Genomic DNA, 72,089 nt, shown 5'->3' on the forward strand with positions numbered 1-72,089 from the left:
TTTGTATTAATCAAGCTTAGAAACAATACAAACAACAAAACAAGGAGGAGGAGAAAATCTTCTCTACTCAACTCAAGCTCTCTCTCTCTCACGTTTTTCTCTCTGTGTTTTCACTCTTCTCTGCCACTCTTCACACTCTAACAATCCCGCTCTTCACTGAGCATACATATATATTAAGTTAGGAGTGAAGGGCATAAATCATGCCATGATTTATGCCCACCGTTTGCCTCCACTTGTGCTAAGTGGAGATTAGGTATTCCCACTAAGCACATAGTGGAGGTGGGACATTGGTTGTCTCCAAATAGCTAACACTCACTTCTTTGACGTTTTGTTGGTTCCCCAAACTTACCCAAACTCCATATGAGAGCTGGCTCACTTTCAGCCCTAATCTCCCTAGATTCTTGTATTGTATTTTTTTTATTTTTTCCTTTTGGGGTGGATTGAAGTGAGAGAGAGGCGTGGAAGTATGGAGGAAGTGAAGTGTAATAGTGGTGTTTAGTGGTTGTTATGGCTGGCTGAGGTAAAGGTTTTTGGTTGTGACTTAGAGGGTGGGGTTGTTGGTGATGGTGTTACTGGAGGTGTAGAAGTGAGAGGTGGGTCTCACGGTGCTTGCGTGTCAGGGAAGATGATGGAGAGGGTTGTTGGTTTGGGTTGTTACGGGTTGGTTCTGGTCTAAAGGAAAGAAGAAAAGGCAGCTGGCGGCTAGTTTTGCTTATTGAGTCTAGTTTTTTATTTTAATATATATATATATATATATATATGTGTGTGTGTGTGTGTGTGTGTGTGTGTGTTGTGTGGGTGACTGCGAGCTGGTAGATGTTCACAGAACACGAAAAGTTCAAATTCTAATTCAAACACACACTAAACATTTATAATTTACATCCAATTTTATTACCATGTAACTGACTGAAGCAAGCTTGAAGGCCTGTCATCATAACATTTAAATACCAACCTATGACATATAATACATACGTACTGGCTTCAAGGCCGTCATTGAAAAGAGCTCAATCACATAAATATCACGAAACTAAATAACAACCATACATGCAATGAAACACAATATGTAATGATATATGGTAGAGGTTCAAACCATCAAGAAAATGGAATAACCTCTATGCCAGTTAAATTTCCCATATTAATCAACTCGACGGACCTCTCTCCGTCGTGGTAGGCAACGGACAAGAAACGGTGGTCGAGCTTACCTGGTTATCTTGAGAATGTTGTATGTAGAGCCCATAAATGAGACGTACAGACGGAATTGCATTATTGCAAATACTAAGACTGGAAGGAATGCAGCAATGGAAAGGAGTAATGTTGTCAACTTTTTCTCTGACTGAATGAGTATCAAGATTGTGGCCCCAAAAGATAGCATGGTCGTTATCACAGCAAAGAAGAGGAAGGTGAAGCCAACAAGAAGTTTCCGAGGAAGAGAGATGTGAAATTCTTGTTGCTGAAATGGAGAGGTCAACAAAGACAGAAATACCACAAGCGAAGTCAAGGAGCTTGCTAAGGAAAGAACATCCGAGACAGTGAAAACCAGAAAATAGGGAGAGTTGATGAAGTTGGGCGTGCCATTCTTATCAGAACCTCCGGGCACAGTATAGGCAGCAGCAAAGACAACAGTAGCAACAAGTGCAGCTACTGTGGAACAAGACTGGGTCGTTTCCTTTATCCATGTTTGTGCATTTTTCAGTTGGTCCTGGTGACTCTCTTTGAAGAGCTCGTCTGCAGTTTTTTTTCAGCTAGTGACTGAGAGATTTGTTGAAGTAAACTTAATATCTAGAAGGTCAAGGAAGGCAACCACCCACCACCACTTGCAGCTACCAGCTGTCACCGTCCAGTCGCCAGCCGTCAGCCACCAGCCACTAGCTGCATGCCGCCAGCCGCCTTCACACTTGAAGGTTGAGTTATCTTGTTTTGAATTCGTGTATAAATAGGTAGTTAAGTTTATGTTATTCTGTGTGGAGAGAATAGAGAGAAACACTAGAGAGAAAAAAAAGGGTGTGTATTGTAAGCTTTTCAAGTTGTTGTAAGCTTTTGTTCTTGAAATAAAACAGTATGTTTTATCCCTCTGAGTGTTATTCTGTATGGTTTCTCCCACCAACACTCCCTAGAACACTCCCTAGATTCTTGTATTGTATTTTTTATTTTTTCCTTTTGGGGTGGATTCGAGAGAGAGAGAGAGGCGTGGAAGAGTGGAGGAAGTGAAGTGTAATAGTGGTGTGTAATGGTTGTTATGGCTGGCTGAGGTAAAGGCTTTTGGTGGTGACTTGGAGGGTGGGGTTGTCGGTGATGGTGTTACGGGAGGTGTAGAAGTGGGAGGTGGGTTGATTATTTTGGTCTAAAGAGAGGGATGAAGCTTTGTATCAGTGAGAGTGGGTCTCACGATGCTTGCGAGTTAGGGAAGATGATGAAGAGGGTTGTAGGTTTGGGTTATTACGGGTTGGTGCTGGTCTAAAGGAAAGAAGAAAAGGCAGCATGGCGGCTAGTTTTGCTTATTGGTCCAATTTTTTTTATTTTATGTTGTGTGGGTGATTGTGAGCTGGTGAATGTTCACAAAACACGAAAAAATTCTAATTGTAATTCAAACACACATTAAATATTTATAATCCAGAACAACCACACATTAAACATTTATAATTTACATCCAATTTTATTACCATGTAACTGATTGAAGCAAGCTTGAAGGCCTGTAATCATACCATTCAAATACCAACCTGTGACAAACTATATATAATACATACTGTTTTCAAGGCCGTCATTGAAAACAGCACAACCACATAAATATCACGAAACTGAATAACAACCATACATGCAATAAAACACAATATATAATGATCTATGGTAGAGGTTCAAACCATCAAGAAAATGGAATAACCTCTATGCCAGTTAAATCTCCCATATTAATCAACTCGATCGACGGAGCTTTTTCTCCCGTGGTACGCAAGGGGCAAGAAATCGTGGCAGAGCTTTCACGGTTATCCTGAGAATGTTGTATGTAGAGCCCATAAATGAGACGTACAGACGGAATTGCATTATTGCAAATACTAAGACTGGAAGGAATGCAGCCATGGAAAGGAGTAATGTTGTCAATTTTTTCTCTGACTGAATGAGTATCAAGATTGTGGCCCCAAAAGATAGCATGGTCGTTATCACAGCAAAGAAGAGGAAGGTGAAGCCAACAAGAAGTTTCCGAGGAAGAGAGATGTGAAATTCTTGTTGCTGAAATGGAGAGGTCAACAAAGACAGAAATACCACAAGCGAAGTCAAGGAGCTTGCTAAGGAAAGAACATCCGAGACAGTGAAAACCAGAAAATAGGGAGAGTTGATGAAGTTGGGCGTGCCATTCTTATCAGAACCTCCGGGCACAGTATAGGCAGCAGCAAAGACAACAGTAGCAACAAGTGCAGCTACTGTGGAACAAGACTGGGTCGTTTCCTTTATCCATGTTTGTGCATTTGTCAGTTGGTCCTTGTGATTCTCTTCGAAGAGCTCCTCTGCAGTCTTGCGTTCTTTGTTCCGAAGCGTGACATAATGAGAAGGAATTACCTTTTGCACTTGCTGGAGTAATCGGGAGATAAATATGATTGTTATATAAATGGAGTTTGTAAATAAAACAACGTATTATTTAATTGCGTATAATTTTTAATAATATTTAAGCAATTGGTTCGGTTGACAAGGAGAACTAGATCAGCCTGATGTCTTAATTAGGTGACATGTCTACGTTTCGTTAGGCATTAAAATCGATTTTTTTCAGTTTAACGGTTTTTCTATGACCTTAACTGGATTGGGTAATTTGATTGAAACAAATGTTTTCATAGGTTTGGTACTCTAATACACTATACGGATAATCCTGTACCAAGTCCATGAATAAATTTTATCCGGAGAGGTAAAGACAAAGGGATGAAAAGGTCTCACCTCAAACCATTGCAACTCCTCCTGAAGTTCAAGTGCAGGCCCAGGCTTGGTTCCTCCTCTGTAATGCTCCATATCTGCAACATGGTGCAACAATGTGTTCCTCTTCTTATCAATAACTCGATGCAGTCTAGCCAATGGTAAATTCAGTTGTTTCACAAGATTGAAGATCTTTTTCTGGCGATGCATGACGGCCACATCCAAAATGCTCTGCCCCTCCTCATTGAGCTGCTCAATAGCGTGGGGATATTTATTTATTATCTCCCACACAATCTCTTCTATTCCATTTATAGTTGCAATAAACAATGAGATCTGCTTATTGCTAGTTAATGATGAGCTCGTTACAGAAGGTTGGACTTCTTCTATGATCTGGTCTTTGTCTTCCTTTTCATTTTGGTCTATTCTGACTATTTTCCATGACTCATCTTTCTCTATTAGTTTTTTGGCGAGTCTCAAAGCAAATACATGCTTTCTTTTCTGGTTCCAGAATACTTCTAGCCTTGCTGGCCAACATCGTACTTCATGTTCATGCGAAAGCGAATGAAATTAAACATGGATGAGAGCTAGCCATTTTTATGAAATAGAAAGAAACATTAACAATGATAGTAGAAGGATGAACTAAAGTATAATAATAATAATAATAAAGAACATGTAACATTGAATCCCGTTTGTTTCAAGCACAATGATTATGCATGTAAATAAATCATCTCATCAATACATATTCTTAAATGACAATGATATATAGAACCACCAATCCCACGTGGAATAAATAAATAGTATGAGTAATATATAAAAATAAATATCAAATTCAATGACCAGAATCACAAATCTCATATATATAATAAGAGTCAATTATCCAATTCAATAAATGGCATCAAATTCAATGATCAGTTATAACAGAAAGTCACATAAACATTAAAAAAGAGAGGGTGTTTCATTGTATAAGTTATGATTCCTTAATTTCGACATGAATGAAATGTGTTTCATTGTACCCTCCAGAAATATATCTAATCTCGTTATAGAAAGGCCTTGAAACCAAAAGAACAGGTCTCAATTGTGTCCAATACCTTTAGGGACACCTTAAAATAGTTGAGTAGGCCGCCACTTGGTTTCCTCTCCAAGCTGCTACCCGAACCGCTCTCAACATCTCCCATAGTACCCTTCCGTACCTGGCCACTAGTTTCTACTTGGAATTCTACCTTGCTGCGAACAGGAAGACCTGCAACATAATTTAGAGTTCAAATCATAGACATATAGATGTCTAAACACACACACACACACACACACACACACATATGCATTCATGTATATATATGTAGGCACTATTGTAAGGTCTAATAGTGTGTTTGGAGTAGGCATACAACAGTATATGAGTCTTTCAAATATGCCCATGGGAAATCCACTCTCAAAAGCAGATGGCATGTGGGCTAGAAGTTGAAGAGCAGTTATGCCTTTTTTGTCCTTCAAGCTGTGGAGCGATTCATCCAGTTCTAGCAAAAGTAAAGCTGTTTCTGCATTCATGAAATTTGACATTCAAAAATTATACAATATCTATGATACACACACACACTTTTTAAATTTGAGAATTCTATTTATAAAGAGAGAAATTGTTACCAAAGTCATGCCCTAAGATAGCAGCGCCAAGGATGGACAGGCCATCTCTCCGCTTGCGGTGAATTGATAACAGGCGGTGTTTATCATCCACTGGTTTGGAACGGATTAAAAACTCCACTATTTCTGCCTCACCAAATCCAGCAGCTGTAAACAGTGGGGTTTCACTGTACTTGTTAGGAATGGTAATTAGGTCTGGAAAACGTTCTACCAAGAGTCTTACAGCCTCATAATTCCCATAGATAGTTGCCTCGTGAAGAACCGTATTTCCAAATTTGTTTGTTATCTTGAGAAAATCTTCCTCAGTTGAAGGTGATTGTTTTTCCTTCACGATTTCAAGTAAATCTCTAAGTGGTTGCTCTTCGTTGCTGTGAACAGCTAGATGAAATCCAGTATCTAAAGAGAGAGTAACCGGAGAGAACAAATACTCGATATTTTTCTGATAGTAGTCAATCATTTGTTGCCATTCTCCATTTATGGCTGCTATATAAGGTGTCTCCTGTATCATCTCAGAATCCATATAAGGTGTCTCCTGTATCATCTCATCAGAATCCATATTTGCTCTCTACATAAAATGTAAGTAACTTTATATTAACTCATAATACCGATCATTAATTAATATAATGGAAAACAAAATTAGGAAGCAAGCACTCAAAGAGAACTGTTTGTATATCATACCTTTTAGTGATGGAAATGATCGAAATGCTCCTCTACCTAGCTTGTAGCTTGGGAACCCTTTATATTACAGAAAAAGGTAAATGAGGATCTGTGTGTTGCTTGTTTAGTTTATAAAGTGAAACTATTATGAGAATATAATAAAGATATGTTGATTCTACTTTTGGAATAATCCTACTTTAATTGTTCTTATTTGCTTCTTTTAGTCGGTTTGCTATTTTTTTAATGACATTGACTAAATCTAATTAATATGATCTCTGGATTACTATAAAAAAAATTATTCTCATTTGCTTTCTCATACATAGTCACACTTGTTACACTATAATATGAGATGTTCTCGTTTGTTTTGAAGAAGCATAGAATATAAAATTGTGTTTCACGTTCATGATAAATTGTTTGTTAGATATATATGAGTGGCGTCGCGGCAACTGGATCGGGAAATGATTGGGAATGAAAAGGACAAAGAATTTTTGTTTTAAATCCTTGCACTTGATAGGAGAGTTTTCCAGAAAAAAGGAAAAACCTCTATGCATTTTTCCTCCGTGGTAGGCAAGAGACAGGAAACGATAGGAGAGCTTTCCAGTTTGTCTTGAGAATGTCGTAGGTAGAGTCCAGAAATGAGACGTAAAGACGGAATTACATTATTGTAAATACCAAGACAGGAAGAAATGAAGCAACGGAAAGGAGTAATGTTGTTAGCTTTGTCCCTGATTGAATGAGTATTAAAACAATGCGGTTTCACCGAACTCATTTGGAATGGAAATGAGGTCTGGACAACGTTCAACCAAGAGTACTACTGCCTCAGAATTCCCGTAGATGGTTGCCTCGTTAAAAATTCTATTTCCCCATGATTTCAAGTAAATCTTTAATTGGTCGCTCTGCGTTGCTGTGCACAACTAGATGAAATCCAGTATCGAAAGAGAGCGTAACAGGAGAGAGTGTAAGAATATGGATTTAAGTTTTAAGTTTAAAATTTTTTTATCTAAAAGGATGTATTATAAAATAATATAAATCAGATTTTAAATTTTATTTATCAATTGAATTGGGATAATTTAACATAAATCAATATCTTTATATATATATATATATATATATATAGGCAATTCCAAATCTAAAAAAAGATACGGTCGCAAAATAACTTGTTTGATAAAAGTTTGATTTAATTGAATTTAGCATCCGTATCCAAGAATCATTTCAATCCTTGTATCAATTTATTAACTTTTTAACACAGGTGACTTACACACAAAATTCAGATATATTCATTCTTTATTTATTATCTAAATAATAGTGGGTCGATCATTATAGGTCGGTTTCAGTAATATTTATATATTACTCATCAAGTATTAGATATTAATTCAGATATAAATTAAATTATTTATTATTAACCACAAAATAAAAAAGTAATTATTTTAATGAGGTATGCATAAATGATAAGATTATAAATGTTTTACATAAATGTTTAAATTATTTTAATATTAGGGTATACATTATTATAATTTCTTTAATACAAACATATATATCAAAATGGGTTGAGATCAGGATTCAGGTCAAATTGAATAATATTCCTAACATATTCATTACAAGTCGAGTAATATAACAATATAAAAAATATTTAAAGTCTACCCATAAGGTCTATATCCATCAATTTCAAGTTAAATTTATGAGATTTGAATTTCTAATTATTTAATCGTTCTCATAGCATATTAAATTAAATTATTGAAATGGGTTCATTGAAAAACAAAGCTTAAATTTTATAATGTATAGTCCAATCAACATTTTTTATATTCTCTCAATTGAAATTAGTTATCTTATATTTATTTTCTAATTTAATTCAAGAAAATAAAGATTATAAGATTTGAACTCTTCACAATTTGGTCAATATAATTTTAATATCATATTAAATAATTATTTTAATTTAAAATTTTGATTTATTAAATTAATTTTCAAAAACAATTGTATATTAACTTTTTAATATTTCACACTATCAGTGCCCATCTTACCTTTTATTTTATGTTTTTAATAATAGTTTGTATAGATCTCTTAAAATAAACTTTTCTTTTTTGGTGAATTATTAATGATGAGCTCTTCATTTGTAGGAATATTTTCTTTAATGGTTGAATTAATCCGTTTCAGAAATATATATTATCACTCTGTTTTTTATAGCTTATGAACTTGCTTAATTGATCATTATAAAAATAAATATATTAAGATTAGATTTAGGTCAGATATCTTTCTTAGTTCATTATTTATGAAAAAATGTATTTAATTTGTTAAACCATAATATCGCAGCTTGAAGTCGAGATTCACATTCTTGCTTCTAAAATAGGAAAGCAAAAAAGAAGAAATTAAATTATTACTGGTTTCTCCTTTAACATGGTATCAAAGCCTTGGTGACCAAGTAGATACGAGTTTGAATCTTATCATCCTCATTTATTTGATAAAAATTAAACATAATGTAATGTAGGCTTGTGCAAGTTTTAAGTCCAAAGAGTTTTTACTTAAGGAGTGTGTTAAAAAATAATATAAATTATATTTTAAAACTTTACCTAATAATTTAAGTTATTATATTGAAATAATTCTTTAACAATTACTTTTTTCTACTTGGAGTATAGAGTGCAATGAAATTTCAGAATTATATATATTACTTAGTATAATTAATCATTATAAAACTAAATATATTAAGATTAGATTTAGGTCAGATTTTTTTTCTTAGTTCATTATATATGAAAAAATTTATCGCATTTGTTAAACCATAATATCGCAGCTTGAAATCGAGATTCACATTCTTGCTTCTAAAATAGGAAAGCAAAAAAGAAGAAATTAAATTATTACTGGTTTCCCCTTTTGCTTTTGGAATAGTCCTACTTTAATTGTTCTCATTTGCTTTCTCGTACATAGTTACAATTATTACACTATAATATGAGATGTTCCCATTTACTTTACCGTACATAGTTACAATGATTACACTACAACTTTAAAGAAGCATAGAATATAAAATCGTGTTTCACGTTCATGACAAATTGTCCTTGAAATCTATTTCCAACAAGCCATAGCGAGTTAGCGACATCATTTCCTTCTGCTTGGAGTATAGACTATAGAGTGCAGTGGAAATCTGCAGTTTTCATAACTTCATAGCATCTAATGACTTAGTTTTAAATTACAATAATTCTTGGTTTTAAAAAAAATCAATATTTTAATTGGTAAAAAACCTTGTGTTATCATATTTTCTTCAGGGGATTAAACCATGACTAATTAAGAACATATCTTCACACTAACTTCCAGGTAACAAAACTATTATCAAAATAAGTAATCTTTATATATTTTCTCTAATTTTCCTTTTACTTTATTAAATTTGAAAGAGTACGGTGAGATTTAATGTGGGAAAAAAACCCATTAACATTCATTTAATTTTGTTCAATATTTTATTAGATGGGAAATCCACTCTCAAAAGCAGATGGCATTTCAGCTAGAAGGTGAAGAGCAGTTATGCCGCAAAAGTAAAGCTGTCTCTGCATTCATGAAATTAGACATTAAAAAATTATACACACTCACACACACACTTTTTAAATTAGAATTCTATAAAGAGAGAAATTGTTACCAAAGTGTTGCCCAGTGATAGCAGCGCTAAGGATGGACAGGCCATCTTCCGATCGCTTGCTGTAAACAATGGGGTTTCACCAAGAGTTCTACCAAGAGTCTTACAGCCTCATAATTCCCGTAGATGGTTGCCTCGTGAAGAACCATATTTCCAAATTTGTTTTTTCTCTTGAGAAAATCTTCCTCGGTTACAAACAATGCCCTATCCTTCACTATTTCAAGTTAATCTCTAAGTGGTTGCTCTTCGTTGCTGTGCACAGCTACATGAAAAATTTTAAAATTTAAAATTTTAAAAATTCTTCGTTTAGTGAGTGTTTGGAAACGCGGTTGTACTTGTGTTTTTAAAAGAATTAATTTTTTTAAGTTAATCTTTTTATATGTTTTGAATTGTTTTGATGTAGCTAATCTTAAAAATAATTTTTTAAAAAATTAAAAAATATCATTTTAATAAAAAACACTTTAAAAAAAAACAGAATTACATTTCTAAACAGGATATTTAGACTTTCAAACAGGGTATTTACAGTATCCAAAGAGTGCGTAACTGGGGAGAAAAGATATTCGAAATGATCCTGATAGTACTCAATCATGCTTTTCCAGTCTCCACTCATGGCTGCTCCGTAAGGTTTTTCATACTAACTAAACCGTTAGGTGAAATTCGAAGCAAATTTATATTAACTCAGAATATAATGGAAAACAAAATTAGGAAGTAAACACTCAAAGGGAACTGTACGAATTATAATCAGGGATGATTGCTTCTAATAAGAATTAATTAGCTTTAGTATGCCGAATTATAATCTATATTACTCCATAAAAGAGTCCTTGCCATACCTTTCACTTGAAATCAATCCTTTCCACTATTGAAACAAATCATCCAATAATTAAATAATACTTTGTATTGATATGATCTCTTAAAATGCACCTTTTTCTTTTCGGTGACTTCTTGCTCGGATGAGCTCCTCTTTTATAGGGATATTTTCTTAATAGTAATTTAAAAATTACTCTGCTTTTTTTAGCTTAATTAAGAACTTGTTTGATTGATCACTATAAAAATAAATATATTAAGATTAGACTTATATCGGAATTCTTTTTCTTAGTTCAGTATTAAAAAAATGCATTGCATTTTTTAAACCATAATATTGCAGCTTGTAATTGAGATTCATATTCATGCTTCTGAACTAAACAAGCAGAAAGTAAATTCTTCATCTTTTTCCCTTTTCCTTTTGGAATAATCCAACTTTAACTGTTCTCTTACATAGGTACAATTATTACACTACATAAGAGTTTTGATTACAGTTATTTTTTAAATAACATTTCGTGTCAAAATGCATATTAATGATATTTTTTTTATTTTTTAAAAATTATTTTTAACATCAGCACATCAAAATAATTTGAAAACACTAAAAACATATTAATTTGAAGTTAATAAAAAATAAAAAAAATTTAAATTTTTTCAAAAATGCTTTTACAACGCAAAAACAAACAGGCCCATAGAATATAAAATAGTGTTTCACGTTCATGACAAATTGTACTTGAAATCTATTTTTCCAACTAGTCAATGATTATTAAAAAATAATATAAATTATATCTTAAAATTTTAGTTAATAATTTAAGTTATTAGGTTAAGATGATTCTTTAACATGGTATCAAAGCCTTGATGACCAAGCAGTCACGAGTTTGAATCTTATCATCCTCATTTATTTGATAAAAATTAAACACAATGTAATGTAGGTTTGTGTAAGTTTTAAGCTCAAAGAGTTTTTACTTAAAGAGTGTGTTAAAAAATAATATAAATTATATCTTGAAATTTTATCTAATAATTTAAATTATTAGATTGAAATAATTCTTTAATAAATATTTTTTTATACTTGAAGTATAGAGTGCAATGAAATTTCAGAATTATATATATTACTTAGTATAATTAATCATTATAAAAATAAATATATTAAGATTAGATTTAGGTCAGATTTTTTTTCTTAGTTCATTATATATGAAAAAATGTATTGCATTTGTTAAACCATAATATCGCAGCTTGAAATCGAGATTCACATTCTTGCTTCTAAAATAGGAAAGCAAAAAAGAAGAAAGTCAATTATTACTGGTTTCCCCTTTTGCTTTTGGAATAGTCCTCCTTTAATTCAATTATTACTGGTTTCCCCTTTTGCTTTTAGCATAGTCCTTCTTTAATTGTTCTCATTTTGCTTTCTCGTACATAGTTACAATTATTACACTATAATAGGTGATGTTCCCGTTTGCTTTTCCGTACATAGTTACAATGATTACACTACAACTTTAAAGAAGCATAGAATATACAACGTTCATGACAAATTGTCCTTGAAATCTATTTCCAACAAGCCACAGCGAGTTAGCGACATCATTTCCTTCTGCTTGGAGTATAGACTATAGAGTGCAGTGGAAATGATCACCGCCCCGCTTTTAGGCGAAGATGATACAGAGACGCCGCTATTAGGCGAAGATGATACGGAGGGTAATATTAGTTATTTTTTGAAATAATTTTTTATTTAAAAATATATTAAAATAATATTTTTTTAATTTTTAAAAATTAATTTTAATATAACACATTAAATAATTTAAAAATATCAAAAAAATATTAATTTCAATTAAAAAAATAAAAAAATTTAAATTTTTTTAAAATTACTTTAAAACATGAAAATAAATAAGTTATTAAAAGATAATCCCCCGCCTTAGAAACATGGCATCAAAAGCATTAAAGTTTCAGAGAAGAAACAACGTACTTGAACAAGGCAGGCCGGGAATAATATTTGCAGTCTAAGTGTATTTTTAAAACCCAGTCTTTGAACTTTTTTCGTGGAAAAGAACATGTATTATTAGTGGTGTAGTTATAAAATTTGACCCGGTAGTTGAACCAATAAAATGATCATAAAAAATCAAGACACATGTTAATGTGATTGTTTTAACATAAAATATCACATTAACATATACATAAATATAATTAACAAGAAAATATCAAATTGAGATTAATATCCGTATTTATTCATATTAATATCCAAACTAGTAAGTCACGATTGATAGTTATGTTTATCATTGTCAAGAATACAAAGCTAATTAAAAAGTGATTATAATTTGCTCTGTTATTTTTTTTTTCCTGTGAACGCATATGATTCAAATTCCAAGTTATATTAATGATAATCAATTATAATAAATAAACAAGCTAATTCTAACCATTATTATAGCTGAATGAGAAAGTTTCTACTGTAATAAACGAGCTTATCGGGTTCCCATCTTGGTATATAGCCCTATTGTCATAGGCATAAAAATTTTACTATAAGAACAGTAATTCTAGCATTCTACAGAGATCCGAAAGCGATTACTCGATGCATTCTGTGATTACTCTAGCATTCTGCATTCTGCATTCTGCAAATTCTTAATTGTTTGACAAACATAAGCAGTAAAATATATAAAAAAAATATAACCAGCATATTCTCAACGGTCAATATAGATAAAGAGGGTCAATGAGTTACTAATAAATGGATTATTCAGTCAATTTCTTTTGGCAAGAACTCTCAAAACTTTTGGAAACCAAAAAACTTACCATAAATCATCAAAACTTTACAGCTTGGAGGAAAAAAAGAAAAAAGAAAAAAAATTAGGGATGCAGAAGCTAGAAATAATTTATATTCAAGCCAAAAAATTGCTTACACTATTATTTTATTTTTTTTCAGAGCGAGAACAACAAGCTTTTGATTACACGAATTTGTGAATAACAATTCTCAATTCCTATATCCAGTTTTAATTTGAGGACATTTAATGAGTCGGTAATTAGAGTAAATAAATTGTTATAGAAATCTCTAAAAACACAACAAAAGTTGCTAAAAACTAATTAATTATATTAATGCAGTTGAATAGTTTATTGTTATTTCACAAAATGTAAAACAACCCTAACAAAAAATCATAAAATATTGCAAAACATGCAAGGATCTGCAAGCCAAATCAGAAAAATATATTATGAGCCAAAGGAAGCAAGGTTAGCATGAGACAAATAAGAGAATGCAAATGAGGCAAGCTAATTACCATTTTTTCAATCTTAGTTGCTAGCATGATTGGGGTGTGTTTACTATTATTTTCACAAACTCAAAAGTTATTCCGTGAAGAAACCAATTGATTCATAAAGAAATCAATCTCTTTGTAAACTCAAAAGATTTATATGACTTGAAGACAACATTTAAAATTAAAAGATTACATATTTCTTCCCTTGGCTTGAAAATTTTAAAAAAGCTTAAAGGCTTCATTTACTTGGAACAGTCCAGGTTTAATAATTATGAACAATGGTTTTTACAGGGGATAAATCATTGGTAGCCATGTGTCATGTGTAAGGACTATGGACACCACTTATCTCCACATTGGTATGATATTGTCCACTTTGAGCCTAAGCCCTCATGGATTTGCTCTTGGGCTATACCCAAAAGGCCTCATACCAATGAAGATATTTGTCCATCCTTATATACCCATGATCCTCCCCATTTCTAGCCAATGTGGGACTTTGGTTGTATACCCAACAATCCTCCCCTCGAACAAAGGACCACCGAGCCTCCCCTTAAACCGATCATTCATCCGTCCACTCTCAACCAACCAGGATTCTTCGTTCTCTACTTCACCGTGTTGGGGTCAGGACACGTCCATGAAGCATCCGGAGAGCACTACCTGACTTGAGAGTTTGCCCTTTCTAGGTCAACTCCTCTTCACCGTGTTGGGATCAGGACACGTCCATGAAGGGAGCACACCGCCTATCCAATAGAGCTGATCCATGGATTACATCGTGATTGGGGACCCACCACCTTCTGTTCGGCATTCCGAGGATTCATCCATCATGGCTAACTCCGGGGCCTGGCTCTGATACCACTTGTAAGGACTATGGACACCACTTATCTCCACATTAGTATGATATTGTCCACTTTGGGCCTAAGCCCTCATGGATTTGCTCTTGGGCTATACCCAAAAGGCCTCATACCAATGGAGATATTTGTCCATCCTTATATACCCATGATCCTCCCCATTTCTAGCCAATATGGGACTTTGGTTGTATACCCAACATCATGCAATTATGCAGACATAGAGAATAGGTGCAAAAGATAAATCAGCACTTAGTGTTATTATTCAATTATTTTTTTCTAATGGGTTGCTTTCAAAATAAAGATTTCAACCTTTTAAATAGATAGGTTTGAAATTGTCTTTTTAAAATAAAAATAATTATAATTTTAATTCAAATAAAAAAATAACATAAACGCCATATATCATGCTAAAAATTTTAAAATTAACTAAAAATATAATAAAATTAAATAAAATAGCAACTTTGATCCTAATTTGAAGGCTAATTTGAGCTTTGGTGGTTATACCCGACTGACACTATAAAAACATCATACAGAATCTGCTAAAAAAAATTAAGACATATTAAATAATTAAATCAAATGCTATGGATATTTTCGTCTGATACGTTATTTGGCGACCTTATCTCGTTTTAGTTTTGGACTTGTCTATATATACTATGTGACCCATATAATCTAAATATTGATCAAAATCTATTGTATCAAGATCCTTCTAATACCTAGTAGTGCCGTGGAATACAATAAATAGTCCCCTCAAGCTGATTGAGAAAACGAACTTGTAGGTGATTGAGAAAATCAAAGAGAGATATCCATTAATAATAATAACCATAAACTTACACCCAATTTTACTACAAGCGACCGATTGAAGCAACATTTTAGTCCTAACTTCATTAAGTTAAATCCCAACCTATTACACATTATATATAAGACATTGATTTATGATAAAGAATTATCCCAACCCAATAATTTAAATTGTTAGGTGAGGTTTTAAGATCTGATTTATATTATTCCGTAACACATCCCCTCAAATAAAAGATTTTTAGACTTAAAACTTATACAAACCCATATTATTTTGTGTTTAATTTTTATCAAATGTATAGAAATAGTGAAATTATCGTGATCGCTTGATGATCAAGGATCTAATACCATGTCAAAAAATCATCCAAATACAGTAGCTTAAACTTTTAGGTGGGATCTTAAAATATAATTTATATTATTCTTTAACATAAAACTAATGATTGAAGAGAGCACAACCTCATAAATATCACGAAATTTAAGATTTAGATGATTTTTTTATTAAATAAGTATTTTTAAAATTATAGTTAATATAAAATACACCACCAAACAGATTACTCTTGAATGACACGTCATACGGAATCACAATCTTAGCCCTTAGGAATGCCAATTTGTCCCGGCCCATCAGTGAGCCGCTCCGATCCGTCCGGAAAACAAGTTGGTGTGCCCAGACCCATACGAGCCACATCCCAGCCCAAACAAATCTTTTTAGTTTTATCAGTAGTGGGCCATTGATGGGGCCTCGGGGCACCACCTCTGCTCCCCATTCGACAAAATAAATTGCTTTTAGGTGATTTTTATAGGTCTTGCTTTTGCTTCGGTGGTTGTCGAGTAGCAATCCATGAATAAGACTTGGATATTTATCTATTGTTTTTTATGGTTCCTAATTTCAACGGTTGAATAGTCGTTTTTTAAATAATTAAAAGGAATATCGATGGAGCCTCCAACTACCATATGTATTCCCTGTCGGGCTAAATATATAGTTTTTAGATGGTTTTTATAGGTCCAGCTTTCGTTTTTAGGTAGCAATCCAAGAGATAGATTTGAATATTTGATCTATTTTATTATTATTCATATTCCTATATTTTGTTTCATGCTAAAAGCACACCTTCATAGCCCCAAATTCCCTAGTATATTAAATGTCTGTGTATCTTGCTCAGGATTTTCATTGTCTAGCATGATGTATGAACTATTTTGAGTTTCTGGCGTTTTCTTTTTTAATCCTCTTGTAGTTCTCTCAATCTTAGGATTATAAGGCAGCAACAGCTGGTTGTTATTGCTTCTCATGCACTAGACAACACACCTAAAAAGCTGAAAGCCAAAAGCAATCAAATTACATCAAATTTAATTTATATTAATATTATTAGTAATTTTATCTAAAATTCCCGGCAACAGTGTCAAAAACTTGTTGCTTAATTTTGCAAGTGCACGAATTGTAACAAGTAATAAAATGATGAGTAGAGTATCGTCCCACGAGGATTTATAAAAATTACTACTAATTATCAAAATCTTTTAAATTATGATCTATTTGAGGAATCCAATGAGATAGTTTATGAAACAAAAATTAATGATTAAAAACAAACAACCAATTGATTAAATATTAATGAATTCAATTGTACTGGTTCTAGGATTTTTGACTTACCGTAACTATTCTTATGTGAATTTTCTCAATTGAATTAATTACTCCTAATGTTGATAATCAGATTTTTCTAATTTAAACATTAATCTCTCTCAAATATCAATGTTTTGTAGACTTTATATTTGAAAATGGTGACAAACATCTGAAACTGAGTTGTATAGCTTCCTTTGCAGCACACAATAAATCAATGTTTGATTTTACTGCTGGATTATGCCTACTCAGTAATTTAGTATTTGAAAACACATTAATTTTCTAGAAGATCAATAGTTTAAAAAAAATTCAAAATTCTAATTATCTTGTGCAATACATCAAAAATATTTTAAAATCAAGCATGAATAGTAGAAAATATTCATGGTAAAAATTCTCTTATCAGCCCAGGCTTGGTTACTCCACTGTTTTTCCCCTTCTCTGCAACATGATGCAACAATGTGTTGCCCTTACTATCAACAACTCGACGCATTCTAGCCAATTGTATTTTCTGTTGCTTCAGAAAATCGAAGATCTTTTTCTGGCGATACATGACGGCCATATCCAAAATGCTCTGACCCTCCTTATTGAGCTTCTCAATAGCATGAGGATGTAGTTTTATTATCATCTCTACAATCTTTTCTATTCCCCTTCTAGTTGCAGTAAACAATGGGCTCTCCACCTTAATAGTTAATGATGACTTTATTAAAGAAGTGTGTGCTGTTGGACATTGGTCTTTTTCTATTTCTTTTGCTTCGCTAGTGATTTTAGAAGTTTGCCCTTCTTCTTCTTTATTTTGGTCTCCTGTTATGATTTGTGATGGGAGCAGAACGGTTTGTTTTCCATCTCGTCCTTCCTCTCCCTCTAACTCATATGAGTCATCTTTCTCTACTAGGCTTTTGGCGAATCTCAAAGCAAATACACGCTTTTTTTTCTGGTTCCAGATTCCTTCTAGCCAACATCCTACATCATGCTCATGCGAAAGGGAATGAAATTAAACATGGATGAGAGCTAGCCATTTTTATGAAATGGAAAGAAATGTTAATGATGACAGAAAAAAAGTCAATGATAGAAAAAGGTGAAAAAATAGAGATAAGCTAAATCAATTATCATATATGAAATAAAACAACACCAAAATAATTAAAAGAAGAAATGCATCTATAAAAGTGAGCCACATTTGTGTCCAATACCTTTAGGGACCTTTAAATATTTGAGTATGCCGCCTCTTTGATTCCTCTTCGAGACACTCCCCAGATCTCCTGAGTTCCTCCCCAGACCGCTCTCAAGATCTCCCACCCCCTTCCCTGCACGGCTCCCACTTTTTTCCTTTGATTTTACCTTGCGGTGACGTGGAACAGGAAGGCCTGCAACTTTTTTTTTTTTGGTAATAATCAAAAGTTTTATTAAGAAAAAAGCTACAAAGATAATAGCCTAATTTACATTAGGTGAACGAGCAGAGGAAGGCCTGCAACATAATTTAGAGTTCAAATTATATACATATATATATGTATGTGTATGTCCATGGTATTCAAACAAGAATATATAGGCAATATTGTAAGGTCTAATAATGTGGTTGGAGTAGGCATACAGTAGTAGATGAGTCTTCCAAATACGCCCATGGGAAATTCACTCTCAAAAGCACCTGGCATTTCGGCTAGAAGTTGAAGAGTAGATATTTGATTTTTGTCCTTCAAGCTGGCGAGCGATTTATCCAGTTCTAGCAACAGTAAAGCTGTTTCTGCATTCATGAAATTAGGAAGACAAAAATTATACAATATCTTATATATGCATAGTTTTAAATTTGAAAATTCAATATAGAGAGAAATTGTTACCAAAGTTTTGCCCTATGATAGCAGCGCTAAGGATGGACAGGTTATCTACCGTTCTCTGGCGGTGAATTGGTAATAGGAGGGCATCATCATCCACGCATTGTCCTGGTTTGGATCTGATTAAAAACTTCACTATTTCTGTCTCTGCAAATCCGGCAGCTGTAAACAATGGGGTTTCACCGAACTCATTTGGAACCGAAAGCAGCTCGGGACAACGGTCTACCAAGAGTTTTACAGCCTTATTATTGCCATAGATGGTTGCTTCGTGAAGAACCGTATTTCCAAATTGGTTTGTTTTCTTGAGAAATTCTGTCTCAGTTAAAGGCAATTCGCTTTTCGTCATGATTTCAAGTAAATCTTTAAGTGGTTGCTCTTGTTTGCTGCACACAGCTATATGAAGTGCAGTCTCCTTAGAGGCCGTAAGTGGAGAGTGCAAATATTTGGAATGTTTCTGATAGTAGTCAATCATGAGATCCCATTTTCCTTTCATGGCTGCTCTATAGGGTGCCTTCAGTATTGCCTCAGAACCCATAATTGCTCTCTACCTGAAATTATGCAAGTAACTATTGTTAATGAGCAATCTCAACTCAAAGCTAATTAAACTGTTACGTGAAATCCTAAGCAGGTTTGTATATATTTACTCATAATACCGATCATTAATATAATGGGAAACAAGATTCGGAAGAAAACACTCAAAGATAACTGTAAGTATATCATGCTCTTACATACCTTTTAGTAATGGAAATGATTGGAATGCTGCAATAGCTAGCTCTTGGTAAAATCAATGTCAACAAGAAAACTTGTTTTCTGAGAGATGACTACAAAGAAACAACTTAGCTTGCAGTTTTTCATAATTAAGCCGTTTGAGAACCCTATATATACAATCTTTTAAAGAACTATTCCTCGTTAAAAAATAAATGTAAATTAGTATATGTGTTTTGCTTGTTTAATATATGTTAGAGAATAATATAAATTATATCTTAGTATATGTTAGAGAATAATATAAATTATATTTTACTACCTCACCTAACAGTTTAAGTTTTTAGGTTGAATTGGTTCTTTGACATGATATCAAAGTTTTGATAACCAAGTGGTTATGAGTTTGAATCTCACCATCCTTATTTATTTGATAAAAATCAAGTACAAGGTAATGTAGGTCTGTGCAAGTTTCAAGCCCACAGGTCTTCACTTGAGAGGGTATATTAGAGAATAATATAAATAATATCTTAATATTTAATATTTAATTTAATAGCTTAAACTTTTGGGTTGAGTTGATTCTTTTAGAATATATAAAATGAAACTATTATAAGAATATATAATAAAGATGAATTCTTATTTATTACTTTTATAAGAATAAAATAAAGTTATGTTGATTCTTCTATATATATAGAATAAAACGTCTTTGTAAAAGTTAAATGTTGGAGAGCATCAACTATTTGTCAAGTCCTTGTCCTTGTCCTTGTAAAAGAGACATATTGGAGAGGCTAACAACGGCAGGTCCATTCAGCCCACTATAATAGAATGACGGCTGCCTTAGTTCTCTCATGTGTTAAGTTATGTCCAAATTAATACACATTAGTCCAAATGTATTCAGATAAACTCATTGTAACATTGTTTTTACGTGTCAGTATATGTATATTTTAGCCGGCTGGAACATTAAGGGCAACTGCCTCCAGTCATCTATCCTCTTATTAGCCAAAAGTCAATAAAATCTCGACTGTGTTTTTTCTTTTGCTAGTTCACGATCAACTTGCTGGCACTAGCTATTATAGTATATCCTCCCGGTTTTTTTTTAGATAATAGTCGAGATTTTATTAATTTTTGGGAAGATAGCCAAAGAAGTCGGAAAAAGACAACGACAGAAAGAAGAACAAAAGAAGCCATAAAAGAACGGCTGCTGCAACGAAAGAAAGGGAAAAGAGACCAAACAAAGGAAAAAATGGTAAAAGTCAGCTGTGAGTTATTCTGTTATTCCAGAATTTGATCCCATCAGAGCTGATCCCTAGATTCATTCCGGTGTAAGAAAAGGTGTTTCTATCAATCTTCAACCATAAGGAAAGCCTGTGAAGAATCAAGTAGAAGCAACCCTGAAGATTTGGAGTGGCATCATTAAAGATTACATCATTCTGATGAAGCCACAGACTTCAAACAATACGTGAATAGAGGATTGTAGATTAAGATTGAGGCTGTGCTCTGCATGCATTTTCTCAATGTTTATCTACAGTACAGTTACATTCATTCTGTTATATTTGTACTTCTTATAATACTATGATCATTAAACAAATGTTTTTGAGTTTGAGTTGAAAAATATATTCAAGTTCTCCGGAAAAAATACAAGAAAAGCTTGTCAACGCATGCAAAAATTTAAGCTCAAAATTCACTTTACTTAAATTTTTTTTCTTTTAGAAACATGATTGTTTTTGAACTCAGTCTTATCTTTTCCGCTATCTATTATAATGTGAGATAATATTCTTTAAACGGTTTTGATTTTATCAAAACATATCAATTTAGAATTCATGATGATTAATTTCTCATTTATTCATAACTTATTTAAATTAAGTTAATATTTATATTAAAAAGTATATGCTCGAGATTAAATCACATCAAAGTTTTAACTCTAAAAATAAATAGACTCACTTTTAATTTGACTTTACATTTACCAATTATTAACTATGTTATTTGAATAAATTTCAAACAAAATCTTGATTAGTGACTCTCGAAGGATAATTGCTCTTAATTAAAAAATCTATTGAAACTTGTCACATGAGAATTTTATTTATTCCGTCAAAACTTGAATATATTTTATTGATGTAGTTATCGCGATACAACCTGGCTACATTGCCAAATAAATGCATGAAGTTAAAGCAAATCACGCTGAAACAAGAAATCATGACTGCACACTTTATCAAAGGATCTAGTTTTGCCACATGTCAAGAGATTAGAGGATCAAGCGGTTAAAATGTTGTTAGTATTGTTATACAGTTAAGAGAGTTTGTTAGCATTGAGGTTAGAAGTCTGTTCACGTTAGCTTGATATAAAGGTATGCAACAATGTGAAAGAATTCATTAACAAAAGAAAATAATTTTTCTCTCTTCACTTATCAGAAATTTTTTCTCTCTTTATTTTTCTGCTTTACTTTTATGTAATTCTGCTATCTTTACAGAAGGTAGGTCACCACCACAAAACACAAAAAATTCTAATTCTAATTCAAACACGCACACATTAAACATTTATAATTTATAAAATACACCTTCTGAAATTCATAAATTAATCTAGAAAAATTGTTGAAAACCAAGGAACAATGCTCAAAACTTCTGAATGTGCTGAAATAATGGCGGCGCGTGGGTACCCTACTCCACCACCAATTGTCCCACAAAGTCCGACTTCTCCGCAACGCCCCAAGCTTCAGTGATTTGTTGAGCTCACCATTCACTAGTCCCCCAGTAAAATGCCCACCCTTTATCAATCACGTGATTCATTGCCCTCACTGTCTCTTCAATAGGAGTGGGCGATGACAAGAGATGACATCAACATAGTCCATATCCAATCTCTTAAGAGAAACCTAGCTTAGTACCCTCAAGAATATGTTTCCTAGACAAGCCTTTATCATTAGGACCAGGACCTCCCCAAAAGTGTTAGGATACTGGCATGCAAACCCGACAAGATAAAAGGCAAAGAATAGGATAAAACGAGAAATCAGACACACAAGAATTTACGTGGTTCACCCAATTTGGCTACGTCCACGGGCAAGTATAGAAGGATTTTACTAAGTAATGTGGGAATTACAACCTCTCTCTACTAATAGGAGAACAACTGAAATCTCTCTATTAATAGGAGAAAACACCTCACTTACTCTCTCACAAATACCTCACAATTTTGTGGGATTTCTTTCCCTCTCTCACTCTTCTCTTCCTCTCTTGTTTCTCTCTTGTGGTGTGTTTACAATGCTTGGATGCATTGTCTATTTATAGGCAAGCATCCATGTAAATACAAGGGGCAAGGCAAGTGGCACAAGTTTGGTGCCTACAATTTATGACTAAGGAAGGATGGCTTCACCACCATTGTTGACTCCCACCATTGTTGACTCCTTAGGTGGCTGGTTTCACATTCTCTAATTCAATCTTGGTGGCTGGTGGTGGCTGACTTCACATTCTCCCACTTGAAGACTTTGATGATTTAATCAAGTCTTCACACATGATCTTCTGTGATTCTTCTATCCTTTCTATACTTGCCATTTTCATGCTGCTTACGTTTCTGTTAGGCCATAAGAGGATCTGTACCATATATACTTGTCAGTGTTGACTGGTTTGGTCAAAGCATCTGCTGGGTTTTCCTTTGTGTGAACCTTTTGAAAATCTACACTTCCATCTTCCACCACTTCGCGAACAAAGTGATACTGAACATCTATGTGTTTTGTTCTTGAATGAAACGCTAGATTCCTTGCAATATGCAAGGCACTCTGACTATCACAATACTAAAGAATGTTCTTTTGTTTGTGCCCGAGCTCCTCCATAAGTTTCTTTATCCATATTGCTTCTTTACAAGCTTGTGTAGCTGCCATGTACTCAGCTTCTGTTGTGGATAACGCTACAACAGTCTGAAGTTTAGAGACCCAGCTCACAGCTCCTCCTGCAATTATGAACACATAGCCTGTCGTGGATTTTCTTTTCTCAAGGTCGCCAGCAAAATCTGAATCAACATAACCCTTGACAGTAAATTCTGATCCTCCATAACATAAGGCAGCATCTGAGGTACCCTTGATGTATCTCAAGATCCTCTTAATAGTATTCCAATGCTCTCTACTAGGATTTGCCATGTATCGACTAACTGCTCCCACTGCTTGTGCAATGTCTGGTCTTGTACATATCATGGCAAACATTAAACTTCCCACTGCTGATGCATACGGTACTCGAGACATCTCCATCCTCTCTGCTTCATTGCTAGGAGACATACTTGAGGATAATTTGAAGTTAACAGGAAGTGGGGTGGAAATTGGCTTACAATCTTGCATGTTGAAGCGTCGCAAGATCTTCTTCAAATAATTCTTCTGAGAAAGCCAAATCTTCCTCTTACTTCTATCTCGGTGAATTTGCATCCCTAGAATCTTGTTTGCTGGTCCCAAGTCCTTCATATCAAACTCCCTAGCCAACTGTGCCTTCAATTCTTGGACTCGATCTTTGTTGGGGCCTATTACCAACATGTCATCCACGTACAACAACAAAATGATGAAAACATCATCTTCTTCAAACCTCTTGTAATACGTACAATGGTCTGAACTGAGTCTGTTGTACCCAAGGCTAATTATGAAGGAATCAAATCTCTTGTACCAACACCTCGGCGCCTGTTTGAGACCGTATAGAGATTTGTTCAACCTGCAAACCAAGTTCTCTTTGCCTGTTTCAGCAAAACCCTCTGGTTGGAGCATATAAATTTCTTCTTCAAGTTCTCCATGAAGAAATGCAGTTTTCACATCTAACTGCTCTAAGTGAAGATCAAATATAGCACACATCGCCAAGACTACTCTGATTGTAGTAAGTCGTACCACCGGAGAAAATATCTCATTGAAGTCTATCCCTTCTTTCTGAGCATACCCTTTCACCACCAATCTTGCACGATACCGCTCCACTTGATCATTGCCATCACGCTTTATCTTGTAAACCCATTTGTTGCCAATGGCATTTCTTCCTTGTGGTAGCGGAACAAGATCCCAAGTGTTATTCTTGTGCAAAGCTTCAATCTCCTCTTGCATTGCTGTCATCCACATAGATACATCTGTGCTTTTGATAGCCTCATGGAAAGTTGATGGCTCTCCATCCTCTGTTAGAAGACAGTATGCAATATTGCTCTCAGTAACATATTCTGAGTGCCAAGCCGGTGGTCTTCTTTCACGAGTCGACCGCCGAACTTCAGGAGTTTCAGACTCTATTTGTTCTTGCTCTTCATGCTCTGGTGCAGCTTCAGAAGAAGTACGATTCTGAGTATTTTCCATCTGGACTTCTGTAGTCTCCTTTAAAATGCTATTATTTTCTTCCATTTGCATTTTATCTTCTGCAAATATAACATCTCTGCTGATGACTACCTTGTGGGCAGTGGGATCCCACAAGCGATACCCCTTCACTCCATCAGCATATCCCAAAAATATACATTTTCTGGATTTTGAATCCAGCTTGCTGACTTCTTGAGTATTGTACATCACGTACACAGGACTTCCAAATATATACAATCGAGAATAATCAGTTGGCTTTCCAGTCCACATCTCCATCGGTGTCTTCAGCTCAATTGCAGTTGATGGAGATCGATTTATCACATAACAGGCGGTATTGACTGCTTCTGCCCAGAATGACTTTCCTAGACCTGCAGCCTTCAACATTGCTCTTGTTCTTTCTAATAGAGTTCTGTTCATCCGCTCTGCCACTCCATTTTGCTGTGGAGTGTATGCCGTTGTGAACTGCCTTTTGATACCTTCATGTTGACAGAAGTTATCAAATTCATCACTGGTATATTCTCCTCTATTATCAGTACTCAAACACTTGATCTTCTTTTCAGATTCAAGTTCCACCCGCGCTTTGAAAATTTTAAAGACTGCGAACACATCTGTCTTTCTTCTAATTGGATACACCCAACATCTCCTGGAGAAGTCATCTATGAATGATACAACGTATCTTGCTCCTCCCAAGGATACAACCGGTGCTTGCCAAACATCAGAGTGAATCAGGTCTAAGATGCATTTGCTCTTAGTTGTTGATGTGCCAAACTTCAACCTGTGCTGTTTGCTTGTAACACAATGCTCACAAAAGGGTAAAGTAACCTTTGTAAGCCCAGGGAGTAACTTCTGATCAGAGAGAACTTTCAAACCTTTCTCTGACATGTGGCCTAGTTTTTGATGCCACATCATCGTCTTCTCTTCTACAGGACTAGCTGATGCAATTGACGCTTCTGCCCCATGATGTGTTTCTCCCATTAATACAAACATGTTTGCAACTGTCTTTCTCGCCTTTAAAACCACCAGCGCTCCTTTGACAATTTTCATTATTCCATTGTCTGTTCGGATCTTACAGCCAAGACTATCAAATTGTCCCACGGACAAAAGATTCTTCTTTAAGTCTTTCACATGTCGCACTCCTGAAATAGTGCGAATTAAGCCATCATACATCTTCAATTTGATGGTGCCAATGCCAGCAATCTCTACAGCATGATTATCACCCATGAACACTTTGCCTCCAGAGATGGGTTCATATGTTTGGAACCAATCTCGATTAGGAGTCATATGCCATGTTGCTCCTGAATCCATTAGCCAGACCTCAGTAAGCTCTTCTCTATCTGTAGAGATTGTCGCTGCTTCACTATATAAAACCTCCCCATCTTCTGAGGTGCTCGCAACACATCCTTGAGGTTTTGATGACTCTGCAGTGTTCTCTATACCCTTTTTAAACCAACAATCCTTTTTGAAGTGCCCTTTTCTGCCACAGTTGTAGCATTTCACAGTCTTCTTACTTCTTGATTTGGACCTCCCGTGCCTTTGACTCCCACTAGAGCCACGCTCCGTTGATCTCCCTCTTGACACCAACAATGCCTCTGCTTGGTTTGAACTATTTCTGTCTCCTTTATTTTTGCGCCTATTTTCTTCTTCCAAGATGGCGGCTGCAACATCATCAAAGACTAAATAGTCTGTGAGGATATTATTGGTCAAGTTGATAATAAGCTGATCATACGAATCTGGAAGACTTTGAAGTAGAAGCTCTGCACGTTCACTTTCCTCTATTTGTTGACCCAACATAGTGAGTTGTGAAAATAGAGTTCTTATTGTGTTGATGTGGTCAGTCACCGCCGTGGTTTCTGCCATTCGAAGGGTATAAAGTCTCCGCTTTAAGAAAATCTTATTGTGCAAAGACTTGGACTCATATAGCTTTGTTAGAGTCTCCCATATCTCCTTAGCTGTTTTCTTTTCCGCCACACTTGATAATACTTCATCGGCTAATGCTAAATGTATGTTAGCAATAGCATTGCCATCCATCTCATTCCATTTTGCATTATCAGTGATCTCCGCGGGTCGATCCCCAATTGCTGCCAAGCAATTGTCTTTCCTTAAGATTGCCTTGATTCTCATTTTCCAGAGTGAGAAATTGCTCCCATTGAACCTTTCAATCTCGTACTTTGCTGCCATTGTATTCACCGAGATCTATTCAGCTATCACCGTTTCACAGATCTGTAACGTATTTAGAAATAGTATCGTGTGAATAATACTTCACTAAGTAAGTTCCCAGGAAAGATTGGAGGGGTCACAAACGGTCCCGCTTAAAACCCAATCTCCTTAGACAGAACTTCCTAGACTGTATTTAATCACCGCACTGACTTTCTATATACGCCAACAGTAGCGTATGTGAACAGTACCGTATGGATGAATAGTGTCGTAGACGTGAATAGTACCGTATACACGAATAACTTTTGTGTATTAACAACACCAACCAGGCTCTGATACCACTGTTAGGATACTGGCATGCAAACCCGACAAGATAAAAGGCAAAGAATAGGATAAAACGAGAAATCAGACACACAAGAATTTACGTGGTTCACCCAATTTGGCTACGTCCACAGGCAAGTATAGAAGGATTTTACTAAGTAATGTGGGAATTACAACCTCTCTCTACTAATAGGAGAACAACTGAAATCTCTCTATTAATAGGAGAAAACACCTCACTTACTCTCTCACAAATACCTCACAATTTTGTGGGATTTCTTTCCCTCTCTCACTCTTCTCTTCCTCTCTTGTTTCTCTCTTGTGGTGTGTTTACAATGCTTGGATGCATTGTCTATTTATAGGCAAGCATCCATGTAAATACAAGGGGCAAGGCAAGTGGCACAAGTTTGGTGCCTACAATTTATGACTAAGGAAGGATGGCTTCACCACCATTGTTGACTCCCACCATTGTTGACTCCTTAGGTGGCTGGTTTCACATTCTCTAATTCAATCTTGGTGGCTGGTGGTGGCTGACTTCACAAAAAGATCTTACTAAACACAGATTGCTTGACCCATGATTTCTTCGGCTCTTCCATTAGCATAAGCCTCTGCGTTATCAAAGAAATTGACACCATGGTCTCTGCAACATTGCAACAGTGATCTCGCTTCTTTGACATTTATAAATTTCTCTAAAAATTCTAAAATTTTAATTCAAATTAAAATATTATATTACAAGGCTCCATATAAATTTTCAGAATTTTTAATAATTCAATTAAAAATTATGAATTTTTTTAATATAAAACTAGTAAAAAATATTGATAAAATCTTGACCTGAACTAAAGCTCACCCTAGCCCTTAGCATGCTTTCACCCTTGTGTGTGTGTGTGTGTGTGTGTGTGTGTGTGTGTGTGTAGACACACACATGTATTTGTATATGTCCATGGTAGTCGATCAAGAAATATGCATGCAGGCAATATTGCAAGGCCTAATAAAGTGGTTGGTGCAGGCATACAACTGTAGATGAGTCTTTCAAATATGCCCATGGGAAATCCACTCTCAAAACCAGTTGGCATTTCGGCTAGAAGTTGCAGAGCCGTTCTGTCCTTATTGTCCTTCAAGCTGTGGAGCGATTCATCCAGTTCTAGCAACAGTAAAGCTGTTTCTGCATTCATGAAATTAGGAATAGAAAAATTATACAATGTCTTATATATGTGTGTACACTTTTTAAAATTGAGAATTATATAAAGAGAGGAATAATTATTACCAAAGTGTTGCCCTATGATAGCAGCGCCGAGGATGGACAGGCCATCCTTCGATCGCTGGCGGAGGATGGACCGGCCATCCTTCGATCGCTGGTGAATTGATAATATGCGGCCATTACAATCCACGCATTTTTCTGAATATTATGCTAAAAACTTTAAAATTAATTAGAAAAATAACAAAACTGAATAAATAGCAACTTTAAGCCTAATTTGGAGGGAAATTTGAGCTTCGTTGGTTATAACCATGAAGTGACAAAGGACGGGTAATGTGCAAACGAGAAGAAGTTGCATCTTCTAGATATCTTAATATGTGTTTAATTGCAGCTCAGTGGTCCTTGCTAGGGGTATGTATGCATAAAAAACACTCAGAATTATAATATCAAACAATTTCTTAGTAGTGTACTCAATGTTTTTTATACTTATTTCTCATGAATCAACTCAACAATTAATTGTCACCATAAACTTACTCTAGATTTTATTACTATGAAGTTCTGAGAAAACTTTACACAGTAAAATTTGCTTGGTTGATGAGGTTTGGGCCTGTGGATCCAAAACTTTACACAAATAATCAGAAAAGATGAAGAGAGCCTTTTGTGCCAGTGTAGTCCAGTGTCCAGTCACTTAACGTAATTGGATTGAAGTTCCTTTTAAAGAAGCGGAAAGAAAAATGGTCCGTCAATTACACGTAGTGGATGGTGTAGCACTAGCACATTGGTGTGGGTTATGTTGTCTCGGTGATGGTGACATGTACCATGTACGTGGTGCGATGCACGTGGCACTTAGCACGTAGGTAGTGGTGGTGAGCTGGCATACTTAAAAATTATTGTTCCGCGCGCACACATTAATAAAATGAAAAAAAGAAATTAAGGTGGAGAAAAATGTATGGATGAGTGACCTGGGTGGAGCCAGGGTCCGGGGCAACCTCGCCTGAGCAAGGTGACTTTTCAGCTCGCCTTTTGACGAGCTGGACAATAGCTCGCCCATGCATGGGTGAGCTAAACCTCGCCTGGCAAGTCCAGGCGAGGTGATGACCGTCACATGGGGTGTTGGGCTGGGTTATTTTTTTTTTTTTTTAGCATCAATAATTACCAAGTAACCGATTGAAGCACGCTTGAAGCCCAGCTGTTTACTGTTGTCAAAATCATATATTAATTTTTAATATATATTGTAAAATCAAATTAAAAACCCATAAATTATAAAAATTAAATTTGAACAGTACAAAATTGATAAAATTTAACTGAGTTTATGAGTTTACTGAATGTGACGTTTAGAATTAGCTTTGTCTCAAAAGTTACAAGAATTAAAAAATATTTTTTATATAAACTTTTTACAATAGTTAGAAATATTAAAAAAAAAATGACTCATGTAAATAAAAAAAATTATACCATTTCTATTATTTCCTATAGTTTTATTTTTATTTTTTCATTCTACATATAATTTTATTTCTAAAATAACAAATTCAATTAAAATTTATAATATTATTAAATTGGATCTTAGTATTTTTTTTTTAAAGGGACATTTAGCCATAGTCTTATCTTATATTTGACATCATTAGATTAAGTTTTTTTTTTTTTAAGAAACTCTTCCTATTAAAAAAACCTGTCAAAGATAGCATAAATTTTTTTATATGTGTCTATATTTTTTATATTTTCCATACATTTATTAAAAAAAACTCTTTAAAATTTGTAGCATATTTAATAAAAATATATAATTATGTTACAATTCACATCAATTATAAGCATCAAACTAGATTTGTGAAATATTTGAAGATGTTAAAAAAAAAATTGAGTTTTAATTGTGAAATTGTATGCTTTTACTGGAATTTGGGTTTCATTTAACCTGGAGCTTTACTGATTGGGAAGGAACTTGTTACGATTGAAAAAATCAAATTGTCACTAGATTTATATATATATTATACCATTTAATGATTACTTCCTTGTATTGAAAAGTTTTGTTTTGAGATATTTTATTTTTTAATATTATTAATTTATGAATCTATATTATCTCTCACTTATTTTATTTAGATCATTCATTGATTATAATATTATTAAAAAAATTAATTTTTATATTAGATTATTAATATATAATTAGTTAAAAATTTACTTTACAATATGATTTGAAAAAAAATATTTTAACAACCTTCACATCATAACATTCAAATACCAACCTATGACAAACTATATATAATACATACATTGAAAAGAGCTTCAAGACCGTCATTGAAGAGAGCTCAACCACATAAATTTCACGAAACTGGATAACAACCATACATGCAATAAAACATAATATATAATGATCTATGGTAGAGGTTCAAACCATCAAGAAAATGGAATAACCTCTATGACAGTTAAATCTCTCATATTAATGAACTCGACGGAGCTTTTTCTCCCGTGGTAGGCAAGGGACACGAAACGGTGGCAGAGCTTTCCCGGTTATCCTGAGAATGTTTGTCTTGAGAATGTCGTAGGTAGAGTCCAGAAATGAGACGTAAAGACGTAATTGCATTATTGTAAATACCAAGACAGGAAGAAATGAAGCAACGGAAAGGAGTAATGTTGTTAATTTTGTCCCTGATTGAACGAGTATTAAAATTGTTGACCCAAAGGATAGCATGCTCGTCATCATTGATAAAAAGAGGAAGGTGAAGCCAACGGTAAGTTTTCGAGGAAGAGCGATGTGGAAATCTTGCAGCTCAAATCGAGAGGTCAACAAAGAGAGAAACACCGTAAGTGAAGTCAAGGAGAATGCTAGGGAGACAACATCCGCGACAGCGAAAGTCAGAAAATAAGGAGATTTGATGAGATTGGGCTTGCCATTCTCATCAGAACCGCCAGGCACAGTATAGGCAGCAGCAAAGACAAAAGTAGCAACAAGTGCAGCTACTGTGGAACAAGACTGAGTTGTTTCCTTGATCCACGTTCGTGCACTGTTCAGTTGCTCCTTGTGCTGCTCGTAGAAGAGTTCTCTTGCAGTCATGCCATCATCGTTCCGAAGCGTGACATAATGAGAAGGAATTACCTTGCTTACTTGCTGCAATAATTGGGAGATAAACATGATCATTATAAGGAGTTCTAAATCAATCTAAATATTAGAGAAATGTAATTACTAGAGTGCAGAAAATATTTTAATTGTGAACAATAGTTAAGTTTTCCTCAAACTAGTTGGTTCATGTAGTAAGGAGAACTCGTTCAGCCTGATGTCTTAATGAGGTTCGACTTATACGTTAATTGGATTGGATAATATGGTTGAAACAAATAATTTGATAGGGTGGTGTTCTTGTTAGGATACTGGCATGCAAACCCGACAAGATAAAAGGCAAAGAATATGATAAAATGAAAAATCAGACACACAAGAATTTACGTGGTTCACCCAATTTGGCTACATCCACGGGCAAGTATAGAAGGATTTTACTAAGTAATGTGGGAATTACAACCTCTCTCTACTAATAGGAGAACAACTAAAATCTCTCTATTATTAGGAGAAAACACCTCACTTACTATATCACAAAATACCTCACAATTATGTGGGATTACTTTCCCTCTCTTACTCTCCTCTTTTCTCTCTTATTTCTCTCTTGGTGCATTTTTATATGGCAAGGATGCACTGCCTATTTATAGGCAAGCATCCTTGCCTTTGTCTTGCAAAAGACAAAGTAAGGAAAGTGGCACCAATTGGTGCTGCAAGTGGCACCGAATTGGTGCCTACTTTGTTGACTTAGCTTGCACCAATTGGTGCCAGCTAACTTCACATTCTCCCACTTGAAGACTTTGATGATTTAATCAAGTCTTCACATTTGATCATTTATGATTCTTCTATCCTTTCTATACTTGCCATCTTCATGCTGCTTACGTTTCTGCTAGGCCATAAGAGGATCTGCACCATATATACTTGTCAGTGTTGACTGGTTTGGTCAAAGCATCTGCTGGGTTTTCCTTTGTGTGAACCTTCTGAAAATCCACACTTCCATCTTCCACCACTTCGCGAACAAAGTGATATTGAACATCTATGTGTTTTGTTCTTGAATGAAATGCTGGATTCCTTGCAATATGCAAGGCACTTTGACTATCACAATACAAAAGAATATTCTCTTGTTTGTGCCCGAGCTCCTCCATAAGTTTCTTCATCCATATTGCTTCTTTACAAGCTTGTGTAGCTGCCATGTACTCAGCTTCTGTGGTGGACAATGCTACAACAGTCTGAAGTTTAGAGACCCAGCTCACAGCTCCTCCTGCAATTATGAACACATAGCCTGTAGTGGATTTTCTTTTCTCAAGGTCACCAACAAAATCTGAGTCAACATAACCTCTGACAGTAAATTCTGATCCTCCATAACATAATACAGCATCTGAGGTACCCTTGATGTATCTCAAGATCCTCTTAATAGTATTCCAATGCTCTCTACCAGGATTTGCCATGTATCGACTAGCTACTCCCACTGCTTGTGCAATGTCTGGTCTTGTACATATCATGGCAAACATTAAACTTCCCACTGCTGATGCATACGGTACTCGAGACATCTCCATCCTCTCTGCTTCATTGCTAGGAGACATACTTGAGGATAATTTGAAGTTAACAGGAAGTGGGGTGGAAATTGGCTTACAATCTTGCATGTTGAAGCGTCGCAAGATCTTCTTCAAATAATTCTTTTGAGAAAGCCAAATCTTCCTCTTACTTCTGTCTCGGTGAATTTGCATCCCTAGAATCTTGTTTGCTGGTCCCAAGTCCTTCATATCAAACTCCCTAGCCAACTGTGCCTTCAATTCTTGGACTCGATCTTTGTTGGGGCCTATCACCAACATGTCATCCACGTACAACAACAAAATGATGAAATCTTCTTCAAACCTCTTGTAATACGTACAATGGTCTGAACTGAGTCTGTTGTACCCAAGGCTAATTATGAAGGAATCAAATCTCTTGTACCAACACCTCGGCGCCTGTTTGAGACCGTATAGAGATTTGTTCAACCTGCAAACCAAGTTCTCCTTGCTTGTTTCAGCAAAACCCTCTGGTTGGAGCATATAAATTTCTTCTTCAAGTTCTCCATGAAGAAATGCAGTTTTCACATCTAACTGCTCTAAGTGAAGATCAAATATAGCACACATTGCCAAGACTACTCTGATTGTAGTAAGTCGTACCACCGGAGAAAATATCTCATTGAAGTCTATTCCTTCTTTCTGAGCATATCCTTTCACCACCAATCTTGCACGATACCGCTCCACTTGATCATTGCCATCACGCTTTATCTTGTAAACCCATTTGTTGCCAATGGCCTTTCTCCCTTGTGGTAATGGAACAAGATCCCAAGTGTTATTCTTGTGCAGAGCTTCAATCTCCTCTTGCATTGCTGTCATCCACATAGATACATCTGTGCTTTTGATAGCCTCATGGAAAGTTGATGGCTCTCCATCCTCTGTTAGAAGACAGTATGCAATATTGCTCTCAGTAACATATTCTAAGTGCCAAGCCGGTGGTCTTCTTTCACGAGTCGACCGTCGAACTTCAGGAGTTTCAGACTCTATTTGTTCTTGCTCTTCATGCTCTGGTGCAGCTTCAGAAGAAGTATGATTCTGAGTATTTTCAATCTGGACTGCTGTAGTCTCCTTTAGAATGCTATTATGTTCTTCCATTTGCATTTTACCTTCTGCAAATATGACATCCCTGCTGATGACTACTTTGTGGGTAGTGGGATCCCACAAGCGATACCCCTTCACTCCATCAGCATATCCCAAGAATATACATTTTCTGGATTTTGAATCCAGCTTGCTGACTTCTTGAGTATTGTACATCACGTACACAGGACTTCCAAATATATGCAATCGAGAATAATCCGCTGGTTTTCCAGTCCACATCTCCATCGGTGTCTTCAGCTCAATTGCAGTTGATGGAGATCGATTTATCACATAACAGGCGGTATTGACTGCTTCTGCCCAAAATGAATTTTCTAGACCTGCAGCCTTCAACATTGCTCTTGTTCTTTCTAATAGAGTTCTGTTCATCCGCTCTGCCACTCCATTTTGTTGTGGAGTGTATGCCGTTGTGAACTGCCTTTTGATACCTTCATGTTGACAGAAGTTATCAAAATCATCACTGGTATATTCTCCTCCATTGTCAGTCCTCAAACACTTGATCTTCTTTTCAGATTCAAGTTCCACCCGCGCTTTGAAAGTTTTAAAGACTGCGAACACATCTGCCTTCCTTCTAATTGGATACACCCAACATCTCCTGGAGAAGTCATCTATGAATGATACAAAGTATCTTGCTCCTCCTAAGGATACAACCGGTGCTTGCCAAACATCAGAGTGAATCAGGTCTAAGATGCATTTGCTCTTAGTTGTTGATGTGCCAAACTTCAACCTGTGCTGTTTACTTGTAACACAGTGCTCACAAAAAGGTAAAGTAACCTTTGTAAGCCCAGGGAGTAACTTCTGATCAGAGAGAACCTTTAAACCTTTCTCTGACATGTGGCCTAGTTTTTGATGCCACATCATCGTCTTCTCTTCTGTAGGACTGGCTGATGCGATTGACGCTTCTGCCCCATGATGTGTTTCTCCCATTAATACAAACATGTTAGCAACTGTTTTTCTCGCCTTTAAAACCACCAGCGCTCCTTTGACAATTTTCATTATTCCATTGTCTGTTCGGATCTTACAGCCAAGACTATCAAATTGTCCTACAGACAAAAGATTCTTCTTCAAGTCTTTCACATGCCGCACTCCTGAAATAGTACGAATTAAGCCATCATACATCTTCAATTTGATGGTGCCAATGCCAGCAATCTCCAAAGCATGATTATCACCCATGAACACTTTGCCTCCAGAGATGGGTTCATATGTATGGAACCAATCTCGATTAGGAGTCATATGCCATGTTGCTCCTGAATCCATTAGCCAGACCTCAGTGAGCTCTTCTCTATCTGTAGAGACTGTCGCTGCTTCACTATATAAAACCTCTCCATCTTCTGAGGTGCTTGCAACACATCCTTGAGGTTTTGATGACTCTGCAGTATTCTCTATACCCTTTTTAAACCAACAATCCTTTTTGAAGTGCCATTTTCTGCCACAGTTGTAGCATTTCACAGTCTTCTTACTTCTTGATTTGGACCTCCCTTGCCTTTGACTCCCACTGGAGCCACGCTCCGTTGATCTCCCTCTTGACACCAACAATGCCTCTGCTTGGTTTGAACTATTTCTGTCTCCTTTATTTTTGCGCCTATTTTCTTCTTCCAAGATGGCGGCTGCAACATCATCAAAGACTAAATAGTCTGTGAGGATATTATTGGTTAAGTTGATAATGAGCTGATCATACGAATCTGGAAGACTTTGAAGTAGAAGCTCTGCACGTTCACTTTCCTCTATTTGTTGACCCAATGTAGTGAGTTGTGAAAATAGAGTTCTTATTGTGTTGATGTGGTCAGTCACCGCTGTGGTTTCTGCCATTCGAAGGGTATAAAGTCTCCGCTTTAAGAAAATCTTATTGTGCAAAGACTTGGACTCATATAGCTTTGTTAGAGTTTCCCATATCTCCTTAGCTGTTTTCTTCTCCGCCACACTTGATAATACTTCATCGGCTAATGCTAAATGTATGTTAGCAATAGCATTGCCATCCATCTCATTCCATTTTGCATTATCAGTGATCTCCGCGGGTCGATCCCCAATTGCTGCTAAGCAATTGTCTTTCCTTAAGATTGCCTTGATTCTCATTTTCCAGAGTGAGAAATTGCTCCCATTGAACCTTTCAATCTCGTACTTTGCTGCCATTTTATTCACCGTGATCTATTCAGCTATCACCGTTTCACAGAACTGTAATGTATACAGAAATAGTATCGTGTGAATAATACTTCACTAAGTAAGTTCCCAGGAAAGATTGGAGGGGTCACAAACGGTCCCGCTTAAAACCCAATCTCCTTAGACAGAACTTCCTAGACTGTATTTAATCACCGCACTGACTTTCTATATACGCCAACAGTAACTTATGTGAACAGTATCGTATGGGTGAATAGTGTCGTATAGGTGAATAGTGCCGTAGACGTGAATAGTAACCGTATACACGAATAACTTTTGTGTATTAACAACACCAACCAAGAAGGCTCTGATACCACTGTTAGGATACTGGCATGCAAACCCGACAAGATAAAAGGCAAAGAATAGGATAAAATGAAAAATCAGACACACAAGAATTTACGTGGTTCACCCAATTTGGCTACATCCACGGGCAAGTATAGAAGGATTTTACTAAGTAATGTGGGAATTACAACCTCTCTCTACTAATAGGAGAACAACTAAAATCTCTCTATTATTAGGAGAAAACACCTCACTTACTATATCACAAAATACCTCACAATTATGTGGGATTACTTTCCCTCTCTTACTCTCCTCTTTTCTCTCTTATTTCTCTCTTGGTGCATTTTTATATGGCAAGGATGCACTGCCTATTTATAGGCAAGCATCCTTGCCTTTGTCTTGCAAAAGACAAAGTAAGGAAAGTGGCACCAATTGGTGCTGCAAGTGGCACCGAATTGGTGCCTACTTTGTTGACTTAGCTTGCACCAATTGGTGCCAGCTAACTTCACAGTTCTTATACACAAGATGTATAAGATGGTACAAAGTTCATGAATAATTTTTATCAGGAGGTAAAGACAAGGGATGAAAAGGTCTCACCTCAAACCATTGCAACTCATCCTGAAGTTGATGTGCAGGCCCAGGCTTGGTTCCTCCTCTGTAATGTTCCATATCTGCAACATGGTGCAGCATTGTGTTGCCCTTCTTATCAACAACTCGATGCAGTCTAGCCAATGGTATTTTCTGACGCTTCACAAGACTGAAGATGTTTTTCTGGCGATGCTTGACGGCCACATCCAAAATGCTCTGCCCCTCCTCATTGAGAAGCTCAACAGCGTGGGGATATTGATTTATTATCTCCCACACAATCTCTTCTATTCCATTTATAGTTGCAATAAACAATGGGATATGCTCCTTCCTAGCACCGGGATATTTTTTCATTATCTCCAACACAATTTCTTCTTTTCCATTTTTGGTTGCAATAAACATTGGGATCTTCTCCTTCAATGATGAGTTCGTTTCAGAAATTTCTCCTGTATCTTTTCCTTTGCTAGTGAATTCAGAGAACTGGTTTTCTCCCTTTCTATATTGTTTCTCACCCAGTCCTTCCTTTGGTAGGCTGACTTTATTCAATGACTCATCTTTCTCTATTAGGTTTTTGGCGAGTCTCAAAGCAAATACATGCTTTCTTTTCTGGTTCCAGAATCCATCTAGCCAACATCTTACTTCATGTTCATGCGAAGGGGAATGAAATTAAACATGGATGAGAGCTAGCTATTTTTAAGAAACAGAAAGAAATGTTAACAACGATAGTAGAAGGATGAACAAAAAAATATCATGATTGTATAAGGTGAAAAAATAGATAATGATTGTCTGGTTTTTAACCTTTATATCAGCAATTCTCTTTACTTTCATGCCTTATACTTTATATTAGGTAGTAAGAAACTATATGGCTAACTTTCCGTTATTAACAACAGTCTCTCTCGTTTATAAAAAAATTATCGAAAAAAAAATTTTATCGAAAGCAAAACAACACCAACATAATTAAAAGAAGAAATCGTAGCTAGAAGAAATGAATCTAAATCGTGCAACCATAAAAATGCAACCATTTTTGATATAAAAAAAAAATTGTTGTTTGATAGTTACAGAGAGTTTATCTAGTTCTTTAGGAAGAGGCTCTATATCTGATGACACCCATGAATTATTTGCATAAGCATCTAATAATAGGATGTGAACCAAAAGCTCTTGGTAAGTTAATCAAAATGTAAGCTTTGTTAGGTAACACGTTCAAACTGTGTTTTTTTAAATTTTAAATTTTTTTATCAAAATTTTTTATATTTATATTTTTAGATTGTTTTGATTTACTGATATAAAAAAATTAAAAATTAAAAAAATATTATTTTTATATATTTCTAAACAAAAAAATATTTTAAACTATAATCACTATCAAAATTTTAAATAGGCCCATAACATCGAATCATATTTTTTTCAAGTTCAAGCATAAGGTTTATTCAAGTAAAAAAAACATTTCAATGTAAAAATTTAAATGCAAGAATAGTTTTTTTTTATTATCTCACTAATACATCTTTTTAAATAACAATGAGATGTTAGAACCACCAGTCCCAAGTAAATAACGTGAGTGATGCATAAAGTTGAGAAATAACCACCACTAATATTGGAAGCTAGAATTCAAATTCATGATTGTTTATTATTAAGAGAACAATTGTATCTCTACTCACGTCATCATATTAAAATCTGCAACGTGATAGATTATTACTTATCATTTTTTACGCCGCAAACTGGAAATACAACACTTGTAAAATTTGGAGGAAGGAACATAACAAGTCCATTAAATCTTCCTTTGAAAAAAAAAATGAGAGAGAGAGAGAGAGACTCAATATATAATACCGGATTCAAATATTTGTTCGAGCCATGAAATTTTAATATCGATATACAAAGGTAGCTCAATATATATATAATACCACCTAGCCTTGAAACCAAAAGAACAGGCCTCAATTGTGTCCAATACCTTTAGGGACCTTTAAATATTTGAGTATGCCGCCTCTTGGTTTCCTCTCCAGCATCTTGCTTTCCTTCAACCAAGTTTCTAGTACCTGTGATTTTACCTTGTGGTGACGTTTAACAGGAAGGCCTGCAACATAATATAGAGTTCAATTTGTATGTGTGTGTGCATACACATATATACATATAAGAGTGTGTGTGTGTGTGTGTCCATGGTATACAGACAAGAAATATGTAGGCAATATTGTAAGGTCTAATAACGTGGTTAGTTTAGGCATACAGCAGTAGATGAGTCTTCCACATATGCCCATGGGAAATCCACTCTCAAAAGCGGTTGGCATTTGGGCTAGAAGTTGAAGAGCAGTTACGCCGTCTTTGTCCTTCAACTTGTGGAGCGAGTCATCCAGTTCTAGCAACAGTAAAGCTGTTTCTGCATTCATGAAATTAGGCATGGAAGAATTATACGATATCTTATACATGTATACTTTTAAATTCGATAATTAGACAAAGAGAGAAATTGTTACCAAAGTGTTGCCCTCTGATAGCATTGCTAAGGATGGACAGGTCATCTATCGTTCGCTTGATGTGAATTGATAACAGGCGGCCATTATCATCCACGCATTGTTGTGGTTTGGAACGGATTAAAAACTCCACTATTTCTGCCTCAGCATATCCAGCAGCTGTAAACAATGGGGTTTCACCGTGGTTATTTGTTTCCTTAAGGAGGTCTGCACACCAATCTACCAAGAGTCTTACAGCCTCATAATTCCCGTAGATGGTTGCCTCGTGAAGAGACGTATTTCCAAATTTGTTTTTTCTCTTGAGAAATTCAATCTCAGGGGACTCTGTCTCATGAGGTACAAGGAATTCTGCCTCATCAGGTCCAAGGATTTTTATATCCTTCGCGATTTCAAGTAAATCTTTAAGTGGTTGCTCTTGTTTTCTGTACACAGCTAAATGAAGTGCAGTATCCGCAGAGAGCGTAACTGGCAAGGGCATATCTAGGACACGTCCCTGATAATGGTCAAGCATGCTTTTCCAATCTCCACTCATGGCTGCTCTATAAGGTATCTCCAATATAGAAAGAGAACCCATGTTTTCTCTCTACAAAGAATTACGTAAGTGACCATAGTTAATAAACAATCTCAACTCAAAGCTAAATGAGGTGAAATCCTAAAAATAAATTTATATTATATAACTCATAATACGGATCATTAATATAATGGAAAACAAAAATAGGAAGTGAGCACTCAAGGAGAACTGTAAATATGTCATACCTTTTAGTAATGGAAATGATCGAAATGCTCCTCCACCTACTTCTTGGTAAAATCAATGTCAACAAGAAAACTTGTTTCCGGAGAGATGACTACAAAGAAACAACCTAGCTTGTAGTTTTTTTCTGAATTAAGTCGTTTGAGAACCCTATATATACAATCCCTTAATTCCTTTTCAGAAAAAAAAAAAAAAGTAAGTTAGGATCTTTGTGTGATATGTTGATTCTCCTTTTGCTTAAAATAATTTTAAATTTAAATTTTGTAAATAATTTTATATCTAACTTTCTAACATTCCATACTATCAGCACCCATCTAAGCTTATTATTTATTTTAAATAATTAAATAATGCTTTGTATCGATCTCTTAAAATACACCTTTTCTTTATGGTGAATTCTTGCTGATGAGCTCCTCCTTTGTAGGGATATTTTCTTCCATATTAATAATTTCATTAATCCGTTTCCAGAAGTATATATTAGCTTAAGAACTTGTTTAAATGATCATTATAAAAATAAATATATTAAGATTAGATTTAGGTCAGATTTTTTTTCTTATTTCATTAAATATAAAAAAATGTATTGCATTTGTTAAACCATAATATTGCAGCTTGAAATCGATTAGATTCACATTCTTGCTTCTAAAATAGGCAAGCAAAAAAGAAGAAAGTAAATTATTACTTGTTTTCCCTTTTCCTTTTAGAATAATCCTACTTTAATTGTTGTCATTTGCTTTTTCGTACATAGTTACAATGATTACACTACAACTTTAGAAGCATGGAATACACAATTGTGTTTCACGTTCATGATAAATATATTTCCAACAAGCCAAAGGGACATCATTTCCTTCTGCTTGGAGAGTAGACTGCAATGGAAATGATCACCGACCAAATATGTTTGTTTTTGCATTATAGTTTATTTTTCAAAATACATTTCTAATTGTTTTTTTTTTAACACATTAATATATATTTTTATATGATTTTGATAATCTAATATTAAAAATAAAAAAACAAAAAGAAACATCATATTAATATATTTTCAATTGAAAAATACTTATTTTAAAAATTATATTGCAACACAATAACAACACCGCGGTTATAGATCTATAAAGAGAGAAATAGTTACCAAAGTGTTGCCCTATGAATGGACAGCCCATCTTCCGATCGCTTGCTGTGAATTGACAAAAGGCGGTTTTTATCATCCACGCATTGTTTTGGTTTGGAACGGATTAAAAACTCCACTATTTCAGCCTCACCAAATCCAGCAGCTGTAAACAATGGGGTTTCACCGTAGTTATTTTTTTCCTTAAGGAGGTCTGGACAACGTTCTACCAAGAGTCTTACAGCCTCATAATTCCCATAGATGGTTGCCTCGTGAAGAACAGTATTTCCAAATTTGTTTTTTATCTTGAGAAAATCTTCCTCAGTTAAAGGTGATTCTTTTTCCTTCACGATTTCAAGTAAATCTTTAAGTGGTTTCTTTTTGTTGCTGTGCACAGCTAGATGAAGTACAGTATCCAAAGAGTGCGAAACTGGAGAGAAAAAATATTCGAACTGTTCAATCATGCTTTCCCAATCTCCACTCATGGCTGCTCCATAAGGTTTTTCAAGTATTACCGGAGAACCCATATTTGCTCTCTACATAAGATTATGTAACTATTGTTAATGTACAATCTAATTAAACCGTTAGGTGAAATTCGAAGCAAATTTATATTAACTCAGAATACCGATCATTAATATAATGGAAAACAAAATTAGGAAGTAAACACTCAAAGGGAACTGTACGTATATCATGCATGTTCATACCTTTTAGTACTCGAAATGCTCCTCTGCAGCTAGCTCTTTGTAAAATCAATTTCAACAAGAAAACTTGTTTTCGGAGAGGTACAAAGAAACAATCTAGCTTCAACTTTTTCTTAATTAAACCGTTTGAGAACCCCATATATACAATCATTCAAAGAATGGTTCCTTGTAAAAAAAAAAGTTAATTAGTATCGGTGCTTTGCTTGTTCAGTTTATAAAGTGAAACTATGACGTCGAGAATATAGTAAAGCTAAGGTTTTATTTATTTATTTTATAAGAATATAATAAAAATATGTTGATTTTTTTTATGAATATTGAAGAATTATATAGAGTTGGTCATCTAATGGATGGAAATCCAGCATGGTAGCATATTACAGGTATTTATTACTCCAATCTGCTACACACTCTCTATTTTTTAATAGATCCATACAATTATGTATAAAACTAGGTTTAAAGAAATGAATCCAAGATGCTGTGAAATAAAAAACAAAAAATCAGGGATATTGCATAAAAGATTTCTTGCCATACCTTTCACTTGAACTTTCCTTTGATCAATCCTTTCCACTAATGAAACAAATCATCCAATAAATGAGTTATGATCAATGAAAGTCCCCACCAATAAACTATTTGTTCCAGATTTTTCAGGACTTTTAATAATGAAAACTGATGTGATCTTTAGTTTCTGACCTGGAAATACAAAATGAATATAAATATTCCTGCATTATGATAAAATATTTTTAATTAAAAAGATTAGGTGCATTGCATTTTTTAAACCATATTAATATTGCAGCTTGAAATCGAGATTCACATTCTTGCTTCTGAACTAAACAAGCAGAAAGTAAATTCTTCATCCTTTTCCCTTTTCCTTTTGGAATAATCCAAGTTTAACTGTTCTCATACATAGGTACAATTATTACGCTACATAAGAGTTTAAATTGTCCTTTAAAGAAGCATATATAGAATATAAAATTGCGTTTCACGTTCATGACAAATGATACTTGAAATCTATTTTTCCAACAAGCCAACGGGTTTTATTATTAAAAAATAATATAAATTATATTTTAAAATTTTATTTAATAGTGTAAGAAAGTTTTTTTTCACATGATATCTAATCTTTAATAACCAAACAGTCACGAGTTCGAATCTTATTATTTTTATTTATTTGATAAAAATTAAACACAAAATAATATGGGCTTATATAAATTTCAAACTTAAAGAGTTTTTACTTAAAGGGTGTATTAAAAAATAATATAAATTATATTTTAAAACTTTATCTAATAACTTAAATTATTACATTAAAATAGTTTTTTAACATTTATTTTCTTCTACTTGGAGTATAGATCCGTTTCAAAAGTATATATTATTACTCAGTTTTTTTTTATAGTCTATGAACTTGCTTAATTGATCATTATAAAAATAAATATATATATGAAAAAATGTATTGCATTTGTTAAACCATAATATTAATTGCAGCCTGAAATCGAGATTCACATTCTTGCTTCTAAAATAGGAAAGCAAAAAAGAAGAAGTAAATTATTACTGGTTTCCCCTTTTGCTATTGGAATAGTCCTACTTTAATTGTTCTCATTTGCTTTCTCGTACATAGTTACAATTAATAAGAACTTTAAAACGGCGTATGTTTTTTTACTGTAGCAGCAGTTTTTTTTTCAGTTTTTTTTTATATGTTTTTTTTTTTACCCAAAATCGGGTTTTTCACTGTAGTAGCAGTTTTTTTTTTTTTTGCTTTTGTTTTTTTACATGTTTTTTTATGCTTTTTTTTACCCAAAATTGATTTCTTCTTCTTTTTTTTGTTTTGTTTGTTTTTTAATTTTTTTTGTTTCAAAATTATCTTTGCTAAATTTTTTTAAATATTGAGCTGGTTGAAAATTTAACTATGTAGTTTTTTTCTTTAAAACATTGTAGATTACTATAATATTATCATATATTGTTTTTTTTAATGATTTTTTTATTCTTTTTTTTTTCAAAATAGTCTTTGTAGATTTTATTTTTTTTATACTAAGTTGGTTGAGAATTTAGTTTTGTAGTTTTTTTAAAAAAAAAAATTCCCAATATATTTTTTTAAAAAATATCTTTATCGAATTTATTTCTTCAATATTGAGCTGGCTGATAATCTAGCTTTGTAGTTTTTTTTTCCAAAATTGTCATTTTTTACATATTTTATTATTATTATTATTTTCAGAATTATTTTTATTGATTTTATTTTTTTACTATTAAGCTGGTTGAAAATTTAGTTTTTTTGTCTTTTTTTTTAAAACACTGTAGCTTTCCCCACGTGTTTTTTTTCGCTTTTGTTTCCTTTTTTGTACATTTTTTTTTCATTTCTTTTACCCAAAATTGACTTCTTCGTTTTTTTATAGATAGCTTTTGTCGGTTTTTTTTATATATTAAGCTGATGGAGAGATTAGCTTTGTAGCTTTTTTAAAAAAAAAAAAACTATGGATTACTACAATGTTTCCCTTACATGGTTTTTGTTTGGCTATAGTGTTTTCCCCACATGTTTTTTTTTTAAAAAATTATCTTTGTTAAATTTATTTTTTCAATGTTGAGTTGGTTGAGAATTTAGCTTTAGCTTTAGCTTTCCCCACTTTTTTTTTTTCATTTTTTGAAATTTTCCCCAGGTTTTTTCATTATAATAATAATAATAATAATAATAATAATAATAATAATAATATTGTATTATATTATATAATTGTTTTTTCCTTTTGTTTTTTGTTTTTAATTTTTTTTATGAATTTTTTTTTATTTAGTTTGTTAATGTTAATTTTTTTTTATTTAGTTATCATGTTTTCATGATACGAATCTCGGGTTTGATGGATTAACCTGATTTGACGAGTTATTTTTTTCATTTAGTTTAGTTTAGTTTGTTAAAGTTAATTTTCTTTCTATTTAATTATCAGACTTTCATACTTTCATGACACGTATCCTGGGCTTGACAGGTTAACTTGGTTTGATAGGTTAACCCAGTTAATTCTAGGTAAACCCGTCATTTTTTTTCTATTTAAACTTTCATGACGCAAATCCCAAGTTTTACGGGATAACCTGGTTTAAAAGGTTGACCCAATTAATTCAATTTTTTTTCTTTTTCTTCATTAGTTTTTTCCTTCCTGTTAATTTTTGTTCTTTGTCTTTTTTAATTAATCTATTTAATTATCACACTTTTATGACACGACCTTATAGCCAGACCCACATCCAATATTCTTGGGTCTGGTGTTATAGTCAGACTCACTTAAACTTGGGTCATACAAGTTTAATTTTATTATTAATATTATAAATATTACTCTTAGATCAGGTGTTGCAGCCAAATCCAAGATTCTTGGGTATAACTTTGCAAAAAAATCTAATATTTTTAAATTTTTATTTTTTTTAATATTTTTTATGAAAAAAAAAAAAGACTCGCGCGATCAAAGCTAGTTATTACACTATAATATGAGATGTTCCCATTTGCTTTTTCGTACATAGTTACAATGATTACACTACAACTTTAAAGAAGCATAGAATATAAAATTGTCTTTCACGTGCATGACAAATTGTCCTTGAAATCTATTTCCAACAAGCCATAGCGAGTTAGCGACATCATTTCCTTCTGCTTGGAGTATAGACTATAGAGTGCAGTGGAAATGATCACCGCCCCGCTTTTAGGCGAAGATGATACAGAGACGCCGCTATTAGGCGAAGATGATACATAGGGTAATATTAGTTATTTTTTGAAATAATTTTTATTTAAAAATATATTAAAATAATATTTTTTTAATTTTTAAAAATTAATTTTAATATTAAAATAATTTGGAAATATCAAAAAAATATTAATTTCAATTAAAAAAATAAAAAAAATTAAATTTTTTTAAAATTACTTTAAAACATAAAAATAAATAAGTTATTAAAAGATAATCCCCCGCCTTGAAACATGGCATCAAAAGCATTAAAGTTTCAGAGAAGAAACTACGTACTTGAACAAGGCAGGCCGGGAATAATATTTGCAGTCTAAGTGTATTTTTAAAACCCAATCTTTGAACTTTTTTCGTGGAAAAGAACATGTATTATTAGTGGTGTAGTTATAAAATTTGACCCGGTAATTAAACTAGTAAAATGATCGGGTTATGAGTTTAGTAGGTCAACTCTGATAAAAAACCAAGACACACGTTAATATGATTGTTTTAATATAAAATATCACATTAACATATACATAAGTATAATTAACAAGAAAATATCAAATTAAGATTAATATTCGTATTTATTCGGATTAATATCTAAACTAGTAAGTCAGGATAGTTATGTTTATCATTATCAAGACTACAGAGCTTAGAATTTGCTCTGTTATTTTTTTTTCCTGTGAACGCATATGATTCAAATTCCAAGTTATATTAATGATAATCAATTATAATAAATAAACAAGCTAATTCTAACCATTATTGTCATAACCCAATTTTTGACCGTTTTATTTTAATTGTTATTTACTGAAAAGGATTAAAAAAATGATGATAATGATGAAAAAAAAAGAGTAAAATGAAATAAATGAAGAATGAATTAAAATTTGGGTTAAGGACAACATGATTGGAAGTTTTGGGGTTTAATTAAACTTTGGAATTAATCTAATTAATCCAATCAAGGGTTTAATTGGAGAATTAATAAAGTTTTGAGACTTAATTGAGCTTAGAATTAATTTAATTAATCTAATTAAGGGTTTAATTGGAGAATTGATAAGTTTTCAGACTTAATTGAGCTTGGAATTAATTTAATTAATCCAATTAAGGGTTTAATTGGAGAATTGATAAGTTTTGAGACTTAATTGGACTTGGATTTAATTAAATTAATGAAATCAGGGACTTAATTGAAGAAATAGCAAAGTTTGGGGTTTAATTGGGGTCCAAATTGCAAAAATTAAAATCCAAGGACCAACTTGAAAATCACGCAGAAATGTAAGGATCCAATTATATTTTAAGCAGGGGTTTGATTGCAAAATTAGAAGAATCACAAGGACCAAATTCGTAGCCAGCAAAACGGGGTCGTTTTGCAACGACTGTTCACCGTCTCTCTACTCTGCAACGGCTCTGCCATTAAAGGCAGAGGCTCTTCGTCCGTTGGCAATGATGGCAGACGTTTTCTTCATTCAAATGCGTCGGTTACGGATCATTTAGGAGGGGGGCAGCCGTTACCACCGAGGCTGCCGCTGGTTCTATAAAAACGGAGCAAAGGCGACCTCGCGAAGGGGACTGACAGAACCGGGGGAGAAGAAAAAACTGGGAGGAGAAAAACAGAGCAAGACAGAGGGAAGAAACCAAGCAAAACAGAGAGAAAGAAAATACACAAAAAAACAGAGAAAACGCAAACAAAAAAAACCCAGAAAAACCAACATTAACATCACCGTCTCCTCAATTCCCCCTGCAAATCAGAAAAAGGAAGAACCCAAGCAGCAAGCCGTGACCTTCATCATCACCAAAACAAAAGAAAAACAGAAGGGGCAGGTGTACACAGACGAGAACGAGATCACCGTGCTACAAGCCTCCTCGCGACCTCCAGAAGCAGGTAAGCCGTTCTCATTCTCTCTTCATTCTTGTTTTGAATTGTGCAAGTGTAAGAACTGTGCGAAGGTAATTTAATTACCTTCGCACAGTTGCTGCACGCGTGAAATTGCTTCACGCGTGCAGTTTAATTAACTCTGCCGGGCCACTGGTTTGGGCCAGTGGCCGGGCAGGCTGGGCTTAGCCCAGCCCATGTGGGCTGAGCTGGGCCCAGCCCCAAAAAAAATAAAAAAATAAAAAAATAGAAAGTGTAGAAATAAAAATTTTGCATGTCTTAGAAAAAATATATTTTTATCAATTTATTCACTGATATCAGAATCAAGAATAAAAAGGGAAAGAAAAGAAAATATACTGTTTTTTTGGTAGCTATGAATTTTTACCAACGCCAGAGTTGGAATTATTCGCGATCGAATATTCACTGGCGCCAGAGTCAGGAATATTATAAACAAATCATCATAGCATAAGCGAATAAATGTTTAGCAATTTAAGACAAAATCAGCAATGCAGTCTGCCTCAGGCAGAACGTTTAAGGGGTGATAATATCTTTCCTTTTACGTAACCAATCCCGAGCCATAGAATCTCTGTTGACCAGTTAGGGTTCCTAGTGACCATAATACTAGGTGGCGACTCCTTAAACAAGACATTTTTTTTTCTAAAAGAACAAGATGCCAGAAATCTGTTCTTTTTCCACAATCGAGAATTATTTTGTGGGCCGCCGCGATGTTTTCTTATTGTTAAATATGTTTTTTTTTGTGTTGTTGGTGTTTATCAAGTTTTTTTTTTGTTTTATTTATTTATTATTATTTATTATGTATTCTTGTGTATTTTATTTTATTTTATTTTATTTTTATTATTATTATTTTTGTTCTTTTTACTGTTTTAGCATGCATAATTATTCATATTTATCACGCATATATGTTAATATGAACATCATTCAAGTTTGTTTTTTATATATATACATGTGGTATCAACTTTAAGATAAGTGGAGGAGTAACAGCACCCCAATGGCTTTAGCCTGGGTAAAGCTCGCGAAACTATCCAACTCTCGCATGATTTGTTTGCTCGATAGTGGTTGATATGCCAAACTGATTTTACTCAGGGCCTCTATCTTCACGCTGCTTGTAAACCTCATATCAACCTTTCAAGGGCGATCACTGAGCATGCGAAAGACCTTTGAGACTAGATAGCCAAACTACCCAGATACATTTAATGACTAGAACATATTCTTTAGGTTGGTCCCTGTATAATTTCACTAAGATAAGCATAACATTTAAAGCATTTTCATTACAGGACTTTCGGGTGACATAATGACCGTTATTCGAGAGGTAACCACTGTTGAGTATGGACTCGAATCTGAATCCTTGCAAATGACCGAGGGAGACTGCCCTAGACCAAATACCAGTGGGACACCGCTACTCAAAGATGTCAGGTGCATAATAAATGACACTAGCAGATTGTTTTCACTCACTAAGTATCAGATAGATGAAGCAGAATTTGCTATGAAGTATGGGAGGATTTTGCACCTTTTGAAGGTGCCAGTTTTGCCATCAGTTGTAAAAGCAATGATACATTTTTGGGATCCTGATTACCGTTGTTTTACTTTCCGAAATGTCGACATGACACCTACCATTGAAGAGTATAGTGTGTTGACTGAATTCCCTGAATATGCCTACAAAGTGTACTTCCGCCAGAGAATTGACGATACCATGGATGAGCTTGCCAAACTGCTAGGGATTCCTCAGCTAATACCATATAGAGAGAAAGATAACTCAGGGGGTCTTAGATGGAAACGACTAGAGGAGTTGCTGATTGTTAAAAAAGCTAGCCCGAGTGCTAAATTAGAAAAACATAGAATATTGGCTTTGGGAATATTTGGTTTAGTTCTATGTCCCTCTACCACGGGAATTATCAGTTTAGAAGCTGCCAATTTGTTTGTGGAGTATGAAAAGACAAAGATCAACCCATGTGCTGCGATTTTGGCTGAAACCTTCCTATCTCTTAGTCATTGCAAGAAAACGGGTAAAGGTTCCATGAGGTGCTGTGTCCCTTTACTATTCATCTGGTTGGTAAGCCATATAGAAACGGAGACGCCAATATTTAATAATTTCTGGTGGTTTGACCAAAAGCCACTCGAATTGTTTGTATCAAAAGAATGGGAGAGCTTTTCAGAGGATGATTGGAGAGTAAAGTTGCAAAGGCTTCCATTAAGCATTTTTAATTGGAAAGCTCCTTGGAAGAGGAATATGACAAGCTTGATGAGTTGTGGAGAAAAACCTTGGGTACCATTAATTGGAGTAACAGGATACGTCAGTTACGCACCTGCTTTAGTTGCAAGGCAGCTTGAGGGCATACAAAGTGTTCCTAGGACAATTGACATAGCTCAATTTACTGGGGTCTATAAAGGGGCCGCCATGGAAATGTTAGAAAGCATTAAGCAAGATTGGAACTCTTTGTTGTTGATAAAGAAGGAGAATGGATCAAGGAATCCCACAGTTAGTGAAAAGTATCCCGAATGGCGTGACAGAAGAGTCTCCGACATGGTAGAAATTTCAGAATCCGTGGGCACCCGAAGAAAGAGGGTGAGTTGTGAAGAAGAACTAAGAGAGCAAGTAAAACGATTGCAAGCCGAGCTTAAAACGAAGGAAGATTTGAGATTATCATCGAAGCATAAATTAGCCGAAGAAAAAGCTATGAGGAAATTGGTTGAGGAAGAAAGGGACTCGTTGGGCCGAGATTGGATGAAAGCAATGAACGACTTGGAATCCCAAAAAGTCATCAATGAGGAGAAGAAGCTTCAGGTGGAGAAGGCCCATTATTGGGAGGAATTGGCCATCAAAACTCAAGCGGTGTCAAGCAAGCGTTTAACAGATATAAAAGAACTCAAGAGCTAGTTAAAAGATGTTGAATTGGAGTTGGTTAAAACTAAGAAGGTAGTCAAAGCCACCCAGAATGTGAGAACTGAACTCAATAGTGTTAAAATTGAAGCAAAAGCATTGAGGACAAAGTTGGCAAAGGGAGAAGCAAAGACCGAGCAATTGCTAGAAAGTCAGAAAATGATGGAGAGTCACATTCAAATATTAGATACTGCTAATAATTCTATATCCAGAAATAACCTGATCCATACTGAAAGAATAAGGGAATTTCAAGAGTAAATTGACCGAGCTGCGGCCGAGGCTCATTGGCTAAGAGTGGAGGCTCGTCAAGTTGGAGGGGACATCGCGAAGTATCGAAGGAGCATGAATAACACCGACATGTTTCTAAAAGCTATAGATAATAGAGGCAGTGCCTTTCCTCCTGTAATAGATTAAGATGAATCATTTGTTGTAATGAAAGTTTTTATGGGTTAAATAAAAAAAGGCGGAGACCTTTATTTGTTATTCAAAATGTGTATACAAGGCTGAAAGCTCAGATGGTAAAAGGTTAAACAGATCTCCTCTCGGCATTGCAATAAGTATCAGATGTAGATCTGACCACACATCCAAAGAATAATGGTTTATGATGTCACCATCCCACGAAATAATCCATGCCCAACATGTTTCATTCACATTCATGCATTTTTTTAAACATACACTTATGAACTGTCATAATGCTGCACGCCAGGTGAAATATAGGTCCCCCATTAAAACACACTCATAACACACGGTTGCGGAAAAAAATGGAAAATGAAGAAAGAACTCAGTTGGATGCCCAATATCAGAAGGAGTTGAACGGTCTGAAGGAAGATGTCGCTAGGCTTACTAGCTTACTCGAACAAGCCTTGAGATCTAAGTCAGGAGAAGGGACATCCTCCCAACCAGCATTTACCGCTCAGATACCACCGACGCCTCCGACATTCTTCAACCTACCAAACATGGGGGCAAGTGGATCTTCGCATGAGCCCCAATATGCTACGCATTTCCCAGCTTAGCCTATATACCCGATGGGGATTCCTCATGCTGATGAGTTAACCTTGGAGGGGTCTCACAAGGACAAAATGATAGGAGCTGAAGGTTTGGAGAAATTGGTTGCCCTAGAGGAGAGGGTGAGGGCAGTTGAGGGAAATCATTTGTATGACCCGGTGAAAGTCGTCGAGATGTGTTTGGTACCTAACGTAGTCATTCCTAAGAAGTTTAGGGTGCCAGAATTCATCAAATACACTGGAACTCAATGTCCAATAACCCACCTTAAGTCATACTGCAATAAGATGGCTGAAGTAGTACAAGATGAGAAGTTGTTGATCCATTTCTTCCAGGATAGTTTGAGCGATGTCGCTCTCACTTGGTACATGTGTTTGGACAACACCAAGGTAAGGGGATGGAAAGACCTAGTTGATGCCTTTATTAGGCAATATAAATTCAATATAGACATAGCCCCTGATAGATCAAGCTTGCATTCGTTGGAGAAAGGTCATAAGGAATCTGTAAGGGAGTATGCACAAAGGTGGCGCGAAACGGCGGCACAAGTTAATCCGCCTCTATTGGAGAAGGAAATGATAGGTTTGTTCTCCAATACTTTTAAAGCACCGTACTTTGAGTACTTGGTTGGAAGTGCTGCACAAAGCTTCTCTGATTTGGTTGTTATAGCTGAACGAATCGAACAAGCCATTCGAATGGGTAGGATCACAAACCCAAGTGAAAAAAAGGGTTTTGTTGGGCGCAGGAAGGAGGCTGACGTCCACAACGTCGAAGGTGAAGGTAAGGGAAGAAAGCACGACTTTAAGCCACTCATGACCACTCCTCCCACATCCAACATAAATTTCACTTCGCCTTATCTAAAAAACCAAACAAATACCCATAATATCCTGTATCGTCCAAACAACACATTTCACCCGCGCAGAAACTTCCCTGCAAACCAAGAAGAACTGCCCCCACTTCCCATACCTCTTAGTGAGATGTATCAAAGATTGCTCAGCATTGGCCAAGTAGCACTTGTTCCTTTAACACCCTTGCAACCACCTTTTCCTCAATGGTACCGACCAGACCAAAAATGTGAGTACCATGCTGGTATCATCGGCCATAATATTGACAATTGTGTGTCTTTCAAAAGGAGAATCCTCCAACTCATCAAAGCTGGTTGGATTTCCTTTGATGATTTTCCGAACGTAAAATCCAACCCGCTACCGCACCATGCTTCTGGAAGTGGAGGAGTGAATGCTTTAGAAGAAGTAAAGAGGGGTACAAATGTTCTAAAGTTGACAATGGAGAGATTGTACGAAATGTTAAAACAAACTGGGTACCTCAAGGCACCCATCAAAAAGCAAGCCATAGAACATGAGGGTGAGTATTGTGAATATCACCAGCATATGGGACACCATATAAACTCTTGTGAAGAGTTTCGGGTGAAAGTAGAGGAAAACCTAGTAGGAACCATGACTGGTTTCGACAAAAAGGTGGAAGTCTGTAGATATCAACCAACGGTAGGAGGACCCCCAAGAATGATTTTGGCTAGACCTATGGGCACAGTTAATGGGAATTATAATGCCATGCCTCACAGTTATGGTTATTCTTTTCATACCACAAGACCGACTCCTACTTTTCATGCTGAAATTGGGGGGTTAACCTGAAGTGGGAGGTGCTATACTCCTGAAGAGCTAGAAGACCAAAGGAGGGCAAAAGGAAAGAATGTGGTAGAGTTGGCCAAGATGGATGAGGTCAACAAACCAGTGAGCGATGAGGAGGCTAACGAGTTCTTGAAGCTAATGAAGCATAGTGAATACAGTGTGGTGGACCAGTTGAAAAAGACCCCCGCTAGAATCTCTCTATTATCATTAGTTTTGAGTTCAGAGTTGCATAGAAACACTCTCCAGAAGGTCCTTAACGAAGCATATGTTCCTCAAGATATCAGACAGGATTCTATAGAACATTTAGTGGGAAGGATTCAAGCCACTAACTATCTCTATTTCACAGATGATGAGCTAGATCATGAAGGAACTGGCCACAATAAGCCATTATATATCACTGTGAAATGCAAGGATTGTGTGATTGCCAAAGTGCTGATAGATAATGGTTCCGCTTTGAATGTGTTACCAAAGCATGTACTTAATAAAATGCCAGTTGACGTCTCTCATATGAAGCCAAGTACCATGACGGCTAGAGCATACGATGGTTCGCCAAGGCCGATTATGGGAAATATCGATGTTGAGCTTGTAATTGGCCCCTAACCATTCCAAGTAACTTTACAAGTGATGGACATTCATCCCACATACAGCATGTTGTTAGGAAGACCTTGGATCCACGCAGCACGAGACGTGGCATCCTCATTACACCAACGGGTTAAGTTTATCATCAATGGGAACTTGGTGACAGTAAGGGCTGAAGAGGCTTTAACTATGGTGAGAAATGTGTCGATTCCTTATATAGAGGCTGAAGAAAGTAAGGATGGAAACCTGCATGCATTTGAAGTAGTAAATGCTGAATGGGTACCTGAGAATACAGTGCGAAAGAAACCAGAGATTTCTGAGGCTGCAAGGATGGCTGCTAAATATTTTCTGAAGCACAGACTGCCATTTCGGTATGACCCTACCACAGGAATGCCGGAGAGGATCAACGTAATGAAGATGAAGTGTGCTGATCAGAGGTTCGGTTTAGGTTTTAAGCCTAGGAAGGAAGATTTCAAGAGAGCGGTTGAGTTTAAAAGAGAAAGGAGAATGGCTCGAATCGAAGGAAGGGAGCCTAATGAGGGCCGAATCCAGATCCCTCCAATCCATATAACATTCCCACAACCTGCACAAGTGATCAATGCTGAAGGTGAAATTGAGAGGATGAGTAAAGAATTTAGCGGTGCTACCATTCACTATCTAGAAGAGATTAACAAACAAGAACTCCAAGGAGGTTTTGAAGATGAAGAGAGCCTCTATGAAGAACTACCCCAATTGACTGTGAGTGCTCTAGAGGATGGTCTACCTGAGTTTGTGAGGAGATTAGCTGAAGGGGAAGAGTTGAACAATTGGGAAATTCAAGAAGTCCCAATTATCTTTAAAAAGTAAACATTTATTGATTTCTTGCTTTTTATGTTTTGCTGCATTTTTGTTTGAATAAATTTGCGTTGCCAATAATCGTGGCTCAAGATATTGGTAACAAGATTTTGTTTTGAGCCCTTCTATCATTTCAAGTTTTAATGAGATCATGCTTTGTTTTTCCCTTCATCATGCCTTCTAGTTTCACCTTTTCCATTATGCACTCATAACAAAGGCACTTTCTGCTTTCAGGGAATCTGAAAGCGGGACGATAAACTTACAAACCCATTGCATTGAGAATAATTGGCCTAATAAAACTATAACTTCAATGGATGAGGAAGATGGTGAAGAGGACATTGAGGAGTTCAAGAAGCTTATAAAACAATCCGAACATGCATGGGAGCCTGCAAGAGAGGAATTAGAATTGATAAATGTAAGTACCGAACATGACAAAAAGGAGTTGAAAATAGGGATGTTGATCGCTACAGATATGAGGAGTGAGTTGGTCACCCTTTTGCGGGAGTATGTGGATATTTTTGCCTGGTCATACGCTGACATGCCCGGTTTGGATACTGAAATAGTAGTGCATAGGTTACCTTTGATTGAGGGTTGCCGGTCAGTCAAACAGAAGCTAAGAAGGACAAGACCTGATGTATTGCTCAAGGTAAAAGAAGAGATAACAAGACAGTGGGATGCAGGTTTCTTGGAAGTAGTAGAATATTCTGAATGGGTGTCTAACATTGTGGCGGTTCCCAAGAAGGATAACAAAATCAGGGTGTGCGTGGATTTTCGGGATTTGAATAGGGCAAGCCCGAAAGATGACTTCCCGTTACCTCATATAGACGTGTTGGTGGACAATGCTGCTAAGAGTTCCACTTACTCTTTTATGGATGGTTTCTCCGGTTATAATCAGATTAAAATGGCTGAAGCAGATAAGAGAAAGACGACATTTATCACCCCATGGGGAACTTACTGTTATAAGGTGATGCCATTCGGATTAAAGAATGCAGGAGCAACATACCAAAGGGAAATGTTAGCACTTTTTCATGATATGATGCACAAGGAAATTGAGGTCTACGTGGATGACATGATCGCAAAGTCCAAAGATGAAGAAAGTCACATCCCAGCTCTGAGGAAATTGTTCGAGAGGTTGAGAAAATATAAGTTGAAATTGAATCCTGCAAAGTGTACATTCGGGGTGAAATCAGGCAAATTACTAGGATTTATGGTAAGTAATAAAGGCATAGAAGTGGACCCCGACAAAGTAAAAGCCATACAAGACATGCCCGCTCCAAAGACTAAAAGAGAAGTTCGAGGCTTTTTAGGGCGTTTGAACTATATTGCCCGTTTTATCTCACAACTTACAGTCACATGTGAACCAATTTTTCGATTACTCCGAAAGAAGAATCCGGGGACATGGGATGAAAATTGCCAAAAAGCTTTTGATAAGATCAAGCAGTACTTACAAAAACCACCATTGTTAGTACCGCCCGTGCACGGAAGGCCACTCATCCTGTATTTAACTGTGACCGAATCGGCTATGGGTTGTGTGTTAGGGCAACAGAATGAATCAGGAAGGAAGGAGCAAGCCATCTACTATTTGAGTAAAAAGTTCACCGAGTGTGAGTCCCGTTACAGTATGGTAGAGAAGATATGTTGTAGTTTGGTGTGGAGTGCGAAGAGGTTGCGGCAATATATGTTATACTACACTACCTGGTTGATCTCAAGAATGGACCCACTGAAGTATATCTTTGAAAAGCCATACATGTCGAGTAGAATAGCTAGATGGCAAGTACTGCTGGCTGAGTATGACATCATCTACATGACAAGAAAATCAGTAAAAGGAAGCGCAATTGCTGATCATTTAGCCGATAATGCTATTGAGGATTATGAACCATTGAACTTCGACTTTCCTGATGAAGATGTGCTAGTAATGGAGAAGGAAGAGAAGAGTAGTTGGTGGGCCATGTATTTTAACGGTGCAGTAAATGTATCGGGCAACGGGGCAGGTGCTGTGATAATTTCCCCAGAAGGAAAACAATATCCTATCTCAGTAAAGCTGCACTTTAGTTGTACAAACAACACAGCTGAGTATGAAGCTTGCATCCACGGATTGGAAGTTGCATTAGAGATGAAGGTAGGGAAATTAGAGGTATATGGAGACTCAATGCTAATAATCTGTCAGGTAAAGGGGGAATGGCAGACAAGGGATGAAAATTTGAGACCATACCAAGAATACCTCTCCAAATTGGCTGAAAGCTTTGATGAAATAGAATTTACTCATTTGGGGAGAGACAAAAATCAGTTTGCCGATGCGTTAGCTACTTTAGCTGCTATGGCTGTAATTGATTGTGGTGCCAAGATTCAACCTATAAGCATAAAGATCAGAAATTCTCCCTCTCATTGTTATTCAATAGAAGAAGAAACAGATAAAGAACCATGGTACACAGATATAAAAAGATTCATCCAGCATCAAGAGTACCCATCGGGAGCCTCGAAAGTAGATAAAAGGACCTTAAGAAGAATGGCCATGGAGTACTACATAAATGGGGAGATTTTGTATAAAAGGTCATTTGATGGGACTTTGCTGAGGTGTCTGGGTGATCTGGAAGCCAATAAGGCCTTACAAGAAGTGCATGAAGGGATTTGTGCTACCCACACAAACGGACACATGATGGTTAGGCAGATGCAAAGAGCAGGTTATTTTTGCCTGACCATGGAGAAGGATTGCATAAATTTTGTCTGAAGGTGCCACAAATGTCAAGTTTATAGCGACAAAGTCAATGCACCTCCTGCGCCCTTATTTAACATGGTGTCTCCTTGGCCCTTTGCAATGTGGGGAGTAGATGTGATTGGGCCTATTAATCCAAAAGCCAGTAACGGACATCGTTTCATCCTTGTAGCGATTGATTACTTTACTAAATGGGTAGAGGCTTGCTCATATGCCCATGTGACTCAGAAAGTGGTCAAACGATTCATCGAGAAAGATCTAATCTGTAGATACGGTGTACCCGAGAGAGTGGTGACTGATAATGCTCAAAACTTCAATGGAAAGATGATAGCGGAGCTATGCACAAAGTGGAAGATCAAGCATTCCAACTCGTCCCCTTACAGACCTAAGATGAACGACGCCGTAGAAGCTACTAATAAAAATATAAAGAAGATTGTTCAGAAAATGGTGATTACTTACAAGGATTGGCATGATTGGCTTCCTTATGCTCTCCATGCGTATCGAATAGCAGTGAGAACATCAACCGGGGCTACACCATATTCTTTAGTATATGGAATGGAGGCGGTGGTACCATTGGAAGTAGAAATTCCCTCTTTAAGGGTCCTCATGGAATCTGGACTTGAGGAAGCTGAGTGGGTCAGGATACGATACGAGCAGCTAAATATGATCAGCGAGAGAAGGTTAGCAGCAATTTTTCACCACCAGTTGTATCAAAAAAGGATGGCCAAGGCATATGACCGAAAAGTTCGGCCAAGAGAGTTCAAAGAAGGAGATTTGGTATTGAGGAAAATTCTATCACTACCTGGAGAAGATCGCAGTAAATGGGCGCCCAATTATGAAGGACCATATATAGTGAAGAAGGCATTTTCAGGAGGGGCGTTGATGCTAACAAGAATGGATGGGGAAGACGTAGTTAGGCCTGTGAACTCAGATTCTGTAAAGAAATACTATCCATGATGTATAAGTCTTTATCAAATCAATAAATAAGATTGGGCCAATGATTTCTCTTTGCATTTGTTTGAAGAAGGTGCCTGCAAAAAAAAAAAAAAAAAAAAAACCTTACAACCTCGCATGATCTCATAGACCTAATTGATTTTATTGTTTTACCAAAAATCCATTTTCCTATTAGAGTTCTGAAAAATTGATCTTGCATTTTGATTCCGAAAATAATTTGATGTTTATCCAAAAAAAAAATAGTTTTAACATTCTATTTGTAGAATGACAAGTGAACCAAGCAACTCTATCATTGAGATGACTAAATTAAAAAAAAATGAATAAACACCCTACTCCATGACTCTTGAATCATGTGTTTTTAAATGCATGAATAATGGTATGTAGTGAACTCGTTACTCATGACCCATGAAATGCATCTTTGCAAAGACCAAACCATCACACTGGATGAGGTCAAAGTTTATTGATCATAGTTGCTTGCGCTTGAAATGAGGAAAGACCATTTTTGTTATCCCTTTCACATTCTGAAATAAGTACATCCCTTGTGATCCCTTTTTGAGCATGAATAATTTCTTTCATGAAAAAAATCCCGACTAGGATCACACCCCACACTGGGGGGCAAGAGAAAATTCAATGAGAAAAGAGAAAAAGTCGTGAGAAAGCCAAAAAGACATAAGAGCTCAAGAAACTCAAATGCTAGGGGGCATGCCCAAATCACTCGAAAAGGTGACATCCAAGATAAAGTGAGTATGCCCTAGCAAAGCAATAAAAAAAAGAAGAAGCAGCAAATCAAAGAAGAGTGGCAAAAGAAAATATGAATGACGTCAAGAGTCAAACTGTTGATAGTGGTCCTCAGTCTTTGAAACCCTGAAACACTTTTTGAGCCTTATGAATCCATTTTCTTTCATAGCCAAAAACCACAGCCTACGTTACATACCTGTAGAAGTCCTTTCTAATCAACCAAGCAAGCGACCTAGAACAATAAACAATGCTCTCAAAATGCAAAGAGTACTTTTTCATTAAGATTCATGACATCAAGAATAAACTACTCATTATTATTCATGCTGATAAAAATGAATATTCAAAAAGAGACTACTTTTTCTCATACAAAACCTCGAGCTTTTTCTCGAGCCCTTCACTTTCAAACAAAGGGTCATCTCATGATATATTTCCACCGAAGACCTCATTGCCAAACACAAGAGCAAATAATCTCTTTTCCAAGAAATGAAATAACCAAGGAGTTGCAAGATTTCAAAGCAAATTGTCACATCGAAATAATTTTTGTTTTCAAAATGCAAGATCAAGATTTCAAGATTTATTCTAGACCCATATTCCTTCACCAAACTGAAAAGGAGAGAAATGAGAGAATGACCTCTTAAAACCATTATTTGTCTAAGTAGCTGACAAAGCACACTTGGGGGCAATGACCAATACAAGGGGGCAACATTGTGTTTAGAAGGAAAAATTCTAGAAAATGAGATGGTAATTTCCTACAACCAGACAAGGGGGCATTTTGGTTTACAAAAGACAGTTTGATCATTTCAGCAAGTGACACCGAATGTTTCTAGCAGTGAAACAATGAGTAATGAGTGATCCTCTCAAATTATTTGACGAGTCAAAAAAAAACCTTTAGCAAGCAAGTGGGTCACGATGGGCACCATAAAGGTTGAGTTGTGCAAACAAATCTCGAAATAGACTTACACGGGCCAATTCGAGTGGGCTAGAAGCCAAGCGACAAGGAGGACCCAAATCAGAGGTAGCAAGTCCTCATCAATCAAGCAATAAGAAGACTAATAATAAATGGGGGCCTATATTTCAAATCAGGTAAAGATGCATGCATATCATCTAAACTTTGAGATATTAGACAATGAGTTTTGCAAGTTCCATAAGAGAAAATTCTGGCGGAATCCATCAAGTGGAAGGCCAACTTGAAATGGCCAAAGATTGAAATTGCTTTTGAAAATTTTTCATTTTTGAGAATTTTTCAACTTGGACAGGCCGCTCATGAGAATTAGGCCAACTGAAAAATCTCTGTGTTTTTTTTTACCTTCTTTGATCGCGCCTTCAAGCCTTCGATCCTCATTTTTAGGGCGCCTTCGAGCCCTCATCTCCTTTCAAGTGCGCCTTTAAGCACTTGACCATCCAAGGTAGTGCGTTTCCTAACCCTACCTCTCTTTTGAGTGTGCCTTCAAGCCTTCACCTCTTTCAAGCGAGCCTTTGAGCCCTCGTTTCTTTTCGAGCACGCCTTTGAGCCCTCGTTTCTCTTCGAGCGCACCTTTGAGCCCTCGCATTTTCTCAAGCGTGCCTTTGAGCCCTCGCTTCCCTTCGAGCCCTCGACCATCCTTTATGAGTGCGCCTTCGAGCCCTCATTTTCCTTTCTCCTTTTACTTGGATAGGTCACCCATCACAATGAAACCCTTTTCGCGTTTTACTCTTCCTATCGGGCAGGTCGCTTGGAACAATTAGACCACTCGCGAAACCCTTTTCGCGTTTTACTCTTCCTATCGGGCAGGTCGCCTGGAACAATTAGACCACTCGCGAAACCCTTTTCACATTTTATTCTTCATCGGGCAGGTCGCCTGGAACAATTAGACCACTCGCGAAACCCTTTTCGCGTTTTACTCTTCCTATCGGGCAGGTCGCCTGGAACAATTAGAGCACTCGCGAAACTCTTTTCGCGTTTTACTCTTCATCGGGCAGGTCGCCTGGAACAATTTGACCACTCGCGAAACCCTTTTCGCGTTTCACTCTTCCTATCGGGCAGGTAGCCTGGAACAATTAGACCACTCGCGAAACCCTTTTCGCGTTTTATTCTTCATCGGGCAGGTCGCTTGGAACAATTTGACCGCTCGCGAAACCCTTTTCGCGTTTCATTCTTTATCGGGCAGGTCGCCTGGAACAATTTGACCACTCGCGAAACCCTTTTTGCGTTTTATTCTTCATTGGGCAGGTCGCCTAGAACAATTTGACCACTCGCGAAATCCTTTTCGCGTTTTACTCTTCCTATCGGGCAGGTCGCCTGGAACAATTTGACCACTCGCGAAACCCTTTTCGCGTTTTATTCTTCATCGGGCAGGTCGCCTGGAACAATTAGACCACTCGCGAATTTGATCCATTAAAAAAAAACAAAAACAAAAACAAAAAACAAAAAAAGTGGGTTGTCTTCCAGATGACTTGTTTCTTGATTTCTACATCTCTCTGTAAAGGTCGTGTGTCAATCTTATGTTTCGAAGTTTTCAAGAAAAAAAAAGAAGCAAAGGTTCTTTCTGTATATGCTTTTCTTTATAAATTTACTACACAAAGCTAAAAGAAAATGAAATTTTCCAATATCTTTGCATAGTAAATATTATAAAGAGGGGGCAACTGTCATAACCCAATTTTTGACCGTTTTATTTTAATTGTTATTTACTGAAAAGGATTAAAAAAAATGATGATAATGATGGAAAAAAAAGAGTAAAATGAAATAAATGAAGAATGAATTAAAATTTGGGTTAAGGGCAACATGATTGGAAGTTTTGGGGTTTAATTAAACTTTGGAATTAATCTAATTAATCCAATCAAGGGTTTAATTGGAGAATTAATAAATTTTTGAGACTTAATTGAGCTTAGAATTAATTTAATTAATCCAATTAAGGGTTTAATTGGAGAATTGATAAGTTTTGAGACTTAATTGAGCTTGGAATTAATTTAATTAATCCAATTAAGGGTTTAATTGGAGAATTGATAAGTTTTGAGACTTAATTGGACTTGGATTTAATTAAATTAATGAAATCAGGGACTTAATTGAAGAAATAACAAAGTTTGGGGTTTAATTGGGGTCCAAATTGCAAAAATTAAAATCCAAGGACCAACTTGAAAATCACGCAGAAATGTAAGGATCCAATTATATTTTAAGCAAGGGTTTGATTGCAAAATTAGAAGAATCACAAGGACCAAATTCGTAGCCAGCAAAACGGGGTCGTTTTGCAACGACTGTTCACCGTCTCTCTACTCTGCAACGGCTCTGCCATTAAAGGTAGAGGCTCTTCGTCCGTTGGCAATGATGGCAGACGTTTTCTTCATTCAAATGCGTCGGTTACGGATCATTTAGGAGGGGGGCAGCCGTTACCACCGAGGCTGCCGCTGGTTCTATAAAAGCGGAGCAAAGGCGACCTCGCGAAGGGGACTGACAGAACCGGGGGAGAAGAAAAAACTGGGAGGAGAAAAACAGAGCAAGACAGAGGGAAGAAACCCAGCAAAACATAGAGAGAAAATACACAGAAAAAAAACAGAGAAAACGCAAACAAAAAAAACCCAGAAAAACCAACATTAACATCATCGTCTCCTGAATTCCCCCCTGCAAATCAGAAAAAGGAAGAACCCAAGCAACAAGCCGTGACCTTCATCATCACCGAAACAAAAGAAAAACAGAAGGGGCAGGTGTACACAGACGAGAACGAGATCACCGTGCTACAAGCCTCCTCGCGACCTCCAGAAGCAGGTAAGCCGTTCTCATTCTCTCTTCATTCTTGTTTTGAATTCTTAGCCCAGCCCATGTGGGCTGAGCTGGGCCCAGCCCCAAAAAAAATAAAAAAATAAAAAAATAGAAAGTGTAGAAATAAAAATTTTGCATGTCTTAGAAAAAATATATTTTTATCAATTTATTCACTGATATCAGAATCAAGAATAAAAAGGGAAAGAAAAGAAAATATACTGTTTTTTTGGTAGCTATGAATTTTTACCAACGCCAGAGTTGGAATTATTCGCGATTGAATATTCACTGGCGCTAGAGTCAGGAATATTATAAACAAATCATCATAGCATAAGCGAATAAATGTTTAGCAATTTAAGACAAAATCAGCAATGCAGTCTGCCTCAGGCAGAACGTTTAAGGGGTGATAATATCTTTCCTTTTACGTAACCAATCCCGAGCCATAGAATCTCTGTTGACCAGTTAGGGTTCCTAGTGACCATAAATCTAGGTGGCGACTCCTTAAACAAGACATTTTTTTTTCTAAAAGAACAAGATGCCAGAAATCTGTTCTTTTTCCACAATCGAGAATTATTTTGTGGGCCGCCGCGATGTCGGGTGCGACAATTATTATAGCTGAATGAGAAAGTTTCTACTGTAATAAACGAGCTTATCGGGTTCCCATCTTGGTATATAGCTCTATTGTCATAGGCATACAAATTTTACTATAATAACAGTAATTCTAGCATTCTACAGAGATCCAAAAGCGATTACTCGATGCATTCTGTAATTACTCTAGCATTCTGCATTCTGCAAATTCTTAATTGTTTGACAAACATAAGCAGTAAAATATAAAAAAAAAAATAACCAGCATATTCTCAACGGTCAATATAGATAAAGAGAGTCAATGAGTTACTAATAAATGGATTATTCAGTCAATTTCTTTTGACAAGAACTCTCAAAACTTTTGGAAACCAAAAAACTTACCATAAATCATCAAAACTTTACAGCTTGGAGGAGAAAGAAGAAAAAAAATTAGGGATGCAGAAGCTAGAAATAATTTATATTCAAGCCAAAAAATTGCTTGCACTATTTTTTTTTTCCAGAGCAAGAACAATAAGCTTTTGACTACACAAATTTGTGAATAACAATTCTCAATTCCTATATCCAGTTTTAATTTGAGGACATCTAATGAGTCGGTAATTAGAGTAAATAAATTGTTATAGAAATCTCTAAAAACACAACACAAGTTGCTAAAAACTAATTAATTATATTAATGCAGTTGAATAGTTTATTGCTATTTCACAAAATGTAAAACAACCCTAACAAAAAATCATAAAATATTGCAAAACATGCATGGATCTGCAAGCTAAATCGGAAAAATATGTTATGAACCAAAGGAAGCAAGGTTAGCATGCGACAAATAAGAGAATGCAGGTGAGGCAAGTTAATTACCATCTTTTCAATCTTGGTTGCTAATATGATTGGGGTGTGTTTACTATTATTTTCACTAACTTAAAAGTTATTCTGTGAAGAAACCAATTGATTCGTGAAGAAACCAATCTCTTTGCAAGCTCAAAAGATTTATATGACCTGAAGACAACATTTAAAATTAAAAGATTACATATTTCTTCCCATGTTTAGAAGAAAAGCAATGCTTTTTACAGGGGATAAATTTTAGAAAAGCAATGGCTTCATTTACTTGGAACAGTCCAGGTTTAATAATTATGAACAATGCTTTTTACAGGGGATAAATCATTGGTAGCCATGTGTCATGCAATTATGCAGACATAGAGAATAGGTGCAAAAGATATGTCAGCACTTAGTGTTATTATTCAATTATTTTTTTCTAATGGGTTGCTTTCAAAATAAAGATTTCAACCTTTTAAATAGATAGGTTTTAAATTGACATTTTAAAATAAAAATAATCATAATTTTAATTCAAATAAAAAAATAACATAAACGCCATATATCATGCTAAATTTTTTAAAATTAACTAAAAATATAATAAAATTAAATAAAATAGCAACTTTGATCCTAATTTGAAGGCTAATTTGAGCTTTGGTGGTTATACCCAGCTGACACTATAAAAACATCATACAGAATCTGCTAAAAAAAATTAAAACATATTAAATAATTAAATCAAATGTTATGGATATGTTCTTCTGATAAGTTATTTGGCGACCTTATCTCGTTTTAGTTTTGGACTTGTCTATATATACTATGCGACCCATATAATCTAAATATTGATCAAAATCTATTGTATCAAGATCCTTCTAATACCTAGTAGTGCCGTGGAATACAATAAATAGTCCCCTCAAGCTGATTGAGAAAACAAACTTGTACGTGATTGAGAAAATCAAAGAGAGATATCCATTAATAATAATAACCATAAACTTACACCCAATTTTACTACAAGCGACCGATTGAAGCAACATTTTAGTCCTAACTTCATTAAGTTAAATTCCAACCTATTACACATTATATATAAGACATTGATTTATGTTAAAGAATCATCCCAATCCAATAATTTAAATTGTTAGGTGAGGTTTTAAGATCTGATTTATATTATTCCGTAACACACCCCCTCAAATAAAAGATTTTTAGACTTAAAACTTATACAAACTCATATTATTTTGTGTTTAATTTTTATCAAATGAATAGGAATAGTGAAATTCTCGTGATCGCTTGATGATCAAGGATCTAATACCATGTCAAAAAATCATCCAAATGCAATAGCTTAAACTATTAGGTGAGATCTTAAAATATAATTTATATTATTCTTTAACATAAAATTATGATTGAAGAGAGCACAACCTCATAAATATCATGAAATTTAAGATTTTGATGATTTTTTTTATTAAATAAGTATTTTTAAAATTATAGTTAATATAAAATACACCACCAAATAGATTACTCTTGAATGACACGTCATCGGGAATCACAATCTTAGCCTTTAGGAATGCCGATTTGTCCCGGCCCATCAGGTAGCCGCTCCGATCCGTCCGGAAAACAAGTTGGTGTGCCCAGACCCATACGAGCCACATCCCAGCCCAAACAAATCTTTTTAGTTTTATCAGTAGTGGGCCATTGATGGGGCCTCGGGCCACCACCTCTGCTCCCATTCGACAAAATAAATTGCTTTTAGGTGATTTTTATAGGTCTTGCTTTTGCTTCGGTGGTTGTCGAGTAGCAATCCATGAATAAGACTTGGATATTTATCTATTGTTTTTTATGGTTCCTAATTTCAACGGTTGAATAGTCGTTTTTTAAATAATTAAAAGGAATATCGATGGAGCCTCCAACTACCATGTGTATTCCCTGTCGGGCTAAATATATAGTTTTTAGATGGTTTTTATAGGTCCAGCTTTCGTTTTTAGGTAGCAATCCAAGAGATAGATTTGAATATTTGATCTATTTTATTATTATTCCTATTCCAGTTTTTATTTTTCATTGTTATATGTATATTAAATCAATATACTATATTTTGTTTCATGCTAAAAGCACACCTTAATAGCTCCAAATTCCCTAGTATATTAATTGATTAATTGCTCCTAACATTGATAATTAGATTTTTTTAATTTAAAGATTACATCATTCCCATAAAGCTATAGGGTGGCGGTGCGTGGATTTCAGGCGCCACCACTAGTTGCGCGTGGTGAGACTAAGGCCAAAGTTAGTTAGAAACTGAAAGCTTTATTCAGTGTATAACGTTGATAGATATGTGGAAAAACTACGTTTATTCATTGAATTTAAATCTGACTTAAATAGAATTACAAATAACTGAATTGCAGAAAAATAGCAACGACTATCCCATGACTAACAATCTCCTAATCAACTGGGATTCTTCTAAGGAATAGGTAAAAACAACTGATTTCCTAATAATTAGAAATTTATTATGAAAACAACCAAATAAAAAACTCTTAACACCCTCCTTTAAACTGATTTCTGTAAAAAAAAAACAGTTTAGAGAGTTTCTACCATCACAACACCTGTCAAAGCTGCCAACCTTTCTTGTTTAAGATGCATTGAATGAACACACTCCAAATAAACCACGCAGTTTTTCAAATGCATTCAACTTGAGGGGCTTGGTCATGATATCTGCAACCTGATCTTCATTTCTACAATAAACTAAATCAATTATCCCTTCATTTGTAAGATCACGTAGAAAGTGGTATCTCACGTCTATGTGTTTGCTTCTCCCATGTAGAACCGAACTTTTTGAGAGCTTGATTGCCGAACTGTTATCACAATAGATTATTGTAGGTTCATGCTTCTGAAAGTGTAACTCTTCAAGAATTCTTCTCATCCATATAGCTTGACATGCAGACGTTGCTGCAGCTATAAACTCTGCTTCAGTTGTAGACAAAGTAACTACCTGCTGCTTTCTTGATGACCATGAGACAGCTCCTGAACTCATCATAAAAACACTACCAGAAGTACTTCTTTTATCATTTAAGTCACCCGCATAATCACTATCAGTGAATCCAATAAGTCTTGAAACTTCTCATTTCTTATAAAGGACTTCAAAATCAGTTGTGCCTTGTAGATAGCGAAACACCCTTTTTGCAGCTTGGGAATGAAGATTTGTTGGTAATTCCATGTACCTGCTTAAGAGACTTACTGCACACATGACGTCCGGTCTAGTTGCTGTTAAGTACATCAAGCTTCCAACCATCTGTTTGTAGTAGGTGTTATCAATTCTTTAGCCATCAAGATCCTTATGCAACTTCAAACCTGGTTCAATTGGATTTTTAACCGGATTGCAATTCTGCAAGTTAAACCTTTCCAAAATTTCTTTTGCATACTTCTTCTGTGTAATGAAAATTCCTGCTAATGATTGCACCATTTCAATTCCAAGAAAATAACGCATCATTCCCAACTCAGTCATCTCAAATTCAGCCTTCATGGAATTTTTTAACTCTTGAAACATTGTGCCATCATTCCCGGTGTAGATAAGATCATCTACATATAAACATACAATTAAAAATTTACCTCCATCCTCAGATTTAACAAACAAAGTATGCTCATGTGGACATTTGTGGAATCCTGCTTTAGAAAAATAGGTATCTATACGACTGTACTAAGCTCTAGGTGCTTGTTTCAGTCCATACAAAGCCTTTTTCAATTTGTAAACTTTCTTCTCACTTCCTTGTTGCACGTATCCAGACGGCTGATCAACATAAACTTGCTCTTGTAGTTCTCCATTCAAGAAAGCTGATTTTACGTCCATTTGAAAAATAAGCCAAGAATTTTGTGCTACCAATGAGATTACAAGATGAATGGTGTCATGCCTGGCCACCAGAGCAAAAACTTTCTTGTAATCAACTCCATACTGCTGCTTATAACCCTTTGCCACTAGCCGAGCTTTGTGTTTGTCAATTTCCTCTTTCTCATTCAGCTTGGTTTTATAAACCCATTTTACACCAATAGTCTTCTGCCTTTTAGGAAGATCAGTGAGGTCCCAAGTATCATTTATTTCTATGGCTTGAATCTCCATATCCATTGCTTTCTTCCATTTTTCTTCCTTCACTGCATCTTCGAATTTAATAGGATTAGAATCTGCAAATAAAGCAAATTGTACAATGGTATCCTCATCAAATAATTCATTGCCGCTAACATAATCATGCATCCAGGCAGGCATCTTCCTTTGTCGTTGGTTTGTTGCTAGCTGATGTTCACGTAGCATAAGAACATTTGATGAAGTATTTGATAGACCTTCATCACTAATAGGGGATTGCAGCTGCTCTTTTATCTCGTTATCATTGTCAGATGACACAATTTGAGGTTCAATCCTCTGACCATTCGTGGACTGCTCTTCTATTTCTTCATAAACTGCATCTGCATCATGATTAACTATATTTTGATGAGTGTTTGTGCTCCTCCAATCCCATGTGCTTTGTTCATCAAACTGAACATCACGACTGATGACTATTTTCCTGGTGATGGGATCATACAGCTTGTACGCCTTTGACTCCTCACTGACTCCAAGAAACACACACTTCACTCCTTTGTCATCCAACTTTGTTCTCTTTACATTGGGAATACGTGCATATGCTATGCACCCAAAAATTTTGAAATGATCAACCGTTGGCCTAGCTTCACTCCAAGCTTCTTCTGGTGTACTATTTTTAACAGCAAATGTAGGACTTTGATTCAGTACATGAACACTCCAATTTACTGCTTTTGGCCAAAAATTCTTCGGAATGTTTTTATTCACCAACATACTTCGAACCATGTTCATAATTGTGCGGTTCTTTCTTTCAGCCATGCCATGTTATTGTGGTGTATACGCAGCTGTAAGTTGCCTTTGTATTCCATGCATTTCACAGAAGCTTGTAAAATCATGTGAATTAAACTCGCCACCACGATCTGTTCTAAAGACTTTAATGGAGTTTCCAGATTCTTTCTCAACTCGAGCTTTAAATCTTTTAAACAAAACAAAAGCTTTAGATTTTTCTTGCAAGAAATAAACCCATGTCTTTCGACTATAATCATCTATAAAGGTGATTAAGTATCTTTTGTTGCCATTTGATGCTGGATTGATTGGTCCACAAATGTCTGAGTGAACCAATTGTAGTGTTTGTTCAGCCCTCCATGGTTTTCCTTTGGGAAAGGAAACCCGATGTTGTTTGCCAACAACACATTCTTCATATATTTCCGTGGGACTGTGGATTTTAGGAAGGCCTATCACCATATTTTTCTCTTGCAGAGTCTTCAAGCCATTAAAATTGAGATGTCCATAACGAAAATGCCATAACCATGTTGAGTCATGCACTTTTGTAGAGAGACACGTTTGAACGTTGTCCTGCATGTATAGTGGAAACATACGATTGCTTGTCATTCTTGCTTCAGCAATTAAGCCTTTCACTAGATGATGAATTTTACTATAACCTGCTTGAATGATTATTGTATATCCCTTCTCTTGCAATTGACCCATGCTAATAAGATTACTCTTCAGTTCTGGAATATAAAAGACACTAGAAATTGTTTGCATTGTGTTGTCTTTCATATGAAATTTGATATTCCCCTTCCCCGTGACAGAGATGCATGAATTATTTCCAAGCTTCACAATATCTTTGTAAGTTTCATCCAAGTCTGAAAATAGTCTCTTATTTCCACACATGTGATTGCTACAACCTGAATCTAAATACCATTTATCTGACTGGAGTTCATCTTTGTCAAGATATGCAATTAAAAGCAATTCTTCTTCTGTCTCTACAAGATTTGCCTTCTCATCCTTTCCTGTGCATTCATATTGACAGTGCCCATATTTATGACAGTGATAGCACTCAACTCTGGACTTGTCAAATGGTCTCTGGTCATTTGTGCACCCTCTGCCTCGACCTCTGCTTTCTCGACCCCAACCACGACTTCTACCATATCCCTTTGAAAATTCACCACCATACATTGTCACCTTCAGAACTTGTTCTTCAGGTAAGTTGCTCACCATTTGCTGCTCATGCACCAACAACGAGCTCTACAGCTCATCAATTGAAAGCTCATCAATGTCATGCGACTCTTCAATTGAACAGACTACATAGTTGAATTTTGTGGACATTGACCGAAGAATCTTTTCGATTATTGTGACATCCTCCATCCTGTCACCATGGATTCACATCTTATTTGTGATTGCTAGAGTTTTTGAAAAATAATCATTGTCCGACTCTCCTGTTTTCATGTGAAGAGTCTCAAACTCTTTGCGAAGAGCTTGAAGCTGCGCCCTTTTCACCTTTGCTGAGCCTTGATACTTTTTTTTTCATGGAATCCCAGATCTGCTTAGAAGTCTCTTTGTGAAGAATAGTCTCTAGAATTGCAAGATCAATAGCTTGGAATAAATAATTTTTGGCTTTAAGATCCTTCAACTTTTGATCATATAATGTTCTTGTTTGTGCTTGTGTCATCTCACCTCCACTGGCTGGTTCAACAATGCCATGTTCTACAAGACTCCAATACTCTTTAGACCTCAGAAAATTCTCCATCAACATACTCCAATGATCATAGTGACCATCGACACGTGGAATTGCAGGTTGCACATAGTTGTTCTCAGAGGCCATCGAATCCTGCTGCTACAAGAAAAAAATTGTTGCTTTCTCAAATCCAGATACACCCAATGAAGGCTCTAATACCACTTGTTAGAAACTGAAAGCTTTATTCAGTGTATAACGCTTGATAGATATGTGGAAAAACTACATTTATTCATTGAACTTAAGTCTGACTTAAATAGAATTACAAATAACTGAATTGCAGAAAAATAGCAACGACTATCCCATGACTAACAATCTCCTAATCAACCGGGATTCTTCTAAGGAATAGGTAAAAACAACTGATTTCCTAATAACTAGGAATTTATTATGAAAACAACCAAATAAAAAACTCTTAACAAAGTTGGTATACAACGGAAGATATCCAGAATGCCTGGAGAGCAAATTGTACTTTGGCTGCTCAACAATTGGTCCCACCAAGTCCGACTTCTCCGCAATGCCCCAAGCTTTAGTGATATGTTGAGCTTACCATTCACTAGTCCCCCAGTAAAATGCCCACCCTTTATCAATCACGTGATTCATTGCCCTCATTGTCTCTTCAATAGGAGTGGGCGATTACAATAGATGACATCAACAAAGTCCATATCCAATCTCTTAAGAGAAACCTTAGTACCCTCAAGAATATGTTTCCTAGACAAGCCTTTATCATTAGGACCAGGACCTCCCTAAAAGATCTTAGTAAACACAGATCGCTTGACCCAAGATTTCTTAGGATCTTCCATTAGCATAAGCCTCTGCGTTATCAAAGAAATTGACACCATGGTCTTTGCAACATTGCAATAGTGATCTCACTGTTGGGTAATTCCAGAACTCAATCACACATAAATTTACGTGGTTCGGCAGCTTGCCTACTCCACGGAGCTACTGGTTTGTATTAATCAAGCTTAGAAACAATACAAACAACAAAACAAGGAGGAGGAGAAAATCTTCTCTACTCAACTCAAGCTCTCTCTCTCTCTCTCACGTTTTTCTCTCTGTGTTTTCACTCTTCTCTGCCACTCTTCACACTCTAACAATCCCGCTCTTCACTGAGCATACATATATATTAAGTTAGGAGTGAAGGGCATAAATCATGCCATGATTTATGCCCACCGTTTGCCTCCACTTGTGCTAAGTGGAGATTAGGTATTCCCATTAAGCACATAGTGGAGGTGGGACATTGCTTGTCTCCAAATAGCT

General features: G+C 35.6%; 5 protein-coding genes and 1 pseudogene across 7 annotated transcripts; 1 reads left to right on the forward strand and 5 right to left on the reverse strand.

Moving 5' to 3' along the window:
* Positions 1-2,626: 2,626 nt before the first annotated feature.
* LOC133703051 (uncharacterized) lies at positions 2,627-6,264 on the reverse strand. Of its 2 annotated transcripts, XM_062127455.1 has the most exons (6): positions 6,205-6,264; positions 5,530-6,091; positions 5,277-5,426; positions 4,983-5,134; positions 3,919-4,433; positions 2,627-3,561 (listed from the first exon to the last, which is right to left on the reverse strand). In XM_062127455.1, exons 2-5 carry the CDS (start codon positions 6,080-6,082, stop codon positions 4,410-4,412), a joined length of 879 nt encoding a protein of 292 aa, XP_061983439.1. In that variant the 5' UTR covers positions 6,083-6,091; positions 6,205-6,264; the 3' UTR covers positions 2,627-3,561; positions 3,919-4,409. The 2 variants fall into 2 exon arrangements, with proteins under 2 accessions (XP_061983439.1, XP_061983438.1); XM_062127454.1 differs by lacking the exons at positions 2,627-3,561; positions 3,919-4,433 and having other exon boundaries at positions 4,734-5,134.
* An 11,097-nt stretch (positions 6,265-17,361) lies between these two features.
* On the reverse strand, positions 17,362-19,759 carry LOC133703217 (uncharacterized). Of its 2 annotated transcripts, none has more exons than XM_062127676.1 (5): positions 19,620-19,759; positions 18,894-19,435; positions 18,650-18,799; positions 18,252-18,425; positions 17,362-18,024 (listed from the first exon to the last, which is right to left on the reverse strand). In XM_062127676.1, exons 2-5 carry the CDS (start codon positions 19,420-19,422, stop codon positions 17,444-17,446), a joined length of 1,434 nt encoding a protein of 477 aa, XP_061983660.1. In that variant the 5' UTR covers positions 19,423-19,435; positions 19,620-19,759; the 3' UTR covers positions 17,362-17,443. The 2 variants fall into 2 exon arrangements, with proteins under 2 accessions (XP_061983660.1, XP_061983659.1); XM_062127675.1 differs by having other exon boundaries at positions 18,252-18,431.
* An 8,125-nt stretch (positions 19,760-27,884) lies between these two features.
* Positions 27,885-29,598, reverse strand: LOC133703594 (uncharacterized). Its single transcript, XM_062128207.1, has 5 exons — positions 29,506-29,598; positions 29,093-29,150; positions 28,613-28,744; positions 28,269-28,510; positions 27,885-27,956 (listed from the first exon to the last, which is right to left on the reverse strand). The coding sequence occupies exons 1-5, from the start codon at positions 29,596-29,598 to the stop codon at positions 27,885-27,887; spliced, it is 597 nt and encodes a 198-aa protein (XP_061984191.1).
* Positions 29,599-30,725: 1,127 nt separating this feature from the next.
* LOC133703814 (uncharacterized) lies at positions 30,726-42,361 on the reverse strand. Its single transcript, XM_062128501.1, has 8 exons — positions 42,263-42,361; positions 41,583-42,094; positions 40,468-40,635; positions 39,715-40,294; positions 39,471-39,620; positions 39,198-39,320; positions 37,268-37,893; positions 30,726-31,640 (listed from the first exon to the last, which is right to left on the reverse strand). Exons 4-8 carry the CDS (start codon positions 40,283-40,285, stop codon positions 30,972-30,974), a joined length of 2,139 nt encoding a protein of 712 aa, XP_061984485.1. The 5' UTR covers positions 40,286-40,294; positions 40,468-40,635; positions 41,583-42,094; positions 42,263-42,361; the 3' UTR covers positions 30,726-30,971.
* LOC133703595 (ankyrin repeat-containing protein YAR1-like) lies at positions 41,579-42,085 on the reverse strand. Its single transcript, XM_062128208.1, has one exon. It carries the CDS (start codon positions 42,083-42,085, stop codon positions 41,579-41,581), a length of 507 nt encoding a protein of 168 aa, XP_061984192.1.
* Positions 42,362-51,718: 9,357 nt separating the features above from the next.
* On the forward strand, positions 51,719-58,421 carry LOC133703596 (uncharacterized; annotated as a pseudogene).
* The last annotated feature ends 13,668 nt before the right edge of the window (positions 58,422-72,089 follow it).

This window comes from Populus nigra, chromosome 9 (assembly GCF_951802175.1).
Source record: "Populus nigra chromosome 9, ddPopNigr1.1, whole genome shotgun sequence".
Taxonomy (NCBI): Eukaryota; Viridiplantae; Streptophyta; class Magnoliopsida; order Malpighiales; family Salicaceae; genus Populus; species Populus nigra.

Coding starts and splice junctions, on each gene's coding strand:
- LOC133703051 (XM_062127454.1), bottom strand. CDS start 6,082: ATGGATTCTGATGAGATGATACAGGAGACACCTTATATGGATTCTGAG. Junction 5,427..5,529: donor TATCTTAGGGCATGACTTTG/GTAACAATTTCT, acceptor TCATGAATGCAG/AAACAGCTTTACTTTTGCTA. Junction 5,135..5,276: donor TGAAAGACTCATATACTGTT/GTATGCCTACTC, acceptor ATTATGTTGCAG/GTCTTCCTGTTCGCAGCAAG.
- LOC133703217 (XM_062127675.1), bottom strand. CDS start 19,422: ATGGGTTCTGAGGCAATACTGAAGGCACCCTATAGAGCAGCCATGAAA. Junction 18,800..18,893: donor TATCATAGGGCAAAACTTTG/GTAACAATTTCT, acceptor TCATGAATGCAG/AAACAGCTTTACTGTTGCTA. Junction 18,432..18,649: donor TGGAAGACTCATCTACTACT/GTATGCCTACTC, acceptor AAAAAAAAAAAG/TTGCAGGCCTTCCTGTTCCA.
- LOC133703594 (XM_062128207.1), bottom strand. CDS start 29,598: ATGCATGGGCGAGCTATTGTCCAGCTCGTCAAAAGGCGAGCTGAAAAG. Junction 29,151..29,505: donor CGGACCCTGGCTCCACCCAG/GTCACTCATCCA, acceptor TTGGATCCACAG/GCCCAAACCTCATCAACCAA. Junction 28,745..29,092: donor AGTTTTCTCAGAACTTCATA/GTAATAAAATCT, acceptor CATAATATTCAG/AAAAATGCGTGGATTGTAAT.
- LOC133703814 (XM_062128501.1), bottom strand. CDS start 40,285: ATGGGTTCTCTTTCTATATTGGAGATACCTTATAGAGCAGCCATGAGT. Junction 39,621..39,714: donor TATCAGAGGGCAACACTTTG/GTAACAATTTCT, acceptor TCATGAATGCAG/AAACAGCTTTACTGTTGCTA. Junction 37,894..39,197: donor ATATTTAAAGGTCCCTAAAG/GTATTGGACACA, acceptor ATGAACATGAAG/TAAGATGTTGGCTAGATGGA.
- LOC133703595 (XM_062128208.1), bottom strand. CDS start 42,085: ATGGGTTCTCCGGTAATACTTGAAAAACCTTATGGAGCAGCCATGAGT.